This window comes from Pelmatolapia mariae, linkage group LG1, assembly GCF_036321145.2.
Source record: "Pelmatolapia mariae isolate MD_Pm_ZW linkage group LG1, Pm_UMD_F_2, whole genome shotgun sequence".
NCBI lineage: Eukaryota > Metazoa > Chordata > Actinopteri > Cichliformes > Cichlidae > Pelmatolapia > Pelmatolapia mariae.
This window is the reverse complement of record NC_086227.1, coordinates 12865382-12921096: the sequence shown is the minus strand read 5'-3', so window position 1 is coordinate 12921096 and position 55715 is coordinate 12865382. Positions and strand designations below refer to the sequence as shown.

The window sequence follows — 55715 nt, the reverse complement described above, 5'->3', positions numbered from 1 at the left end:
CTCTCCTTCTGTGTCTCATTTCCTCGTTATTCCCCAGTGTATTTAAGCCCTGTGTTTCTTTGTGTCCGTGTCGTGTCATCCCTCATGCTGTGTGTTCCCTTGTGTGCCTCTCTGTGAAGTTTAGCTTATATTTTCCTAGTGTAGTTTAGTTTTGTATCTTTTCCTTGAGTCGGCAAATAAAGCTGTATTTTGAGTTCATCCCTCGTGTCTGAGAGCTTGCATTTTGGGTCCAACTCCTGCCTGCCACACAGCGATTCTTGACACAACGACATGACCAGACATGGACCCAGCGGCACTCAACCCGTCAGAAGATCTTCGCCAGGACATTATTTACTCTGTGGAGAAACTCCTTCAACTGTGGCTTGAACATGAGGGAAGGGAGTTTCAACGCGCTGTGGAAACAAGGCTACAGCGGTTAATTTCCGGTCTTCCTTTGCTACTAGGTATGCTCCACCCGCTCGCACAGGATTTTATCCTAAACGAGTTCCACCTTCATCCCCCAGCTGCTACTGCTCACCTGCCCGACTCGCCGGATGTGGAGCTGCCCACCCCATCGGTGCTGTCATCAAAATAGAAGCAGCGCCGCCGCCCGTCGCCACAGCCGGACCCCGAGACTTCTGAGTTGCCGGCTGTGGTGAGTGAAAGGGACAATAATCAAGAGTTTTCTGACTTAGGGACTGACTTGGGGACTGTTTATTCCGGGGCCGTGTTTTTTGAGTCAACTGCCCAGCCTGAAGCTCAGTTAGCTGCCCAACCTTAAGCTCAGTCATCTTCTCCGCCACTGCCTCAGTCTCCAGTGTTTCCCGCTAGCTCAGTCTCCAGTGTTTCCCGCTAGCTCAGTCTCCAGTGTTTCCCGCTAGCTCAGTCTCCAGTGTTTCCCGCTAGCTCAGTCTCCAGTGTTTCCCGCTAGCTCAGTCTCCAGTGTTTCCCGCTAGCTCAGTCTCCAGTGTTTCCCGCTAGCTCAGTCATCTACTCCGCCACTAGCTCCATTTTCACTTCAGCCATTAACTCAGCCTGCTATTCAGCCTCCTTTGTTGCCATTAGCCCAGTCTGCTAATCAGTGTTCAGCTCAACCTTTAGTTCAGCGACTTGTGCAATCCATATCTCAATTAGCTGTTCAGTCCATAGCTCATTTGTCTGTTCAGTTCCGAGCTCAGTCTCCTACGCCACCACTAGTTCAGTTCCCCTGCAACTCAGCAGCCACTAGTTCGGTTCCCCCGCAGCAACTCGGTCTCCCTCTAGTTCGGTCTCCCCCGCAGCTGGTCGGTCTCCCCCGCAGCTGGTCGGTCTCCCCCGCAGCTGGTCGGTCTCCCCCGCAGCTGGTCGGTCCGAGGGACCGCTTCAGCCTCCGGTCTCCCCCGCAGCTGGTCGGTCCGAGGGACCGCTTCAGCCTCCTGTCTCCGCTGGAGGGTCCGAGGGACCGCTTCAGCCTCCTGTCTCCGCTGGAGGGTCCGAGGGACCGCTTCAGCCTCCTGTCTCCGCTGGAGGGTCCGAGGGATCTATCCAGCCTGCAGCGCCTCGGCCTCTGGCTTCCACGCCATCGCCTGCAGCACCTGCTTTGCCTGGTCCTGCGGTTGCTACGCCGCTGTCCAAGCTACATCCGGCGCCTCAACATCGCCGGTCGCTTTCCAGGCCACTGGCTGGGTGTCATAACCGTCATGGGCGACCTCCGGACCTGCTCTGTTGCCGCTGCTGCCTTCCGCGCGGCCGGCCTCCAGATCTCCGTCACCTGCGTCGCAGCCGCTGCCTTCTGTGCGGCCGGACTCCGGATCTCCTTCGACTGCGTCGCCGCTGCTGCCTTCCGCGCGGCTGGACTCCCAAACTGAACTGTTTTGGACTCCTGCGTTGCCGTCCTCCGGGTCGGCCCCCTGAATCATTGATGAACTGCTCCCTGTGCGCCAGTGTGTTTTGTGCACGTTTTGTTTTTGGACTCTTTGTGCTCCTGTTTTTTGTTTTTTGTTCTGTTCCGGGCATTTTGGGTCCAACTCCTGCTTGCAAAACAGCGATTCTTGACACGAGAGGCGGGGTTCACCCTGGAGAGGTAACCATTGCAGGGCCAATGCATAAATTTCCACTGCTATACTCAGGTATATGTATTACAGATTACTTGGTTAAACTCTTAAAGACAGAAAGACCTGGATAATCTGTACTTTTCTAGTCCGAAAACAAAACTGAAGTTCTTGTTTTTGGTTCTAAAAGTTTTAGAAACATGGTTTTAATCAAATATTGCCTTGGTTTCCATTGCTACCACGAGGAACTCTTTGATTATTTTTTTTTATCACTATATATCCTTTAAAGTTTACTCACATGCACGGCTGTCTTTATATTTGCAACATTGCTAAAACTGGCAACATGACATTTCAGATTGATGGTGAAATATTATATCATGCTTTTGTTACTTTGAGGCTGGACTGTTGCAGTTCATTACTATCAGGCTCAAAAAAACCTAATTGGATCCAAAAGGAAAAAGAGTGCTAACGTGGAATAGAGAGATCAGACAGATATACATTCCATACTAACTTCTCTACATTGCCTTCTGGACAAATGAATAATTTAATCCTTCTCCTCATATAAAGTCTTGAATTATCAGCCACCTTCATATCTTAAAGATCTCATAGTGCATACTATAGCATCCTAGTAAAACTGTACTTTCAGAGTACAGGCTTACTTTGGGTTCCTAGACTTTTCTCCCACGGACAAATTAAGCTTATTCAAGTCATGCCACTTCAGTAAATGCATTCTGAGTTACTCCAGATAATCTAAAAATGTGTTCACCAGATGAGTAACATTCCCCAGACTTTTGCTCTGACCAGCATGTTTAAAACTCCTGGATTTCCCCCTTTGATGCTAAGAAAGTAATTTGAATATAACAATGCAGACATGTGTATAGGACGAGCACGCATGAATAGATGGGCTCATGCTGTATTCCCAGACTCACAGACTGATGTCAGAGTCTACGGCAGGATTGTTTCTTCGTGTCATGGTTCCCATCACAGGGTCGCCCTCTGCTCTTCCTCAACACAGAGTGGGTGTCATTTACAGTAAGACACCACCTCCTCACCCCACCCTACTTTCCTCCTCTCCACCACCCACCTCTGTGTATCACCCCATCCTTCTTTCAGTCTCTCAGCTAATCTCCTGACTTTTAGAAACTGAGCGTGGGTTTCATTTTAGGGAATGTTTACTCCTCTGTCCTGAAATGGCTGAACCAAAAAAAGCCTGAAATAGTAAGACTGAAACGGAGATTAGATAAACACTGTAGAAGTAGAAGTTCTGCCTTATTGTTTGTGTGGAGAACTTCACAACCCTTCAATTCCTTTTTTTTTTCTTTTTTTTTTTTTCCCCCCTCAGAATACCAACTTACTGTCATGTAGTAATAACACAACCTACGTTTTATATTTCACTTGTTTTGCTGTATGGGACACGAGCCGATCTCCTGCAACAACCCAAATATCATTTCACCAGCTCATCTCCCTGCCCTTGTGTTTCACATATCCCCTGGCAGTTTTTAATAGCTTAGATTGAGATTGCTTCTCACTGTGCTGTGAGCAGCAACTGCAGCAAGACTTTCTCACACTGTATGTTGTCTTTGGCTCCGGCACGCACGGTTCATTTCCTTTTGTCTTCTGCAGCATAACTGCTGCCAATATTCATATGAAATATTTCAAGAAAATGAGCTGCAGCAGAAACTAACCACCCCCCCACCTCCCTTCTCTCTCACTCTTTCTTTCTGCATGGGTGTGTATGCATGTAACACGTGAGTTTGGCTGCCCGGTGCTCTGTATTTGTATTTTCTATGAGGATAATGTACTGGTGCAATTCAGATGTTTGGGCTCAGTGACTTTGTCATCACAAATCGTCCCCTTCACTGCCACATAGCACACTACAGACTGCGCACTGCTGCAGCACAAACTCAAACATAACCACAAAATAACTCAGAGGAATCCCTTTTCGTCTCCAAATGGATCATTTTCATTATGTGTACCTAGGCACTGCGTGAACTCATTTCCCTTAAATTTTGTTTCCACGGAAGAAGAAAAATTGAATTTCTGGGCTCATGAAATGTTGTAATTGGTCTATTTCACGGTGAGGATGCCTCTTTCAAGGAAAAAGGCCCATGTGTAGGAGGAGAGGAGAAATGCGGGGATGACAGCATGAGTCATCCCTAAGTGTCCTGGGAGCTGAGTTTTAATAGCTGGTTTACGTAAACCAAATGTTTTTCAGCCATACTCAGTTGTGTGACCCTTGATTGAGAAAAGAGGACGTTACATCAGAAAAGCCCGCTACCCTAGTGTAATTAATATAAAAGAACTTGTATTAATGGAACCGTTAAACCCCAATCAAGAAAGTTTCACGCAAGCATGCACCCCATAGACCTGTTTCACTGCACCCATTTGGGTTTGTAGTAAAGTGGAAACACAGGTGTTACTAATCACCTTAATCAATGTTCTGTCCCTAAACACAACAGACCCTTAACTAAGGTGATTAGTAACACCTGTGTTTTTCAACTATTACTTGTCAAAATGGCAACTGTGAAAAAGTGCTTCGTACCAATGCAGAGTTAGCTGAGAGAAACACCTTAATATCTCTTTGGTGAATAAAAAGGAATTCTTTTCTTGTGCTGTCCTAAGTAACTAAATTAGCCGGCCATCATCTCTTCATATCACTAAGTAACACAGTATACAGGAAATGTCTGTTGTTTAATCCATACTCTTGCTAAATTAGGGGGGAAAAGGACAAGTTGTTTTTATTGGGTGTGTGTGCTTGACTTTTCATTGACCCAGGTCAATGGTTTCCTGGAGGCTTCACTGATTGCTTGGCAACTTAAAAGTGAGGAGCTGAAAATTGATTAAACAGACATATGAGTAAATACAAAAGTAAAAGCTAAATACAAGACTGTGCAAAATCTGATTTCTTTACATTTGGCAGACTTTTTTGTTTCCAAGCTGAATCCAAATCCCATTTCTTTAGATGAGCCTATGAAAATTGCCAAAGATAACGCAATCATACAATAGGCATAAAATTGTATTTTTGCACCAAAATGGTGATTCCCAAAGAGCTATTAGCTTGGCAGTAACTTGGCAAATCTCAGCATTGTGTGCAGTGTGTTCTTAAAAAAGTTGAGGAAACTGGACAAATGGAAGACAAAAGAAGTGGCACACCCAATGAACAGTATCTGGCAATGCTCTCCTTAAGAAATAGGAATAAATCAGCCAAAGACTTGACACAGGACCTGAGTGATACACCTGAAATTCATTTGATCCAATAACCGTTCACTGAAGCCTCATAAGAAGATAAGTTAAGAATGTCTTTCAATAAGCCATTCTTAAATAAGTAAACAGGGAGAAATTAGACAAGAACCAGAATGAAAATCAGTGGCAACAGGTTTGATAGAGTGATACAAATTTAAAATATTTGTTTCAAATCATTGTCAGTACGTACAAATAAGGTCAGGAGAGAGGTACAACACTGAGTGTCAGCGTGGACACTGTGGATGCACGGTCATGGTTTGGGGCTGCATTTCAGCCACTGGTGTTGGGGATCTTGAAAAAACTGAATTTTAATTATGATTGCAAAAAGTTTCTGTCAAATTTTGATCCACCATGAAATACCATCTGGATCGAATTGGCAGCTGCTTTATTTTTCACCGTGACAATGACCCCAAACACACTGCACTATACCTCGATAGAAAATCAGACAGTGCAACACTATCAGTCGTGGATTGGCTTCCCCAGAGCCCAAACCTCAATGTTACTGAAACAGTATCAACTTGACAGAGAACAGAACAAAAGGCAGCCAGTGTCCTTCAAGAAGCCCGGAGAACTATTCCTGAAAGCTTATTGAAAGAAATGATGTGAAGAATATTGAAGAATAAAGGTGGTCATACCAAATACTAACTGTTTGTTAGAATTGTACAAACTCTGTTCTTCCCTTATAAATTCTATTTCCATCCATTTTTATGAAGATTTCAATAAATTGATGCAGCTATTTGCCATTTTCCGAGCAAAATATTAAAAAATGAGAAGTGTCTTGGGAATTTTGCGCACCATTTTTGTTCACACAAGGATCCTGCCACCGAAACTAGTGCTCCTCCTTTCATATCACCTCTTCTACACTGGATTTGCTCAAAAATCCTCACGTGTTCCTTTTTCTTGTAACTACTGAGACTGCTGCCATGCAAATGGGATCTTTTTGTTCGTGCATTAACCACAGACGTCTAGCTCAAGCGAGCTAAAGGTTTGTAGTGGAGGTGACCTTGTTGAAAGTGTGTTTACGAGGAACAGTTTCCTGATGACTGCTAACCGCAAGGTCCCTAGTACAATTCTGGCTCAAGCTTTTGTTGAATGCCATATTGTTTCATGTCTGCATCACCTTTCAATGAATTTCAAATGACAAACCCCAAAGCGTGAATTTTTCCTTCGTCCTTACTTTTAGGACAACAGCAGTATCCAAGCCTTCCACTCACAGCTCTTACAATGGCCATAAATGCTGTAGACCAAGCACAGATATAACCTTAGCTGCAGAGGCGCTAGTGGGCAGATTTTTATTGCCTTTAAAAATATCCTCATCTAAACTATTCTTTTGGCTGCAATGCAATGTTTTCTCAAAATGCTGAAGAGCCGTATTAAATAAAGCAAAACTGAGTTTATAAAGCTACTCAACATTAAATAATTACCTTTTGGCATTTGTATTTGCATACATTTATTTTTTAGGTTGTAGTTTGTGATACCAGGTGGTCACATGCTGAATACTCAGAGATTTATTCACTCAATAGTAGCTATCCAAGCTGTTCTAGTTTGCCTACTTATCTCCCCTCCACGTGCGATTTATGCAGAGTCGGTGTCCCCCCACACGAATCTGACCATCTTAGGGATGGAAAACATTCCCTGTGTCCCGCTGGTGGTTCACTGCCATCTGTAAGAGACACACACTTGCAGAGAGAACCATAAACACACCCCGTGCAAAAAGACAGACAAATACACTTTACTCCAGTTTTAATGTTATAACTTTATTTTAGGGCATCAAGTATGAATGCATTCTTTGTTCGCAAAAGGAAGAACAGAGAGGAGGTGAGGAGGATGCCTGAGAAGGGGATTGTTACCGCTGATAAAGAAAGAGCAGTAACAGAAAAGAAAACAAAGAGCTGTGGCTTTAAGGCTTTTTTACCTTGTTGTGGCCTTGTTTCCTTGTTTCCAAGCATAAATCTCACTACTGTGGAAAAAAAAACTGTAATAATTTATCACTAAGCTACCAACTGCAGGAGGCTTCATTTAAGTACTATGCATTTAAAACATTGGAATAACAAACACAATGACTGAGCCTGATGGCATTGTCAAATTTATGATTAAGTTGGGTACAACCTGAAAACAAGGAGCTGGAGTGGAGGTGGGTTACAAAGCTGCTTGCATATGTAATGCAAGATAATGTTCCATGTGAGGTTTACTCACTGGATGTCTAGAAGAGTATCTGCTTAGCTATAAGCTGATGCGGACTAAACATTGAGAGCAGCTGATTTGCAGCTGAGCCTCCTAATGCAGTTACAAACAATAAAACTGCAAGAACACATCCTAATCCAGACTTTTGGGAGATTTGTGAATTGTACTGTAAATTACATGAATAAAGTCAGCACCAGTCACAAATGGATGAAAGACTGATTTCAGTTTATATAGTAAACTTTTACGATAAGGTCCCCCTGAAACTTTGAGACCTCGGTTCAAAATCTGTAGCAGGAGTTCTCTTAAAAAGTGGGGAAAAAGTCGTGAATTAGGGTGTAGTATTAATTATGCCTTTTGAGGTCCTATAGAGACCACAGGTCCTCCGGAGCAAAGACAGAAAGTTAAGCATGATAAAGATTTACTGAAACATCCGTCCTGCTGTTTGCTCAATTCCAAGCCTCTGCTTGAAAGACAGGGGAGAAGCGTGAGCTGCTGGCCAAAGCATGAGGGAATGACAGAGGAATGGAAAGCAAAAAGAGACCAACACTGGAGAAGTCGCCTTTTGAAGTTGGCCAACAAAACAGTTTTGATTCAAGTCTCCCACATCTGTCTGCTGCCTCGTGCAAAAATCCTGGAATCCCCCACCCCCTCATCATCACCGTGTCACACACACACACACACACACTCACACAGAGACACACACGCATGCGCACAGACTCATTTCCAATGCACCGGCACAGATCATGAAAACAAACATTTTCAAGGAAGTTCTTGAGCCAAGTGGCAGATAAGCATGGCTGCTAACTGAACATGATCATGCACACCCTTGTGAGTCCATCTACACATGCACAGTTAGAGCACACACACAAACACACATGCACAGTTGGATTGCACCCACACACATGCACAGTTGGAGCAGAAGCTAATGACATGAACTGACATTGACCTAGTTTCCAATGGGGCAATGATAAAGAGAGAGTGGAAAGATGAAGATTTGAAAGAGGTTAAGAAACTCCAGGGCATTTTGTGCTCGAGGACAAAGTGTGTTGCGCATGTGTGCATGTGTGTATGCATATGTGTGCGATTCCACTCAGTAAGGCCTGCCAAGCTGCCATGCTAAGCCAGGGTAAAGAGCCTGTGAGCACAGGGAGGTAAAATCTCAGATTGAGGGCTGCTGAGGAGCGAGGCAGTCGCTGTGGGGGTTACGCACACACTCATCTATTCTACACAGACCCGAGCCAACAGCAACTCACTGTATACTCATTTAACAGAAACTCGTGGCTCTCTCTCTCTTTCTTTCACAGCACACCCTCACTGGTCCCTGACTTGTGGAAACAGGAAATAGAAACAGGCACAAAAACCCGTCGGTCTCTGTTTTTTTTTTGTTTGTGCATTTTGTTTGCAAATCTCACATGACTCACGTGTCTCCACCTCTGGGCTGCCTCTGGGGGAACATACATGTAGATTTTGGCATGGCAATAAGTGCTGCAACATGGCCCAGTCAGTGGGCCAAGTCTTGCTTTGCTTCCTTCCAGATCTGAACTCTGTGTGACTCTGATAACATTGAAACGAGGAACAATTTCATGCTCTCGTATTCTGGGCGCTTTTTATGACTTTAATTGTTCCATTAAGGCGCTTCAGGGTCTGGGAATGCTTTGTCATTTGAGCAATCTGTATGTGTGTATGTGTGTGTGTGCAAAGTTAATGCCCTCAGGCTCATCAGCACTCAGGTTTATTCTCCAAAAGGACTTCAAGTTCAGGCTTTTATATTAATGCTCTGGATCTGAACTAAATCCACAGAACTTGAAGATTTTTTTACAAAAAGTTTATCATTTCCTTTTTCTGAGGAAACGTCTCGATATCGGTTCAAAGAACACACTCACACACACATATGCACTAACAAAGGAAAGCTCAACATGTGCTTACACCATTTAAGGTAAAGTCCCTTTTGTTGGTCGAGCTGAATATTTAAATTACTCTAACAGTAAATTTTCCTGCAAGAGAAAACTCAAGGCCTCATGGGCTCATGTTGCGGGGTGGAGGGATATCTCATGTCCAAGGGTGTCTGCATCTATTACTGGGGGTCATGTTCTTAATCAGATGATTGAATAATGAGTTACAGCTTGACACAGTGGAAATTTTGTGAAACGTACTGGACATTATTCAATTATTTTAATTATTGGGTTCGAGGGCTGTAAAAGTTATGCGGTGGACCACAACCCTGATTTTTTTATTATTAATTATTAAACCGATGGTTTCCTGGATTAGTTTAATAACTTTTTTGGTCAGTGCAAGTGATAAATTGGTTACTTATCCATTTTGTGACATTATATTCTTTGTCTTAACGTTCACTTTTAAGATTTTTGTTGTTCTCTATTCATCCACAGTGGCCATTATGTATTAAGTGGTTTCCACCAGGAATTAGGTCCACCAGAGTCTTTCTGTGTGGAGTTTGCATGTTCTCCCCGTGTTTGCGTGGGTACTCCAGCTTCCTCCCACAGTCCAAAGACAATGCAGTTAGTGGGGTTAGGTTAATTGGAAACTCTAAATTGCCCATAGGTGTGAATGTGAGTCCGAATATTTGTCTTTCTCTTTGTGTTAGCCCTGTGACAGACTGGCGACCTGTCCATGGTGTACCCTGCCTCTCGCCCTAAGACAGCTGGGATAGGCTCCCACGAACCTGACGTGAATGGATGTTTGGAAGGCTGGGACCAAAAATGTCTCAGTATTACCGTTTATAACCTCCTGATCATATATCTAGTAAAATGTTGAATGTCCAACCTTCTTTTTTTCTAACTGAAATATCATCAGTGTCTTTGAAGTCACTTAAAATTACTGCCTCTCACTGAAAGTGCCAAATTTCTTTTTATATCAGAGTAAAAATATGCTTTTATCCTGCTCAAGAGTCGAGGGTTATCTATAGACAAACATTTCCTTTGTTTAAATTATCAACACCAGTCTGATAAATTGACTGTCTTGTACAGTTACACTCCACAGCTTTGCAAGCTAGGGGCCAGAGGTCAAATGGTGACCTCGCAAGTTTGACAACATGTGACCCTCACCAGGCCTCACAAGTCTGATAGAATGGCATCACACACTAGGTCATTGTTGTTTTTGGTGAGTTGTTCTGGGTGAGGTCCGTGTGACTCAGAGAGAATCCACATGGGCATGAGCGAAGCAGGAAAACCGCATTTCTTGGTTGTAAAATTATTTAATTTCACCCTTGTGACAGCATTCATATTAAAAGATGATATCTGATTTTTTTGTTTGTTTGTTTGGACAGAGATGCATTCAGTCCCTGCCTGTTTACTGACTGTATCAAATGACGCAGATATCATTATTACATTTACCTTCTGCATAAAGTGTTCAGGAAAACACGGGACAATATTTTAAGTGTGTTCATTTCCTGTTCTTTACCAAGAATTGTGGGAAGTTAAATGGCATGTAGGTTCTGTGATAACATCCGAAAGAGTTATCCGAACAAAAGGCTTCGAGTGTTGCTGTTCTTTAGATATCCTATCAGTGTTTGTCGCTTTTCTCTCGGTTATTGGCAGAGCAGTTTATTTACCCATCAACCGCCAGTTGTTGCTCAGTCTCTGCCTGGCAAACAGTGCTGAAGGTGATTAGTGTGGGTGAGACCCTCCAAGTCTCTCTGAGAGGGCAGCACAGCATAGCCCCAAACAGTCCACTGCATACTTTGAGCATACAGTCATTTTCTTTTTACTACACCGAAATCTACAAATGACAGGGTGCTGAAATCTGAGGGAGCAGCGCTGCAGTTGTTGTTATAGGCTGTTTATTACCAGCTATTTTCACTGATTTTTCAGACACATCTGTATGAATATCATTAAAACAGACACTGAAATGCAAAAAGGTTTCACTCTTTGTATTTAGCTCTTGTGAATTTGCTTTATATTGCATATAAGATTAAATGGAGATACAGTTTTAGAAAACTACCCAGATCTATTTGACCAATCAGGGGAAATGTGCTGGTATAGTATAGGATGAAGAGCTCTTGTAAAGACTGATAGCGCCACCTTGTGGTGTGAAACATCCAGTGAAACATGGATGCAGTGAAACATCCTTTTTTTTCTTTCAGTAAAGAAGAAATAATAGCCTGATTAGATATTATATGCAAAATTAAAAATAAAATGAAAAATCATAATGACTTTTAAGAAACACACATTGTGTAAAAATGTTGATTTCTTTATATTTTCCAAGTGGAAAATAAGTTAATGGATTTATTGAAAGATCTGCAAATATACATGGAAATATAGTACATAAGGTAAAAACTTAGACAGCCTTTTTGTCATTTCTTTAACCAGTCTTCAGGAATAGTTCTCCAGGCTTCTAGAAAGTCATTCAAAGCTCTTCTCTGAATATGTAATAATGTGTTAAATAAATACACTTCAGTGTTTCTGATAATGTGATTAATGGTTTGATATTCACACCTTTTGACTAGGATTTGATGTTCTGGGGTTTTCTTAAAAGTTGGGCTCAATTCTGTCCAAATGATTTGAGGCCACTTATTTGAAATGCAAGGGAATATTTTTTTTTCCATGTTTCTTTTTTATCTATCACAATCAAAAAGCTGGTTGTGTTTAAATTTAGTGAAATAATGAAACAGAGTAAAACTCCCGAGGCCAAACCTAATCATGTTCAATAAAACAGCCAGAATCTGGAGTGATTAACTTCACCCAAACAACAGGGCTGGTGATTTTTTACCTTTATGGAACTTTCTGGGAGAACTAATTTCAGGATTCCTGTTGCAATTATCATGCTGATCCTAAACATGGAGTTTACAAAATAATAATAATACATTTTATTGGCTCTTGCTTTCAAGCGTCACCATGTGAGCTCAGCCCATGAAGTACAGAAGATGAACCATCCATAAATTCAACTTCTTCTTCTTCTTCCACTTCTCAGTTCAGCTCCTTCAAACTACAGAACTTTCTATTGTTTATATGGGAACGTTGCCTTATTGTAGACATCAAAAGAGTCCCTTTGTTAGTCAATGTCAGTTTTATTAATGTATAGTGTATATATTTATCATTTGAGTGTGTAACAAACTAAAGTGCATTTGCCATGTGGTTGATGAAGAAAGAAGGTCTCTTAAATGCAAATTTGTGATGTGTAATAACTACATCTTACAAATTATAGGTATGTTTCTTGCTTCATGTTCTAAGCACTTAAAGTAACTGTACAACACATAGTGGAAGTAGTGGAACTGGAGTGGCAGTTAAATAATGTTTGTACTGAAGACTGAAAAAAATATATCCACATATATACTCACTGGACATTTAATTAATTACACCTTGCTGGCTTGAACCTTCATTTACCTTCAGAACTGCTTTAATTCTTCATGGCACAGATTCAACAAGGTGCTGGAAACATTCCTCAGGGAGTTTGATCCTTACTGACCTGATAGGATGGCATGCCAATATGATTCGAAATCACTATATGTACATGTGGATGTGACGATTTGTCACCTGCATATCCACAATGTGAATCTCCCATTCCACTACATCCCAGTGGTGTTCTATTGGATTCACATCTGGTTCCTGTTGAGGCCATTTGAGTAGAGTGAACTCACTGTCATGCTCAAGAAACCAATTTGAGATGATTTGAGTTTTGTGACACGGCGCGTCTGGCCATTCTCCTCTGACCTCTGACATGAGAACTAGAATCTCGGTGAGTCAGCAGTTTCTGAAATAATAAGACCAGCCCATCTGACAAAAATAACCACGCCACATTCAAAGTTACTTAAATCATCTTTCTTTCCCATTCTGATCCTCAGTTTGAACGTCATCGTCATCCTGGCAATGCATGATGAAGGGGCTGGTGACTGTATGTGTATAACAGCACATAACTATGCAGGGTATCTAAGGTTTTTGTAGTATATGGGGAAAAAAAAGAAATTTTCCATACAACCAAGTTGTTCAGTTAAATGGTATTGTGAATACAATGACATCTGAATGCTTTTAGCTTTTCTAAATTGAATAATAATGTGGGCAATGTTGTGAGGAACTGTTTATTTTGTGGTAGAATCCCTAGTCACTCTAAGCTAATTCCATTAGTTTGATACCTTTTTGTTGTGGCGTGAATTGACTGGAACCCTTGGATGGACTGCAACACGATTTCAAAACAAAGTTCTGTTATTGTGGTTAGAGGTTTAACGTCAAATAAATCACCAACAAAATCCGATTTAATCACTTCTGTAAAAGACCCAAAGATGTGTTTAACCACATGTAATGTGGACCTAGATGGGGCTTCTAGATACAAAGACCACTGCAGTTTCATATTCAGTATGCAACAAACAAGTGGGATGAAAAGTTATTTTTCTCAAGTTAAGCATGGAAAGTGGGAACAAAAACAAAAGAAAATCAAAACTAATGAACACGAGACAAATATAGCATATAGAAAAGGATTTGGAAAGCCTGCCAACATTCTGGTTATTTCCTGCCAACACCAGAGACTGTGTTGAGACACTGAGTAAATAATAGCAAACTGCCTGAGAGCGAGACAGGATGTTCTGCAGGCCAAAGGCTGTTCTCAATACAGGCACAAGCAGTGACTTGAGAGTTTACTCAAACAAAAAACAAAACACACAGTAAATAATATAATGGGCAAATAATGTAAAATTGTCCCAACAGTTTGGAAAAATGATCACAGCTCACTGGAAATGATGTCCAGGGGTGCTCTTCTCTTGAGGCAGCTGAAAGTGTTTAAAAGTTTAAAAGTTCTTCTTCTTCTTTTTGTTGTTGCTAGGCCTCTCTGTGTTTCATCTCAAAAACCACTGCTAATTCAAGACCATGCATCTGGCAGTCTGTGAATGTTTGTGTGTTTGCAGGATCGGCCGTTTCAGGCACAGCTCGCTGCTTCCAGAAACAATGGGCATCTGATTCTCCATGTGGAATCGCACCAGGTGGCCAACACTCAGAAACACCTGATCACGGGTCCGCACCTGGTCAATAAATGGAAAATATGCTTAAAAGTTGCTTTCTTTCTCTTCTTTAAATAATATTTGAATTCCACCAGCAGAGCTGTACCTGTCCATGTGGATCAACCAGCAGTAGGTGTCGCACAGTAGCTCCCTCCATACCGCTGAGTACATACTGACCAGCGGCAGAGCTGCTCTCTCTGACCAGGAAATCTCCGCTACAGGTGAGAAGCGACTCCGCCTGCTCTCTTCCTAACCTGGGATGAAACAAACAAAATTCCATGGGAGAGAATGACCTTGGAATTAGCGGCATTTTGATGCATCACTCATAGTCAAACAGATATTGATTACCAACCTGCCGTGGAACCATCCTTCTTCCTGGATCAGCTTCTGGACCCGCGTCTCAGTGAGCAGAGAGCGTTGTTCAGTATTGACCTCAGACTGCTCTAAATCTGAGGGAGATTAGATAGAGGAAGAAAATAACAGTTGAAAAGCAACAGTTTTAAACCCCAATTGAAGCACTGCTCACTTTATTTGATTTTTAATAACCAAGTTAAAGTAAAGTACAGTTTCCTCTGAATCATAGAGGCATAGAAGTCATAATTGTACTTGAGGGACACACATGCATTATATGGACAAACTCGAAACTGGACTCGGATAACGCAGTTTATTTTCACCTGCAGGTGGAGCTGGAGTCTCATCTGTGATGGAGCAGTTCTCATAAAGGGAAACAGGCCGAGGGAAACAGACCTGCAATGGCACACCATGAGTCATACACACCAGACACATATTGTTGGCTGTGCACGTTTGAACGTCTGTGTGTGTTTAGGGGCAACTGCGCTGGTAACATTTTAGAGATGAGCAGTCATGACAGGAAATTATCATCTGGTAATTCTGGGAAGTGAAGAAAACTTGTGAGGTGACGTTTGGTGAGAAGTAGCTCAAGTGTTTCTCCTCTGGGATCAACATTTGTGCTCAATAACAAGACCATAAAATGTGTTAGTGCACTGTGTGCCTGCTTCTATCATATTTAATTATAATAACATAATTTCTATATTTCTTCACAAAAAAAAACCCCCACATGTTTTGGCTGCCATTTAAAAATGACCTTGTATAAGTTACAAAGTCTCCTGGAAAAGCATTTGCAAAGTAATCAGATTGAGCCTGCGTAGATCCAGCTTATCTGTTGGCTAAATGCTAAAACTTTTAGCCAATGCTAAGTTTGTGAACTTAGTCCATAGATGTGATTATAGTCTACAGTACATCCTATACAACAGCGGTCCCCAGCCCCCGGGCCTCGGACTGGTACCGGTCCGTGAGTCGTTTGGTACCGGGCCGCGAGAGTTGAGGCTCAGGTGTGAAATGTATGGTTTTCAGGGTTTTTATCGGTTTTCAGCGTTATTTTGTTATCGTTTTTATCGTTAACTCGGTTTTCCTGGGTCTTTTCACGTGTGTTATGAATAAATCTAATTTTTTTCGGTACCGGTGCTAGTTTTATTTTGTTGTATTTATCCGCGACACCTTAAAGGCCGGTCCGTGAAAATATTGTCGGGCATAAACCGGTCCGTGGCGCAAAAAAGGTTGGGGACCGCTGCTATACAATATAAGTTTAAATAATGCAGTTCATGCATTGCAACATAATTATGTTTCAAATTGTAATGTGACAAGCTATCACATAAAACTATCAAAAACTAAACTGTATTCATGCTAGTCGACCACTTTAAAAATGCTGAAAAGCACCAAGAGATGTGGTTTTAAGCTTTTAAAACAACAATGGGGACTTTTTCTTTCTGAACAAATTGTGTTAAAGGTCCTGTCTTTATATACACAAACTCAAGTGACTAAATTATTAGTGCTTTGCTGTTACAGGTAAGTCTTACCCTGTGAATGTTAGCATCTTCTTTGCTCTCCTCTTCTGTGACCTGAAAGTCTTTTATTCCACCTGGGTCTCCTGGGGTCACATTGTAGTAGTCACGGTGTTCACTGAATTCTCCTTCCCGGTTTGCCTTTTGGTTTATTATTAACTCTTCTGGGCACCATTTGTGACAGATTCTCAGTGCCGGTCTGAATATACACATAGTGTTGAGGTATTGGTAGAAGGAAGGAAGGACAGAAAAGACAGATACATTTTAATATCAGATAAAGATACCCTGGTTTGCCTGATATGCCTTCCCTTGCTAAACCATGAATTAACTGTAATTAATCACATTTTTTTGAAACCTGGGTTCAGTTTCACTTGCCCAGGCCTGATTACCGCCAGACCTGCTGAATCAACAAATCACCTAAATAGAACCTGTCTGACAAAGTGAAACAGGCTAAAAGATCTCAAAAACAACCGATAAACAAACTAATTTACATATATCCGGGTGAGATAGTGAGAGATAGTGGTGAACCTTCCCAGGAGTGGAAGGCACACAGGCTCATCTCACATTTGCCAATTAGCATCTTGATGACCCCCAAGACTTTTGGAAAAATATTCTGTGGACCGATGAGATAAAAGCTGAACTTTTTGGAAGGTTTGTGCCCCAAACATGTCGGTGGTAGTGTGGTGGTCTGAGGCTGCGTTGCTGCTTCAGGAGGACTTGCTGAAACTGATGGAACCATGAATTCTGCTCTCTAGCAGAAATACCTGAAGGAGAACGTTTGGACATCAATTTGTGCCCTGAAGCTTAATGAAGCTTTGGTTTTTTCAACAGACCATAAAGTCCACCTCCGAATGGTTCAAAAAAATATTGATGGGTTATTCAAAGTCTGGACTTTCATTAGGCCAAAATTATCTGATTGAGATACTTAAGCATAAATCATGCTTGTTTAACATGAACAGTATGTCTGAATTAAAACAATTCTTCTAAGAAGAGTGGGCCAAAATTCCTCCACACCTCAGTTATTCTAGTTATCATGAGTGCTTGATTGCAGTTCTTGTCGCCAAGGGTGGCACAACCTGTTATTAGATTTAGAGGGCAATTACTTTTTCACAAAGGCCCAGTAGGTTTGGATAGCTTTTAGCCCTAATAAACCAAACTTATAATTTAAAAACTGCATTTGGTATTTATTATGGTTCTCTGTCTCATATTAAAATTTATTTGTTGATCTGAAGCATTTAAATGTAACAAATATGCAAACATCAGGACGGGGGCCAATACTTATGGCACTATATACAATCATACATATACACATATATTCAGCTATATTTATATGTACATATGAATTCACTCAGAGTCACTGACATAATAATAATAATAATAATATAATAATGTATACTTTATTGATCCCCGTGGGGAAATTCCTCTCTGCATTTAACCCATTCACTCTGTGAAGCAGTGGGCAGCCATTGGGCGCCCGGGGAGCAGTGTGTAGGGATGGTAACTTGCTCAGGGGTACTTTAGGGTAGCTGTTCAGTGGATTTTGAACTCCCGATCTTCCGATCATGGGGCCACCACCACTATCCCTGCCCCATACAGTAAATACTGCATAATATTGTTTCTATATTTAATAGCAAATCCATTATATACTATAATATTTATGTATATATACACACATGCATATATATATATATATATATATATATATATATATATATATATATTCACATATATACATGTAAGAGCTATAACCTGGAACTGGTGGACAGGACCGATGGTGTCTGGCTGAGAAGGTGGCGGAAGCGCGTCTCAAAGGCCTGACCGATGCTGTTGATAACCTCAGTGGCTTGACCCTCGGGACACTCCAGGATGTGACAGGCTGCCATAGAGAGGAAAAGTCAAACATTATTTTCCTAACAATCAGTAAATTGAAATTTGAGTGTAAGGCCAGCTCAAAGCAAACTCTCTCTCATACCTCTGTCATTGGCAAGGTCTTTAGCTACATAAGCAATGTAATCTGCCATGTCCTGTAAACAAATTGAGAGAAAAAAAACAATAACAGGCATTTGTATAAATTATAAATGCAAAAAATGACTCGACAGACTTTTTCCATGTGGAAAGCTCAATTTCAATTTATATTTTCACTCATCATTTTCAGTTAATGCTCATCCACGTGTATGCTTCATCTGAAGAGTTCAGCCTAATACAAGAGCACAGTAAGCTAAATATGGTTCACCATAAAGCTTCTGTGTCACACTGAATTTAATTCCCCCTTGCTATCTTTCATGTGCCCAAGCCAGCTGAGCAGAGGCTTAGAGCACACTACAAGATTAGTATGGCTAATTAATTAAAAACAGTGAGCTATAATCCCATCCACAGCTTTGCTGGTGTTGTCTTTCCCAGAGAGTAACTACCTTCTTATTTTCTCTCATCTTTAGTCAGTGTATATTTCTGCACATGATTTGTAGTGAATCTTTGTTTGAACTAAAATGCCAACCAAAATACAGTTTGACCTAGACAGCAGCTAATAACCACATGCCCTACAGACAGATCTGCATTGATTTTTATGTTCATTACACACATTTTTAGGGCACAGGAAATTTTCACTCAGGCCAAATAACTTGAATCCTGTCATGCGGATATATGTGCGCACAGAAGGAAACAAATTAAGAAGAATAGACCTGAGTAATTAGTCTGATAAGCGCTTGGCAAGGTGTAAAGATGATGAAAGCAGTTAGCTCTGATGAGTGCATAAGTCACAGGAAAGGATTTCATGATTTGTTGCCTTTAGCAATTAATTAGCACAAGAATTACATTCAAGAGTTTTACAATGAGCCAAATTAAGGGTAAAACCGTAAACAGACACATTTATTAAATGACTCCGACTTGAAAGAGTAATCCTTAAGAGAAAACTCACAAGCAGTCACATGATTAATCACTGCTACAGTTCTAGCAGAAATAACCCATCAAATAAAAAAATATATTTTACATTTGCCAGCTCTTTTATATAGTACCAACAAGCTTTAAACACTTAAGGAGGTGGTTCTCAAACTTTTCTGGAAGGCTTCGCTTCTGAAACAGGCAAAACATTCACGTCACACACTCCCAAGAATGAAGAATCCAAATTAAATTTAACAAAATAAAGGTCAGTATACCCCCAGCACATTCTGAATGCTGGGGATAATATACTGTTGAATATCAGAGGTTCTTTGCATAAATCGTATTCATTAAAATTAATCACAAGGGAATGTTTAGACATTTTTGCCAAAGTCTGAAGTTTCATTTGTAGCATGCTTTCAGATCCTGACCTTGTACCACTAATTAAAAGAGCAGAATGATCAAGAGTTGAGGCAGGAAATGATTTAATCCTCCATAAATGGTAGTACACCATGCAATAATCAGACTAAATCAAATTACTCACTGTGTGTGTGATTGTGCTCTTGCTACCCTGTTTGTGTCCCTATCTGATCATCAACGTGTACAAGGGGAAAGATTTGAGAATATGAACATACTGAATCTCCACCGGAGGCAAATGAAATGGTCTGCATGGGGTGGTGGGCAATCTTCTGTGAAAGAGAAAAGAGGAAATGATACAATAGCAGAAAGGTTTGCCAATAAACCTGACATGAGGCTGTTTTGATGGGGTTTAACATGCTGAGACTGTCACCTGTAAGGAGGAGGCAGCGATTAGAGTCATACTGTCGGTGGAGACAGTGAGGATGATCCTTCTTCCAGAAAACTGCAGGTTGGTTTGACCCAGAACAGAAGACAGTCCCTTGCAAACAGGCTAATGATGACAAAAACCACTGTTATTCCAGCTGAATGTGCCAGAAAGAGAGAGTGTGTGAGTATGAGTGTGTGCCTGTCTGTGTACACAAGCCTTACCCTTTTAGTTTTCACTGCTGTTTTGAGCAATGTCCTCGCACAAAGTCTGCTGATTGCCTCTCTGCACACAAACACATAGATACAGATCAGCATGTACATAAGCACATGCACACAGTAACACAGAGATACCTTTGTATGTGATCTGCTGTGCCCTGCTGACATGTGATGTGCATGTGAGAGGAAGAAAACTACACTGCAGAAAGAACATATACATGCACTGCTGGAAGAATGTAACCAAATATACTTACTCAAATGCAATACTTTATTACTTTAGTTTTGGAGTACATTTAGTACACACAACCAAAAAAAAAAACAACCCCAACATATTACACAAAAGGTATCCTTTTATCTGCATGTCATTGTGAGTATTTGATTCAAAAGCCAAACATGACTTAGTACTTGGTGGAGAAACCCTTGTTGGCATGCACACTGATAAGACATTTCTTGTAGTTGGTCACTAAGTTTGCACACATGCTCAGCATTTCTCTTCCCCCAATCTCAGCACTTTCTCCCAGTCCTTCTCTGAATCATTTAAATGTTCACTTAATACGAGCCTGTTCACGTGCCTTGTTGAGCATGTGCTGCAAGACTTCAATCCACTGTGCAGCATATCGCAGTGTGTTCCTAACAGTGTTCTTGGTGACTGCGGTCCCAAGTGTCTTAGGATTATTAACAAGCTCCTCCAGTGTAGTTTTGAGCTGATTCGCCATCTTTCTCAGGATCATCCTCACCCTGTGAGGTAAGATCTTGCATGGAGCTGCAGACCAGGGGCAACTGATGGTCATTTTAAATTTCTTCCATTTCTGAATAATCGCAGCAAGAGTTGTCACCTTCACACTGAGCTTCTTGCTGATGGTCTTGTAGCCCATTCCAGCTTTGTGCTGGTCTAAAATCTTGTCCCTGATGTCCATTGACAGGTATTTGGTCTTGTCCATAACAAGATGAGATCAGGAGTATCCGTAACTGATTGTAATCTGTGTGTTACATGTGCACACAGCTAATCGTAGGAGCAAGAATTCTGGCTGGGTGATTAAATACTTATTTCACTCAATTACACGCAAGTCAATTAATAACTTTTTCTGAATTTTTGGTTAATATTCTGTGGTAAACATGTACTTCAACAAAAGAGAGGAACATAGGGTAATGTATATAAGTGGAAGAAGATGAACACAGGTGGACTACATCTTATGAAAAAGCTGCAGCCTGAAAGAGATAGGAGACTGCAGGGTGGTGGCAGGGCTGAATGTGCCAGGCAGCATTGGTTAGTAGTCTGAAGGATTACTTTGGAAATCAAGAAAAAGAGTTTGTGAAGACAGAGCCAAGGATTAAATGAGAAAGAAATAAAGAAAGAAGAATGTTGAGAGAGTTGGTCGGTTGAGAAGAGGTACCAGATGACTGGAATAGAACAGCTGTAGTACTTAGGGAAAGTCCAAAAAAGGTCTTTGGTGTATTCTCTGGATGGAGGATAGAGGACAAGGAGACCTGGTGGTGGAATGAGGAAGTACAGGAAAATATTCCAAGGAATAGATTAGCAAAGAAAAAGTGGGATATCAGGGAAATAAGAAAGTGGACAGGAGCACTGGGAGGAAAGAGAGAAGTAAAAAAAGAAAGGCAAAGGAAAAAGCTTATAGTGAGTTGAATGCAAGATTCGAAAACTTGTATAAATTGGCAGAGGCAGAGAGATGGAGCTGGAAAGGATGTGCAGCAGGTTAGACAGCGAGACAGTGGTGAGGTGTGCAGCTGGAGTGAAAAACAGGTTCAAGGTTGGGATCGGATTACGTCAGGGATCAGCTCTGAGACCTGAGGTTGTAGTGATGATGCACAGGTTGACAGATGAGGTCAGGCAGGAGTCTCTGTGGACTATACTGTTTCCAGACAACATTGTAATGTGTATTGAGAGTAGAGGGCAGGTATAGTGGATATACTGGATATTGAAGATAGAGCTGCAGGCAGGAGGAAAAGAGGATGACTGCAGAGAAGTTTCAGGGATGTAGTGAAGGAGGACATGCAGATTGGTATGACAAAGGAGGATGGAGGATGAGATGGAGGCAGGTGATCTGCGCTCCATCTTAAATGAGTTTTGCTCAAAGAAGCGGCCTTTATGGATCTTTTTTTTTTAAACTGCTTTTGTTTGTTTCTTAGTTTGTTTTTAATTGTATGGCATATTTTCAATTTGCATTTGTGGACCAGGACACAAACTGTCTACACTAACAGTGAGTTTCAGCTGCTCACACATGGATTTCCACTATAAAATCTGTGTATTGTCTATTTTTAAAAAAATTGTCTATTTTTAATGCAGTGCTGCCTGAGGTCTTGAAGATCACACCCTTTCAATATTGGTTTTTGGCCTTGTCCTTCGCTAATGTCTCTCTGGATTCTTGGAATCCTTTAATGATATGATGAAATCTTCCAATTCTTTGCAATTTTGCATTTAGAAACATTATTAAATTGTTGCGCTGCTTGCCATTGCCCACGTGGCCTTTTACAGAGTTACGAAATCCTCCTCATCTTTATTTTTAAGAAGTCTAACTAGTTGCAAGATGTTGATTTTGTTAATTTGCTTTTGTTTGAGCTTTTTTACAAATTCAGTTTTCTTGTAACTTATAAGCTCATAATATTTAAATCCTTCTTTTAAGGATAACTTGCAATAATCACTGTAGTGAAGAAAAAATTACAGAAGAACAACAAAAAAAAAAAACATAACTAGAATAGCTGATCACAAACTTCCATCTGCACTGTTAAAGCAGTAACACTTCAAAATATTCCTGGTATGTTTCTTTTTTTATCAAGTCAATCTGAGCTGAGATTGTATCTCTGACGCTTGGGTCAGCGAGGGCAAAGCAAAAAAACACCCCCACGCGCACGAATGGAACATCCCACTACCTAGGAAGCAATGCTGATTTCCAGGAAGACCGTTTTTCTTCTTGAAAACACATTGTATGAATTGGATTGAGGTCTGTCTCCCTCTCTCTCTTTTAATAAGACTGAGGGATCATTAGGAGGAAATTCATCTAATTGGATTTTCTGCTCCATCATTCAACAGCGCTGCTGTAAACAGAGAGGGCTGTGTTATGGCATCCTGCACTAGGATTTCAATATCAAATGATGAGGAGAAAGCCCCGTTTATGAAATATTATACATTTAATTTGATTTCCCTCTTTGAAACATTTTTGAAATAAGCTACACATGGTTAGCTTGGCAAATATATGTTAAATGAGTTCAGGATAAAGCAATTTTGCTCGCTTTTTTTCCTTATCTGTGTGCAAGCGAAACAACAACTAATCCATATATGGCATTCCCCTGCAGTCAGGATTATGTTGCATGTATTATACGTTCATGTATTATATCATTAGATGTATATATTCGTATTTGTGTTTGTTTGTGTTTGTTAGAAAGGGGTGCAGAGAGGACCTCCTACCGTGTAACTTGCATTCTTGTATCAAAGTCAAGGGTTCTCATGGACTGGGTCACTTCCACACTACCCATGTACTAGAAAAACACACAGAAAAAAAAACAATGGAAAAATATATTATAATAATAATAATAGTAATAAAAGTCTCAGGAACATCCAACAGAGTCCTGAGGACTCTGAGGTGGGCACTTTCAACAACAATTAAAATATATTAAAGAAACACAACACTCTTACAGGAGTCTGGTCACTTTTCATGAATTTCCTCTGTTATTGCATCCTCACTTTTAGTTTTTATGATGGAAGAAAATGATTCTGCAGAAAAGGTGAAAAGTTCATGAGCTGATTTGCGGCAGACAACATAGATTTACACATAGCTGTAACGAGTCAAGAGGAATGGAAATAACTGGGCCTTTGAGAAGGTTCTAGAAAGCTGATAGAGAGAGAAAGTGGTTTTATGCATTGTTGTGTTTAAGTCATTTAAGTTCCATCCATGTGCGTTCTTAGAGTTTTGTGGCTGGGAATGGGAATTTTGTTTAAAAAAAATGTGTAATAGAACACGTGAGACAGGATGGAAATGCTAGTTTGAAAACAATCAATAAATTAGATACGCAGAGCAGAATTTTAAAGTTCATATCCAAATTATGTCATTGTTTTCCTGAAATCGGTTTAACTTCTTAAGGAATGTATTCTGAAACACATTGGAGTTGTTGTTTTTGTTTGTCTGTTGGTTATATATGGCCATGCTATTAAAATAAAGGTATTTTAGTTATTCAAAAGAAAGTACCCCAGGGTTCTTTAAGTGATGCTTAAAGAGATTTCACAGGACACTACAGATCTCAGTTAGGATGTGAAATGTTAAAGTTCATGACAGTACAATTAGAAAAGGACCGAACAAGTTTGTTTTGAGTGATTGCCAAGAGAAAGCCTCTTCTCTCTAAAAATAACATGGCAGCGTGGCTTAGGTTTGCAAAGTTCCATCTGCAAAAACCACAAGACATTAGGGACAATGGCCAGACAAGTCCAAAGCAGAAATGTGTGGCCATGATGCACAATGATTGTCAAAATTCAAACACAGCATATCAGCAAACACAGCTCATACCTACTGTCAAGCAAAGCTGTGGAGGGGTGAAGATTTGGGTTTGTTTTGTAGCCAAAGTACCGGAACACCTTGCAGTCACTGAGTCAACCATAAACTCCTCTGTATAGCAACATATTTAGGAGTCAAATATGAGGCCATCTGTGCAACAGCTAAAGTTTGGACAAAATTGGGTGAAGTAACAGAACAATAATCTCAAGGACAGCAGCAAATCTACAACAGAATTGCTGAAAAAGAAAAGACTAAAAGTGCTGCAACAACCAAAAGTCCAGAATGCAACACAACAGAAAATGCTGTATTGGAAACTTAAGAGAGCTGTGCATGAACGAATGCCAACAAACCTCAATGAACTGAAGCAACCTTATAAAGAAGAGTGGGTCAAAATCCTTCCACAACAAAGTGAAAGACTGATAAAATCATACAAAACAAGAAGACCTCTGAAAGCATAAACCTCTGCTAAGGCAGCTCACTCTCTGTGCAGTATTTACTTTAAAGGGAATACTGTTGTACTTTGTATATATTTATATTTGTTCTTAGTTTAAGAAGTTTGTAGTTTCTTCCATTTTAAAGGGAATTTTTCTTCCTGTACTTGCTCGTTGTTGGAGTTTTCTCTGTATTATTGTAGGGTCTTTACCCTACAAATAACATTATAAATAACATTTAAAAATTAAAACTGAATGACAGGCACACAGTCCTTGACGGAGGTAGTGATTACTTTGAGTTATTACTGCCCAAAACTAACCTTTAAAATCTTTGTAGCAAATTTTGATTGGAATACCCAAGAAATAAGTAAGTCTCAAGCTTACAAAAGCAAAAGCAAGATGGCAGTTTTAAGCAAAGCAAGTGAGCAGAAAGTAAAAGCTGTGAGGACAGTACTACATTTTAATGTGCAACCTGTCAGCAGATTCTAACCATGCGACAAGTAGCTAGTACAATCTTTACAGTCTTATTTTAGCTTATTAGAATGCCAGACAACTCAGAGTTGAGGTGAATGTTGACATGTATCTGACTGTAACTGAATTTATCAGTCTATATAGATGTGAGGAAGACAGAGAAGCAACCAGGCAATATTCAGGCCATGTGCTCAAATACACTATGACGAGTCCCACTTCTACTGGGCAGGAAATTCAGTATCGCAGACCTCATAGGCTGGAGGCAGGATGAGTAAGTCCATTGATAAAAACCAGACTTAAATCAATATGTGTATACATGGGTGGGGTGAGCGGGCAGAAGAAATATATGTGTATGCTTGTTTATAGAGGTCAATTAGACAGTCCATTCTCATTTCCACCAGTGGTCAGCTCACAGGCCTGTGTGGACACACCTCTGCCATCGGGACAAGATGGGTTCTGCTCTAGGACAGCATGCTGATACTAGATATATTCACACACATGCATTCACACACATAACAGGACTGAACTAAAGGGAAGCAGAGAGCTAGGATGAGTCACTACTGCCTACATAGGAGGCTCTAACTGAGGAGGGGAGTGACTGTGAGTGTGACGGTGTGGATAGAGCAGAGAGTGTATGCATATGTGTGTTTTCTATGTTCACGTGTGTGTATTTATTTTGGCCCTGGCAGCAAGTAAACAGTAATTTAACACTGCTGAAATCTGGCATATCTTTAGGTTATGAGGACTTTGTTGCATAGTGCAGAAAAAAGGAGCTTACACAGCATTTTGGTAATTTCTACACACATTAACAAAATTAAGAATATGAATTACTTGGGCAAGTAAAATGTTGGTTTACTCTATCTGATCATGCACATGTGCAGGGTCAGGTACCTTGATGTGATGGTGAACTGCTCTGCTTCCTGTCCCCACCACTGTACGATCACCTTTTGCAGAGGAAATCTTCACACAGCACAGACCACCTCTGTGATGTGAGCAGGGAGGATATCCAGGGGTCCAAGGAAGGCTTGCCATCCGATGTAGGGTGATAGGTCTTTTTGTGCACAGCAAAGCAGGGTGAATTAGATTTTGGCCTGTGGATAGGGGAGCGTTGAGGGAAGGGTGAGTGCAAAATCCCTCATTACTTCCTGAACCCCACTCTGTTCTGGACAAGGGTTTGTCAGTAGGGGCACTGATGCTTCTGCCTCTGGCTGTGTCTGTCTGTCCTTTTAGGCCTTGCCGGGAAATAGGGCTTTGCAGTCGGATGTTGGCCATGCGGGGGATGAAATCCCTCAGGGTGGATGGTCCATGGTGTGTAGTTATCCCAAGTCCCAGCTGACTGAATTCAGAGTCTAAGCAAAGGTCCTGCTTCAGGGGCAACATTCTCTGGGGGTTCTCCTCCAGAGATGTTGGAGAATCGTTGCGCAGTCGACTGTATTTCGTACGCTTCAGCATACCTGTAGAAGATGAAAAAGAAAGTGTCAGAATCAAATCAGCCGCACTGTGATTTTCATTGTACTGATTAAGCGACCTGCCTGGTAGGAGTCCCGTCTGTGATTTGAACCTGGATAAGGTTTGCTCTCTCATAATCAGGAAACAGAGCAAAGGAGAACACTGAAATAAATGTAAAAAAAAAAAAGAAACTTGAAAATTCAGGTCACCGTTAAAGAAGTTTAACTAAAGATTTTGGTAAAAGGAGATGAAGAAATAACATCAGGTTTCAGGACCGTCTGAAAACTATCTTTGTGTCGGGTGCGCTCTGTCGTCAGATCATTTAAAGGGAATCCTGCTGCGCAGATTCAACTCACCACTGTAGGACTCTGGGATGTCCTGTTAAGTCTACAGTCCAGTCTGCTCCACTCTAGTCATGCAGAGTACAGCCCCATCCTACTGACCCACACACTTTCTCAGTCAGTTGCCAGGCTCCCAGCTTCACCTTCACATCAACTTTCCTCCCCTCTGTCTTTTCTTTCTGAGGCGCAGCAGGATTGTGCAGCGTGTATGAATGAACTTTCTCTTTTTTTTATGAATGAGATCTCGCTCACTTCCTCTGTCTCTCTCATGACGCTGCATGCAGATGAATGTGTGAATGGAGCAGAGGAGAGATTGACAGACGGCCCCCAAAGGCTCTCTTTCTCCTCCCTCACCCATAAACTACCATCCAATCACAGGCAGGCAGGGTGACTCATGCTGTGCACACACACACACACACACACACATTCACACTCAGTATTACACTGAAGCAGTGCTCCATTCCTTTCTTCTAACATGACTTCCACCTTAGAGATGTTTTATAAATAAATTATCATTAATTTGGCTTACTTGTCTCTTTGGAAAATAACATTTTATCACGACTGACATGATTTACACAATAAAATGTACCCCATAGTGACTGTATTGTTCAAATTAACACACAGGAGGAAGAGGATTTAACTGAAGCATTTGCATTTCCCTTTGATCCCGATCAGAACAATATTCCAGGCGCCATTTAAACAGTGTTTTACATACTGGTATTATTCCTGATTGAAAGATTGTCTTTCAGATTGCAGCGGTGCCTCCATACTCTCAAGTTCCACAGTAAAAGCATTTTAAACCATGGAGCTTTACCTTTTTCCATAAAATAATAATTACACACCACTAGCTATTGTCAAAGAGTATGCAATATTGAAATCTAAGTGATGTCTATGGCAGAGTTTTGTCCCTTCCTAGTGGCCGTTTATTAAAACTACAATCTATATGATGTTGCTACCACTTTTTTCAGTAATCAGCTGGTCTGTTAACTATAAACTCAGGAGCTGCTTTGTTTTGTAGCTCTGTTCAACTGCACATTTACGACAACCACCACGCTGCAGCAAATCAGTGCAGCTCTAGGGTTTGGAGAGAATGATCTGAAAAAGAGAAAATCAGAATCAGAATCAGAATACTTTATTGTTTCCTAGGGGAAATACCCAGCGAACGGCAGTTCAGTGGGAGAAAATACTTATTTATGTCAGAAGAGAATGGCCAGACTGCTTTGGGCTAAGAACAATTCAAATTACTACTCATTACAACCAAGGTATGCAGAAGAGCATCTCTGAATGCACAACATATTGAACCCTGAAGCAGCAGAAGAGCACACCACGTGCAGCGTTCGTGAGCTACAGGTTACACAGGCTCACCAAAATTTGACAATACAAGATGGGAAAAATGTTGCCTTCTCTTATGAGTCGGTTTCTTGCATCAACAGTTCAAGCTGGCAGTAGTGTAATGTTTTATTTTAGGTGTCATTGAAACACAACAGTCTACTTGAGTGTTTCTGCTAACATGTCCATCCCCAGCAAAATCACTGGGGAATATTTCCTGCACCTTAATTATCTGCCCCCAAAATAAATGGAACTCTGAAGGTGCAACTAATGAACTGTCCAGCCAGTGTACATTTTTAATTCAAATGTTGCCTTGTTTAAAAAATAAAATTCCTCTTCACAAAAGTCAGAGCCTGAAGACAGAATGTTTGACTCTTTTCTTTGCAAAGTAACAGAAATGATGTATTATAAAACTGATAGCGGATTAATTCTGTGGTTCCTTTTCATCTCTTGTGCAGTGTTTTCATTCATTTTAACTTTTAACTTGTTCATCTAATCTAATTTCTAGGCTTTTTCATCTTTTATTGGTTTAAAACTTATTGTTTGGTTCTTTTAACCTTGTTATTGTGATCATTTTTCTTTCTTTGTGGGGATCTTCAGGCTGCATGTGTTTGTGAAAGAACTCACATTTGGCTTTTTATAAATAAACCCAAATTAGGTTAACAATGGAGAGAAGATGAGGCACCAGTCAGAAGGTTTTCTTAAACAACATTTTAATGATGTTAATCATCAGTCCATAGGTTAAGAGTGACAACAGGGTAATGAGAAACAGCCTCTAACAATGCTGTTAATGATGTACAGTCTTAAGGAGACCATCTTAAATATCCATGTAAAGATGAGGAACACGCTGAAAAAAGTACTTCATTGAACCATTTTTTTTTCTTTGTTCACATTAGTTACAAGACCTTTACCAGTACTGTATTTACATAGTGCAAAAAACACATTTGCTGTCAAATAACATACTTTAAACACTTTGATGGAAGTCATACCAAATAAATGCCTACACAGCGTACCTTGAATCAAACTAGAAATACTTTCAAAATCCCAAGTATGATATTCTGTACACCGTCGCGTCCCATCTCCACATTGCACACAGCCTGACGTACTGCATCACTATCGACGGGCCAACACCTCTCCATGATTCACGATCGAATACTTTTATCTAATTGGATTCCAACTATTACAATGTTTAACCTACCAAATGGCTTGAAGAACAGGATGATTGTATTTTTTTAATACAATGCAAAATCAAAATCTCCTTTGTACAATTAATATTTACAAAGGTATGTGCATGACTTGGTGATGACTTATTTAACTAGCGGTGGTGAAGCACTGAGGATTTTAGTTTTAATCAAATGTTGTTTGGGGGGGGGGGGGGGCAAAGACAAATTTCTTTAGTTCACACGTTTGTCTTCCAGCATCCAGTTTTCCAATTATTTCATGAAGCTGTAAGCTACACACACAGGCTCAGTGCTTTACTATTGAGAAAGTAACAACCAAGTTGTGTCTCTCAGAATTTACTAGGGAAAATGTACTTTCGGGATTGAACAAAGATCTCAGTGTTGATGATAATGATGCTAGGAACCTTGGTAAGAGACGGCTTGAGAGCCCCGCCATCAGAGAACACGAGTGAGCGGAAAAAAAACAGGAGCATTTTTCTTTGTTTTGTTTTTTTATGAAGCATGGACAGCATCTAGGAACTAGGACTCCATTCAGAGGAAAACAAACCCCAAATAATTTGACAATAGACAAGATCAATATGACAAAACATTACATATTGTAGTAAAACCACCTAGACAAGGTTATATTCACAAAGCTTGATTTGCTTCTTAGAAGTTAAGTAATTTAAATCATCTGAATACAGAATGAGACACTTATTTATTTAAACATTAAAAAACACGACAACTGATGCGCGGGAGTGGTTTTGGTACAAAGACAGAACCCCTGACACTGTAATATTCCGTGATGAAAGCTAATTGCCAACTAAGCAGTTATAAAGAAACGCCCTCTCTCTCTCTTTTCCTCCTGGAGCAGCGAGGTGAAATTAAACACACAAACACACACATTATTTACAAAGCTAAAGCCAAAGGACAGAGCAAAATAAATGCAAACTGTGCCTCCAAAGCGCACACACAAACACACAAATACTTGCAGAGCTGAAAACCCTCCGAGCTCTGAATAAAGTTAAGATGTGAGTTGAAAGGTTCCAACCTTCCTCCTCTGTGAGCTGCAGACACCAGCTCAACGTCATTGAGCGCCCATCGCTCGCTCCCACAAATGTTCCTGACTCTGAAAGAGTTCAGCTGTGGAGGAGGGAAAGCTCCACCCTATATTCAAGTGTTGCAGGTTATGGGGCCGAAAAAAAAAAAAATGAAAAGAAAAATAAAGAGGGCATCCTTTTAAAATCATCAGATGGGTTTTGGTGTGAATCTATAACCCTCAGACTTTGTTAGCTGTTTGGTCTGTGACTCTGTGGTTTTAAGTTGGTCAGTTTCTCTGTAATGTGTGCGTGTGTGTGCGTGTGTGAGTGAGTGAGAGAGCATTGGTCAGCTGGGTGGATACCTGAGATTATGACTTGTGTCAGGGGCTAGACACAAAGGAGGAGGGCTGCTGGTTGCTGTGAAGAGGGATGTGTGAGAGGGAGGGAATGTATGTGTGTAAGTGATTTCAACCAGTGGGCTTTTTAGCCTCCGCTTGTTCTTTGCCTTCCATCTTTGTCTTTGTGATCTCTGCTGAATCAAGGTCCTCATCATCCTCACTCTGTACCCTCTCCTCTCCATCCTCTTCCTCCTCCTCTTCAGTACTTTCTTGGCTCTTTCCCAGCTGGAGGTTTTCCAGGGTCTTGGACACCCAGGATTCAATGCGGCTGCTCAGAGTGGGCACTTCTACAGAAATGGGTTCAGGAGTGTAGTCCTCCTCCTCATCCTCCTCTTCCTCAGCCTCCTCCAACATCCCAGGAACCAGGGTGGAAGTGGTGGAAGTGATGGATGAGTTCAGCGGCCCCCTGCAGCTTCCATCCAACGAGCCTGTCTCTGTGCTCTGCTGAGAGGCCAGCTCCAGCCTGTCGTCAGCTCGGACCTCATCTCTCTCTGGAGCCGGAGCCCTGGGCTGGGGAACGGTAGCGCCAAGAGGGGCGGTGTTGTTGGTAACTGCTGGGGCCTCACTGTCTCTCTGGGTGCCTGTTAAGGGTGAAGGGCGACTCAGCTCGCTCTCCACAGGTTCTGGGGCATCAGAAGTCTCCATCATGCTTCTCCAATTGGTCTCTGGAGGAAAAATACAACCACATGGTCCATTTTCTCAGATCACCAACATTACAGGTGAGGAAAGTAACTCAATAAACTACACACTACACAATATCTTAAAAACATTACACCAGTGGTCCCCAACCTTTCACATGTTTGAGTTGTTAATACTTCCAAATAGAACTATCTGAATTTTATTCAGGAAAAAAGTCTAAATTAATGAAAAGTCGAAGAAAACAACCATATTTCTCTAGACCTTAGTGTTGCCTACCTTGTTTCCCCATTAATCATCTCACCATCCCCAGGATTTATCCACAGAAAATTCTGTGTGACCTTTAAACTTAGGTTTGTAACAACTAGTATACTGTACATTTAGATAAACAGAACTCTACTCCAACCAGCTACTACTGCCAAAGAGGTTCTTTGATAACACTGATAACATAAAACAAATAGTAAAGAAACAGAAACAGGGCTTACCATATTCCTTTTCATTAACCTCTGAGATGGGCTCAGAGAAGATGGAGCAAAAGGAGATGGCTGAAGCAGCAGAGTGGTTGCGGGAATGCCCCATGTGATGAGGGACCTTCTTGTCATTCTTCAGAGCCTCCTCAGCCTGCTCCTGCTCCAGAGCGGACACCATGTCCTTGTAGGCCTTCCTAGCCTCTTCGGTTAGAGAAACTAAATGGTTGAAGAGTCCCTGAGAACGGCATTTAAAAAACAACAAACAAACAAACAAACAAAAAAAAGATACAGAGAGCTCATCATCACTAACTTGGGCAGATTATGTGAATAAGCAATAAAGGTTTAAAATGACATGAGTGTCCTACCTCAGCTCCAGAATAGTTGAAAATGCCCACAACACTAACGGGCACCAGCTTGTTGACACAGCGTCCAAGAGCTTTTCTGCCCAAGGCAAACACAAACGGGATCTCCTGCTCCCTGGCCATCGCAATTACATTATATAAAGCTTCATCCAAACCACCTGCAGCACAGAAAAACAATCAGTGACTCAAATGTATCACACTTGGGAAGAAGAGAAAACTAAACAAAACAAAAAACCAACACACACACACACACACACACACACACACACACACACACACACACACACACACACACACACACACACACACACACACACACACTAGAAACATTACATTTGGAGCTCCCACAGTGACATGAGTGACGATCATGGGTTAATACACCGTGGTAAAATAAATAAAATATGCACACAGTACAATGCATGAATTTTTAAATATAAATGTATTTTGCCAGAAACACCAGAATCTTTAAAGTTCACAAAACAATTTCAACAACTGCCAGATAGCTAAAACAGCAAACAATTAAAGAGCAGGTAAACAGACTCTGCGCAAAAACGTAAACCAAAGCACAAATTCCCCCGGTCAAACGACGGCACATACGCGGACATGTCGTCAGGTGGTGAAAGCCGATATCTCACAGATTCCCAAACTGCACGTTTTGTTACTCTCTGACCAAAATTCACTGAACCAGCAGCAGAAGAAAACCAAAACTACGCATCATGTTTGAAAAACATCGTCATGTATTCCCTCTTACTTTTGCCATTTTACTTCCACCATGATAACAATCACACTTCCTCCTCTCTCTCACTTTACTTCAAGACCAGATTCCCATCAGAGATCTGTTTGCTTTTTATGCTCAAGTCTACTGTTGTGTCCAGTGTTGGGTTTTTCTTGTTTTTTTTTTCCCCCCGACAAGAAAGCCTAATTTCTGCTGTTCAGTACCAAAGAAATGTAAACTTTTACAAATTATGCCAAATTACAAAGCACTTAGCTGTGTCTCTAATAAAACCTCTGTAACTTTGTAACTTTGCTCTGCTTCACTTCACTTTCTTCCATTTTTGATCTACTGCAGAATATTTTCAAGGTGCTTATCTGCTATAAAAAGCCTGGCCAGGAAAATCTCCTTCATATTTTTTGGTTTTATCCTCAATTACTTTGACACAAAGGCATCTGCTGTGATGCTTGCACCTTTGATTAAGTCTAACAAGTGTCAGCTCTGCTTTTGTACATAGATCGTTTACACAAATGCTCATAATTCTGATTTTTCTGACTGTCCGAGTCGAAATCGAATTGAATCAAATGAAATGGAGACCTTGTGAATCAGAATTGAATTAGTTGTAGAAATCAGTGATGATAACCTGCCCTAATTAGATCTCAAAAAATATAATGAATCTAAAGCAGATAAACTGGCTTTCACATAATAATAACTGCAGAGCTTGCCCAGTATGGCCAGCAGGAAATGACATATCTTGTGTCCATGCATTACTAACATGTGGCTATGTGCATTTGATCCTATGGTCACACATTACTACATTACTTGTGGTAATGCAATAGTACCTCTAATATCTTGTGGCAACAAAATAACCACATTGGCCTAGCAAACACAGGTACTGCATTCCCCTTCTTAAATCCATTTTTGGTTGAGCTTCGTCATTGCTCAGTTAGTGTGTGAGCTGTTCAGTGCTAAATAAGTAGTATAGTTTTTTTATATAGCTTTTTTTTTATCATTTATTTTTTTGTTGTTTCTGAAAATGACTCTATTAGGCCACAAACAGTGAAACAGGCTGGAGAGCTAAAATATGAAAACTGCTGTAATGGTCCTTAAAAACAGACATTTCTCTGTTAGCTGCAACATGTGACTGATTTCCAATTGCAACATAAATATATTAACAAATAATCATATGAACTCAAACCTATCGGCAGCTCAGCTGGTCAGACCTTAGACAATATGACCTAATATGGCTTGATGCTGGAGGTAGTACTGCAATAATCACCTTTGGCCTGAATCTTCTCACAGTTGGGAGAGATGATGACACATTTAATCTTATGAAGCTTCATGTGCTTGGTGACCTCTCTCAGACCCATGACCAGGCGACGCTTGGATTTAGCCTTGGTTGGATCCTTCTGGTAGACTCGCTCCTGGAAGCGAACCAGTTCCTGTAGCAGCAAAGTCACGCTCTCGTCGATCTCCTTGCTCAGCACTTGGTTACAGTACCTGCAGAAGAGGGAGGGAGAAAGAAAGAAAATGACAACAAAATGCTAAACATTCTTTTAATTGTAACAGTTAATTGAAGAGTGTCTGTCTACTTGGGACTGACTTATGTCCTACAAGGCTTTAAATGACTTTCAAAGTTTATGCAGCTCTTCATGACAGCTTTGTTTACCTCTTTGTTCATGATGCTTATGCTACTATACTTTGCTACTGGAAGTTCTACTGGTGTGGTCTGAGGAACAAGTGTCCTGAGGGTCATAGCTGAGAGGAGGAGCGTGGCTACAGAGGCCTTTTGAAGACTTAAAAGCTAAATCTGTTCTAGACGAGTGGGTTGGCACAATAGGCCCACATCAGCGGCCAGAGCGGGACAATGCTGTATTTGTGACCGCTGGCATACATTTTTGCCGAGAGAGGACAATGCGCTCGGCATCTGTGCCATACTCTACAATTCTTTATTGTACAGATCCGCCCTTAAAAACACCCGATAACATTCAGAGTATGCGTCTTACAAGCCGAGGCTCTGTGATTTTTGAGTGGGGCAAGTATTTGCTTTACTAACCATTTTTGTTACCACACTGGGTTTTTGCAGACATTCCAGGCATTTCTTACTAAAGGTCTGCCCCATTCGATAGTCACAGTTTTTCAGTTCACGCGGGGTAATAGTGAGCACTTACTCTCTGAAACGTCGGCTGTGGATCTTGGTGATGGCATTTGAAGCCATGGGACTTCCGATACCCGAGCTGGCAGGAGAACCTTGGGACACTGGGGTGATGCTGTAAGGAGAGTTCTGACTGGCTGGGGAAAGGGATGTATCACTGGGCACACTCAGACCATTTTCTGGATCACAAAAAGCACACCACAAATAAGAATGAGGAACTTTATAACGGATTAAAAAAGAAAAGCGTGGGTACTGAATTACTTCACTTCTTGGTAATGACACTGACCTTCCTGAGAAGCAGGCTCTTGCGTAAGATCATCAGTAAAATGTAGACACTCATCCCCATGTTCGTCATGACTTGATGACTCTTGTTCTGCACATGGCTTCCCTTTCTTCCCTTCACGTTCCTTCAAAATAATCTACATAAACAAAGAGAAAAAACAATGTCTAACACAAAGGTACTTAAAGAGAACTTTAATATACTTTCATTCTTAAATTATTAACCTTCTTGAGGGCTGTTGGTCGTTTGACTTTGGGGATCTCTCTCTCCTTCCCTCTCTTAATACGAGGTGCAGTGGAGTCCAAGGCATTATGCGGGGTCGAGTGCGACTGCTGATGACCCCTCAACATAGACGGCACACTGGTAGAGCCTGAGCTGTGGAAGGGAGTAGTTGTTCCAACTGCAGACAAAGAGAATGAAATCTAAGTATATGTACATGTGTGTGAACATAGGGGTCGTGATGTTTGGTTCAAGGCTGCATGACGAATCAAATTTTTATCTTGATCACAATTTTTGCTTCCTGCAATTACATGAACATGAGCAGGTGGGCAACATTTAAATTCCATGTTCTGCCAATTAAAAAAAATGCAAAGCAAATTAAGTGCTGCCTAACTTCGACCACGTGCCAATCACAGCTGCTCCCCACTGTGTGCAGCTTGAAGTTTCCTGCACTTTATGCACAGCAGAAGGCAAAGAGCTTGTAACTCAAAGCAGCCAGTTGCTACATAGTTGTTAAATGCAGTACTTCAGATTTATCCTGCAAACTGCCTGAAAACACATGACAAACTGCAGTATAATTAATGCCAAAGATCCATGTCCACTAAGAACAGTAACAAATGCTTTAGGAAAGACGTTTCCTCTCGTGCAGTGAGTTTTTTCAAAGTAGTAAAACCCATGCTGTATGCAAAACATCACAGTATATACAAAGGGATCTCATAGCTGTTGAATGCTTTGCTGCGTATGTTCACATCCATCATGTGGGTATAATTAATGGAATGAAAGAGTTCATCTTACTTTCCTGCTAAGATTCGTTTAGAAAGATCAACAGGAATACACTGTAATGGTGAAAGCAGTGTCCAGACTTCATTCTGAAGTTGTTTTTTTTTTTATTTCTAAGAGATGCTCTTGAACAAAATAATCGTGAATATAATTTTGGCCATAATCGTGCAGCCCTGGTTTGTCTGGACACAGAGGTAACAGTCAGTTAGTTACCAAGCCAGCAACACAAATTCTGCAGCATTAGGCAACAATCACTACAAATCTACAGAGCACAACCTACTACAAGCCTCAAAGTAAACAGCTTACTTTTGATAGATTTAGCTTAAATCCTTATTTCCAATTTGTATTGTAGGTTTTAAGCCCCTTTTTAACATATGATTAACTTTTTCTGATACCTGTAAAAGACAGTGGCTTGGTATTGGTGAGTTGCCTGGCTTTCATAGCCTGCTGTTGTTTCTCCAAAGCTGCCAGCATGTCTCCCAGGTCAAGCTCCACAGAGGTTTTGCTCTTTTTCCCTGCTGCTTTGATAAAAGCTTCCTGTCAGGTGACAAGAGAAAAAAAGTACATAGAATTTTTAAAAGGTGAATTACAACTGAAGAATCCCACATTTGTGTGCTAAAAATAATAATATAATAATTTAAGGCCATGAAGTGGTGAGTTCCAGCCTGTTCCAGCCCAGGAAACATAAGCAGAGTTCATACCTGTAGTTTCTTCTGCTCCATGCTGATTTCAGAATATTCCTGTGCAGTGGCCAAGGCAGCAGCAAGAGCCTTTTTCCTCTGGCTTTTGGCCCTCTTGGGAACAGAAGTGGTGATGGGGATGGGTGTCTGTACAATGTTGATAGGGGAGTTTTCTGGCAGATTTTCCAGCTGTTATGAAAGTAGATGCACACATTAGCAAAGATGCAAAGATTTCCCAATACAATATTTGGTGATTTGGCTGCACTGATACACAACCATCAGAGGACAACAACAAGAAAATATCCAGCTGTCAGAAAACAATTTTTCCACCCTGTGTGTGATTTGGTACATCTCAACTGTACTCTCAATTTTTCCCCAATCATGTACAGCTTCAATTATCAACTACATTTACACACTGAAAGACATAATGGTGTCACAACTGAGTGATGGGGAGTAGGAGGACACACCCCAAATGTTTGTACTTATTTAAGAAGGTGATGTGCACTGACACTAGTTAGATAAAGAAATCTTGCTGGACACTTTCCTATATACACAAAGTATGAAGTAATAGTTATCCATCTATATCAAAAAGTTTGTATTTCCTTTTTTTTTTAAATTAAAAATAAAATAAATTGCTTATTTAAATCACATTTAACTATTAATGTAGAAAAAGTACAATGGCAAATCTGTTCATGTTTTATGTCAGGGATGGTATCACTGCCTGATATAAGAAGGACACATACACAGCCCTTATATTCAAATGATGGCACAGAGAACTGTGTTCAAAAGGGGTTTTGCCTTACCAGGTTTTTGGGCAGCTTAGGTTGCGTATGTGTCTGAGCTGGGGTTGATTCTGGTTTGTTACTGCGCTGAGCGGCCACACCAGAAGCAAGATCTGGAAACTCATCTTCATCCTAGCAAATCCACAGAAATTCATTTGGCACAAAATTCAAATTCTCCAAAAAAAAAGACATGTCATGGTAACAGTACTGAGATATTCACAGATAACACTCGCTCACCTCAAAGTAGAGGGGCTCTGGAGTGAGGTCTGTGCCTGTGACTGCTACTGGCGGATGTCTTTGTTCCGACTGGTTGAGTGGCATACGCCCTTGACACCCACTGTGGTAATCCTGAAAGGCAGAAACAGAGAGTGAACACACCAGTCAGACAGGGTACCACTGGAATTCAACAAGTTTCTCAACCCCGGTCTATTTGTGTAGCTAGTATCAAAGGAGGGGAACTTGTTGGGAAAGGAGGCCAGAGCAAAAATAGCAAAATAAACTAATTAACACATGTAGCTGACTCAGTATTTCAAGGCATCTAAAAATGGCAACAACAAAAAAAGAATGCTAATGATTTAATTTTGAAACATGACAATTATTTCTCTTTAAAGTACGTTATGCTGAACAAGTCTGTCTCTGCTCCACTGGGATCTATTTTACCTGTGAGAAGTTTCTCTGCTCGGGATTCTTCCTCTGATCTGCTCTGTGAAACTGACCGTTTCTGTCCACCCAGGACTTTGAGGTAGCCTGAGATGCTACATTTACCCAGGTACCTGCTAGTAAATATAAAGGGGGGGGGAAAAGTATTTCTCATGCAAAAGGAGCACCTCCATCCTTTTTAATACAATAACTACAGGATACGTAATAAATATCAGTATAAAAACACAAAGTGAAAGTGAGCTCAGTAAATATCTTAGGCCAAACTTACCAGTCATTACACCAGCCTCTACTCCCTATAACACACACAGACAAAAGAAAATAAAAAAAGCTGAGCCATTTGTATGTTTCACTACGTGGGCAAATTAATTTAAAGACTTTAGTACAGCTCCCTCATTGGTGTTAACTCTGCTATATACTTAAATTGGTTCCATTATAACTATAATAGCGAACATCAAAAAGAAACAATGGACTAAAAGAGAAATTTGGAAATGTGGCACTTTATACTACATTATACTTTTATTATACTTTTTCCAAGTATAACAAAAACAAATCCTCAGATTCAAAGTGCCCTCAGCACCTTTATTATAAAATTGTAAATTAATTTCAGCTACATCTGATGAAAAATCTACACACTACCTTCATAAAATCAGAAACTTACTACATTCATATCTATCACTTTCGCTCGTTAGTCCTTAGGCTTATGCAGCTTCTAGGCTGTGTGTTACTCTAAAGCAATCATTTAAGTTCCACTCTAAGTACACATCAGAACATATTTTGCCAGATATCACATTACTAAAGCTACAGACACTGTAACTGACCTTTCGGTGTGACTTTAAAAATATTCAACTTCCTCTTCCCATCTTATATCTGTACAGCATTGTTTATTTTATGCTTCACATGATTAGAGTTAAAAATATCCTTCGAACCAGCACTCCTTTTGCTGACAAAATATATATATCAAAGGTAAGTGTACTGGTTTTGGAGGCCTTTGTCAGTAGGCAACATACCATGGGTGCTGCTGTGTTCTCTGCTGTTCTTTGCATCACCCCGGTTCCCTGGTTATGTTTGGGGCTACAGTAGCCGCTATCACTGTCTATATCGGCTTCACTTGCACCAGTCTCGTTGTAGCTTTCAGCTGGATGGGAAGCCCGTCTTCTCTTTGTTCGGTTTTTCCACAGCAGAGGACTTACTCGCTCGGCAGCACAACGCCCTGATACCTCACCTGGGAAATCTGAGGACAAGGTAGAGGAAACTTAGACCGTCAAATGTAATAAAACTTCAGTCAACTTTACTCCGACCATCAATGTGACATTTTATTATTATATGGTTATAAAATCCCAGCTGTGGAGTCAAACTATTTAAACAGGCTTGTTAGCTCACTCAAGCAAAAGAAATATTGCTGACATACTTGTCTGCGAAAGGTTAACCTTTCTAACTAGAAAATCAGCATTCCACTTTTTTTTTGTTTTTATTTCTTTTAGAAGCACAGACATCACCAACATCAACCTGTAAGACTAGACACAGCTCTTACTGGTATTGTGTCCTACTTCCTCGCTGACAGGAAAGAGTCTTGTTGTTACGTAAAGCAATTAACTTTAACAAAGTCTGGAATGTGTTCAACTTCAACTTCCTTCAAGTGATAGGAAAAAAGGAACATGACTGACCTTAGTCATATTTAAACTCAGATTATTCACAGTCTGCAGACTTAAAAGTCTTTCTTATTTGACATTGTTTATTGTTACATAAATCCTGCACACAGCCTGAGTGCTAGGAATTAAACATATCTTTAATTATAACCACAGTATTCGTACCGGTCTGCTGTGCTGCATCCACCAACATTATGGTTTTAGTCCTGCCATCCGGCCCTAAGGTGCACACCTCCTTCTGTACAGCTACACTCCTGGTTGGAGGCCGACGACCTCTTGTCGGCTGGCATACACCCAAATGTTGCTGTAGAACAAAGAAAGGGCATTCTCACAAAGTTGATAGAGATAAATGGGGGCAAACGTTTAAGTGTGAAATAACATCAGTAGAACAAAATCCAAATAAAGCTGTTGATTTTCTGCACCTTCGGGAGAACATTAGACCGGACCATGCCTCTCCCCCGCTGACTGGTCATTCCATATGCTGGCCCCAGTGCCATGGGTCTTTCACTGACATCTGCAGACACAGGACTGACCACTCCAGCTTGTACTGGACCTGGATAGGTGCCAGGGAAGGGCTGGTAGAAGCCCATCACAGGTGGGCATGGCGCAGGCATGATTTGGTAGTAAGCGTAGTCATTAGAGACAGGCGGCTGGGGAGAAGACAAGATTGGGTAGGCCAGGTATGGACCACCAGGGGTAGGATTAGGCTGCTGCCAGCGCAGCTCTCCTCCATTATACATGGGATGTTGCCTGTGGAGCAGCAGAAAAATGACATGTTGGATTATTACCAATATTAAACCCTTTCAACTAAACGCAACCATGAAAATCAAGCATGTCTTCTCCACCACGGGGTTTTTGTGGAAAGCTGTCTAAAGCCAGCTCAAAATTTTCTGTAACAACTTAAACAGAACAATACTCCCTTCCCAGAGCACACTAAACAACAACATACAGTACGCCACAGAACGTTCAATGAGCTAGATGTCATCTTAACACAGGTCAAATAACAGCCAAGTAGGTATATGGTATATGAAAGAGAAATAAATACTCTGCATAACTCTTTCTGGCATTCATCACTGCATTGTGTACATATCTGCACTGGGGATGCACCAATCCTGGAATTCTGGCCTGATGTTTTAAGAGTCTTCACCTCTTCAAACCATCTTTGAAAGTTTAACTACTGCAAGGCTGATGTGACACAACAATTAAATATTGCCCACTGACACTGGTAAATGCTGTTCCCTTTTACCGATAATACTAACAGTCAGTTAGCTAAATATCGGCAAATACTGAAATTTGTTTTTTATATACCAATGCACCTCTACTTTGTGGACTTTGTTTCCAGTGTTTAAAACGTGTCTTCGTTTTTTTTTTAAACATGTAGCACTGCTGGGACAACTGATTAATATGTCCTCTACAAAATAAGAGGGCTTATAATGGAAAGGTTATCATATGTAATGCTGGTTTGTAAGAGGGTACATGCACAAAATACACAAATGGTGATAACGATCCAGTTGACATTTTCACAGCCAGCCTGCTATAGTGGGCATTTCCTTGCATTCAAATTGTAGGGAAGGAAACAAAAGAACGGATGTTCGCAGGATATAACAGATCACTCAGGACAAAGAAAGAGGGACTGGAAACACAGATTACCCCTCGATATAAACTCTCTAAAGCTATGGAGGTTTCCATTCATAATTAAACAGTCTTACAGTACAGAGCAATGTAATGGTTCAGAATCAGCGCATTGTTTCAAGGATCTGATCAGCATCTTGTTTTGTGAAGCACAACATTGGGAATGAAGTGTGTGTTTTTTTCAATGACTTTAGTGACAAAGAATAAATAAGTTACTCCAAAAATAGAAGTAGTGGTGAACAGTTTAGAAGAGAGCAGATTGTTCTTATGCAGTTCAAAAGTCACCAGACTTCCCACAATGCTACGGAGGGGGGGGGGAACGATATTTCAACACTAGCAACACTGGAAAAATCCATAATTATCCTGAACTAGAACCACCAGTCCCATCAGCTCAGAGACAAGAGTTGGGGTTTCAGCCTTCAAGGTTTCAAACATTCCCAAATGTCCCCTCATTTTGGGAGAGTAACACTACCTGTTGGGTTGGTTCTCCTGGACGAAAGGGTAGCAGGTGATGAGGTAGCTTGGAATGGGAGTACTTTCCACCCCTCCACTGCCTCCGCCCCCTCCTCCACCTGCCTCGCCAGAAAGACTCATGCTGACTAGTGATCCGTCAAGACCTTTCTTCTGTGGGATGAACGGTTCCACTTCAGGTGAAAGCTTCACATTCTGCACAGAGATGAATGAAGAAAGATTAATGACAGATGCTGAGCAAAGGCAGACAATATTTGGCTCCATGAGAAGACGGAAACATATCTCCACCTAAGATCTATTTGTCAAATTCTAACTAGTCACTGAGCCAGCTGATCACATTTTCCACACATGTAACTAAAGAGAGCAACGAATAACATTATTTTACTGTTATTGCCACCCCACACCTACTTGAGATAGCTGTAGAATGAAGAAACAGGCCATAACAATGTAATCATGAAAACCCTTCTACGTTCTCTGCTCGGGCAGGTTTGTGATGATTGATAAGCTATCGCTCTCACGTTAAAAAAAAATTCTAGCTAATGGAAAAACTTTACAACCTTAATTCTAAAAACACTGCAAAACAACACTGACAGAGGACAGTTTATACCCAGGAACATTAATACTATAGCAGCAAACATCCAAAAGACACAAAGTGCTATTCACTGACTACCAGCAGACTGACCAGTGTTATGTGTTTTGTAGTAATCATAAACTATGCCACACATTTCCTCATACAGTTCCTGTTGGTTTACAGTCTTAAAGAGCTAAAAAACAAAACAAACAAACAAAAAACAAACAAACAGGAGGGCCTTAACACAAGGACATAAAACTTCCTTGAGATCAAATATGACTTAACACCCAACTGGAAGGGAGACATACACAGAACACTTGCCGTTTATATGGTCTAATGAAGCCAAGAGGAGTTTGGAATATTTTTATGACGCATTTATGTCATTTATAATGGGTGTTACCTAACTAGCAATGTCTATTTATTTTTAGTTTTAGGGCAATAGCGGTCATACATTCAAAGCTAATGTTTGAGGCCTTGAACGTTACAATAATTAAAAAAAATTAAGCAAAATATAAGTTAACAGTTCAGTTCCAAACTCTCCTAAAAATGTTTCCTTTGCCATTTGAAGTCAAAAACTTTACTTAATATCATGTCACCAAAGACGCTTTGCAGCTTATTACACGCTCCTTAAATGCTTGTCTGACGAAATAAACAAACAAGAGGTCCTGGTGAAAAATAAGCAAAACACTAATGCCCTGAGGCCCCCCAAAAAGACTTGATTTGAAATAAATTTGATTAATATTAACAAAATGCAAAATATTAAGTAAAGCACTACGGACCAAATATAACTGCCCCTCTTGTGCGTCATTAGTTTTTCCTTTATTGTTTACAAGAGCCGGACACACCTCTGAGACCTTGGTCTAAGTTGCCATTTTGCAAAAGATGAAGAGAGGTGACAGGGTTCAGAGTACAAAGATGGCCCCTGACTTCTGTGAAACTGTGGTCGGGATGCATGAATGGAGTATCAGTGCAGCCAGGGGATGTCACAGACAGCTATTGTCTCCCACTGCTATTGTCTATGGGTAGTTCCCACTTTTTCTTATGTAACCTATGGAGCTCATTAAATCTAAAGAGAGTTATGGTAAATGGAGCCTGCTCTGCCAGTTTGGTGACGATCACACAGCCATAAATGAAAGATTCTGAAACTCACAGACCCCCAGAGAACGGTAGCAATGTCCATGACCAGAATGATACTTCCACCAGAGTTCAGAACTACAGCAGTAGGTCTAAACATATGCGATTGCATACTATGGCTGACAGGATGATGTTACAGGATTAAGTTTGAGAGGATAAAGTAGGGACAGTACGACAGGATAAGCTAATTATCCGCCAAGCCGCAACATGGAGGCCTTGTGTGCACTCAGGGTGAATCTTGCATTTTGAACAGTAGTAGAGAATCCAGCTAACAATGTGAAGGAAGACATAGCTGGTCAGAATTCATAGCTTGATTTAACCTCGTTTTTGAGATGGTTAATGCGTCAGCTGTGATTGAAAAAAGGGCAATGAGGTCAGACCCAGATGTGCATCCCTTGGGGATGATGGACTGGGGGGCTACTGATCTCACAAGCCTTTGTTTGTGTAAGCATTTATTCTCACACCAGCTGCTGTCAAACACCGGCAAACAGCATGCGATTGTGTGCTGAAACCAGGGTGGACAGCGAGAATGTTACACATAAATAAGGAGAGGAACATCATCAGCATTGTCACATGTATTTTCTTAGAAAAAAGGATCGCATTTGACCTGTCTCATCCAGGAAAATCACCAGGAGGCAGCGATTTTGATGCCAGGTTATTTTTGAGAGACTGGCAACAAAAGCCTCGGAACACAAAAGTCAACTTTCTGCATAGCTAACAGCGTCAGAGGAATGACAGACATGCAGAAGAACCAGACATTCCTCTGCTGACGATCCATGAAACCTCTCCGCCTCCCCGATGACAACAGCACTCATGCAAACATACCTGACTGAAACCTTTTCTGAAGTCTTCTTTAAGAAATTACGATCACAATTACACAGTCAATTAAAAAAAAAAAGTACCAGCGCCTAGCGCCCACCTATCGCTCAGACTAAAATGACAAGCACCCTCAAAGAACAGCAAAGGTGTTAGCTTTAGTTAGCAAGCCGTGCTAACATTTAAGCAAGTCTGTCCATAACCACAGGAGTACTGCCACAGATATATTCCCAAGACATTTAAAAAATGACCAGAAACAAAAATGCTGGAACAAAAGAGAACAAATACACCGTGTGCTACCTTTTTAAAAAATCGCCCTTAACGCTTTAAATGCCGTTAGCCGTTTTACTATTAGCTTCCTAGCCAAATAAGAGGAGTGCTTTTATTGCTGTCGCTTGACAAAACACCGAAGCTCATTGTAGCGTTAGTACGAATAATGACACCAAAAAGCTAATTTACGCAACGAAGCCATTTGAATTACACTATCGCTTTAAGAACAATGCTAAAAGGATCCGAATTTTTGGGGCCTCGATATTACAAACTAACGTTATTTATCAATTTCTAAAGGCTAAAGCGTTAGCAACACTCCAACAAAACACACCAATTTGAAATAAACTGTACCTTGTTGTCACTCGCGTCCATGTCAGTCACCGACGCCGCGCCAGACCGTCATCGACCACAGTGTGGACGTCAGGATTGAAGTATTTTTAATTTCTTCATTGTAAATATTAATAACCAACAGTCACTCACACCCAGTTTCTAAGCAGACCCCCACCGTTAACTGTTGCTGCTGCGTCAGCTAGCTGCGCTCTCAGCGGAGTAGCTGGTGTCGAGGAGCGGACTGCTGTCAGGGGGAAAATGGGTGTCACCTGGAACGGAAGCCGTTGAGGTCCAAAAAGTTTCAAGCGACTGGAAACCGTTTTACGTCACGAGGGCACAAAAATATCTTCAAAGGGGAAGTCAAAGTAACATGAAAGAAAATGCTCATGAATCTCAATGCTAACAGTTTCAAAACCTTTATTTATTCAATCCTACTTGATCAAATTCCCAAAGCACAAAGTTTGTAGCTAGTCAAAGGCAGCTGAACTCATTTAGTGCTGAGAGAAATCTTTATTACCAACAGGCAACAGCATACATTAAAATACTGTGTACAGGTTTTCATACACATTTGGAGGTTTTGTTTCACAACTTAAGCAACTTTGTGTTGCACATGGAAGGATTTGCCAATTAGGAACACGGAAAACAAAAATAAGTGCCAGTGATTTCCTTTTATCAGCACAAAACAACACACTCTGAACACTGTCTTAAGAGTGCTGGAGGTCTTCTTGATATTGACGCATTCTCAAAGCCTGTGCTGTGCCTCTTGTCTCAGAGGATAAACTTGAAGGAGCACAGTAGCAAAACTTTATGGATGTATTCAAACATGCCATTTCTCCTTGTCTCTTGATTTTACAGGCCATCATGTGAGCTTGCTAACAATGGCTTGGTTCAAGGAGTTCAGCTGATTTGTCCATTTGTCTAAAGCTGTGTAACGAGCCCCTCCTCTTTTCTGGTAGTCCAGTTCTAGTAGTTGGTTCACCTGGTCAATTCGTCCATGGATTGTGCTGTGAAGGAAAAGAAAAAAAGTATCAGTGTGTTTACAAGACTTCCACTTGATTTTATATAGGAGTTCGGTGGATTTTTAAAAAGTGCAGCACTAAAATGCAATTTTTATTTTTAAAAATACCATTACCATGTAATACAATAAAAACACATAAGAAAATACAGAACACAAGACCAATCAGCGAGTGTAACTCCCCACCGAAGAGCAACGGCTATACTAAATGTTTTGCTTTTATTACAATATGATGACATCAGCCTGTTATGGCATCACTGTGACGTTTTGTAGGGTATGAGAAAAAATAAAACAGTTTTTTGTACAGCCCTCTCCATGCCTTGTCATGATTACCCTATATGGTTTCTTGAATTTTTTTTTTTTCAAAGTCAACATTGACCTTGGGGTGCTAACAAGGACTGTCAAGGTTCAAATACTTAAGCCAACATAGGTACTAATATCCTCCAAGACCCAGAATATTGTTGTTAATTGTGAGTAATATAAAGTTTTTACTGATTTTCACATTGAACTTGACACTGACCTGATTTCCACCTAAATGAAATCAGCTCATTATTGGAATCTAACATCACCCAAAATTTGATATCTTCAAAACTGTGGACACTAGACTACTAACAAATAGACAAACAGAGGAACAAGCAAAGGGAAGCGATTACATACGCCCTCCCTTCGGAGGCAGAATAACTGAGAAGACAAAGAAACAAAACTTAAAGTTTTCAGTTTTTGAAACCATATTTAGGAAAAGAAAATAATAACTGTGGTTTTTCTTTTCCTGATACTTTCAATCTTGTAGCAAAACCTTGCAGATGACAACAAGAAAATGACTAAAAGTAAAAACAAGCTGTGTGTTGTTTTCACATCTTGGCATGTCATTTACGCAAGCATTTACGTAAGGTCACTGTTACAGTAAGACTGTAAATTAAACTGAAGATCTAACTGAAACTGTCTATTCATACCCGCCTTACTCCCTTATGGGCCAAAGGATGCAAAATATGAGGAAGTACATCTATCTACAGGAAGGATCTTTTTTCTGCTCAATTTCTCAGCACACATGTGAGAAGCTTACTTATCCAAGATGCACTGCACCAGCAAACTCTCCACGTCGCACACATCAATGTTCAGCTCCTGAAACACAAAGGAAGAAGTTAAGACCGATCCACTCAGATGCACGCCAGCAAATATACCTGAACATTCTGAATTATTAGTAATTTCCCTACTTATGTGAAGATTATCGGTTTATCAGACACTTTAGCTCTCTTTTCTGTTTTTTAAGTTTTAAACCGAACGTTGCTAATCAAGGTTGAAATAAACAGAGGGAATAAACCTACAATGTACATTTCAGTTCTTTTTTTTGTTTGAATTCACACTTTTACATATTATACCACAGAACCGTACTATTTTATTACTTCTTTCTGGAGATCCATTAATGTGATTATATACCTGTTGACTTCCATATGCTGATTTCATCAGGATAAAGTTATGTTGATGCCAAAACAGTATTTTATTTACTTCTGTTATATTTGATTCCATTAATCTTTAAAGACTGAAAGTACAGTGACAGACTGGGAAAGGAAACCAAATTTTTCTTTCAGTCAGAAGTGTATGCCTCCCAGCAAATCAGCTCCTTTCATCTGTGCCGGAATGACAGCTGCATATTCCAAGGCAATGATGTTAAACTAAAAATAATGGAGCTTTTTGCACACCTGAGTCACATGTACACCTTTTTTCCCCATAGTGTTCGGTTTTCAAAGTGAAGACTGCTAGACTGATAATAAAGAATGTGACGTATAACCAGAATCAACAACATTTCAACATGAGATTCTGTCTGAACACCATCTTTGTTCTGTATTCCACATTCAGCCTTTTCGTCTTGAATATGAGTGAATGGTTTTCAGTAGAACCCATTTAAAATCTAAAAAAAGTTCAAATGAGTGTAAATGGTTATCTAAAGAGGAAAGATTACAGACAGAGTCAATGTATGGGACAACTTTCTTGCCCTTGGTCTTACCTTTGATATGAAAGGGATGTGTATTCTTGTGTACGGTTTGATGAGTTTAATAAGTACTTGAGTTCTAATATTGCGCAGGAGCTCTGCAACAGAACATCGCATAATCAGATACACTTTTCAAACTCCTTCACTGAGCACGTGGACTGAAGTCACGTTCACCACTCACCCTCTATGTGCTCTCTGATGAAAGGGTCGTCCATTATGTTACTGTGATTTGTTTTCAGGATTTTCTCAAATTCAGTGATGTCATTGTTCTGGTAGGCGCTGAAAGGGAAAACAGTCGCTGTTGTTTTACTGTATTTATGGTGTTCCCGTGACCCACACACAAACTCTCATCCTGAAAGCTGTCAAACACATTGCGAAAATGTTACATTTTTATGTAAACACTATTCTTATTGCAGTTTTGAGCGTGCATTCCGAGCTTCTTGTTTATGTAATAAGTCTTAAATTTAAGCGTAGAACACAAGATTGTGCCTGCTGTTTATGCAAACATGCAGACTAAAGAGTGTAAACAAGGAAGCAGAAGACCAGTAAAAGTTTCAGGAAGACAAAAAATATATGGGTTGATCATTTATAAAAATCCTCTTACTGCTTTGCGAGCTGCTATGAATAAGCCTACTACCACTAATGTTGTTAATATATCACTGTTCAGGCTATAAAAAACGATTACAACTAGCACGCAATTGCACAACTTAAATTACTAACCCGCACACCCTAAGTAAACCTGAATAGAACGTGGGATTTCCGAGAAATGATTTTTATACATGATGTGCCTGGGACTGATGGCAATCTCTGCCAGTTAAAAGTCTCTTTTTGTGTTAAAGCTTGTTCTCTCCTTACAGACACGGTTTAGTGACGGAGCTGGAGACAGTGTGCAAGCAACAACCACACAGTGATCATAGAGATCATTATGTAATAAAAACAATCTGGTCCTTAGCAGATAAATACACCTACTAAGGATCAGGTAGGTAAATATAACCTCAGATGAACTACAAAACAATACTTTTTACACGGTCATTATTTATTTAACAAAAACTAAATCAAAATGCAGAAGCAATGTCTGAGAAAAACTAAATACATCCTTACTATTTCAATAGAAATCCAGAAGGTAAGTAGGAGCATGTGCTATGAATCAAATATGCTTGATTAACTGATTATCAGGCAAGTGCGACCACTTCTATGAAAGCAGATGTTTTGGCAGTTTGCTGGTCTGGAGCATTTGGGCGTGTGTTAACACAACGCCAAGGAGGAAAGGCATCATCAATGATCTTTTGTGTTGCTGCCCATCATATTGGGAAGGTTTATAAGGCAATTTCCAAACAATGTGAAGTCTGCCATACCACTGTTTTCACAAGTGGAAAAAATTCAAGACAAGTCTTTTCAAGAGTGAACATCCCAACAAGGTCAGACTGTGGAATGCTCAGAGATTTTGCAAAAAACATCCACGAGCTAGATCTCAGACTCTACAGGCCTCAGTTAACACGTTAAATGTCAAAGTTCATGACAGTGTAATGAGGAAAAGACTGAACAAGTATGGCTTGTTTGTAAGATCTGCAAAGATAAAATATCTTCTCTTTATAAAGAACATGACAGCATAGCTTAGGTTTGCAAAAGTGAATCTGAGCAAACCACAAGACTTATGGAACAATATCCTTTGGCTAGAGGAGGTTAAGGTGGAGACCATAACAGAAAGCACAACCTTTGAAGAAAACCAAACACAGCATATCAGGAAAAACACCTCATATCAACTGTCAAGCACGGGGGCGCTCAGCTTGCCTTGCAAAGTGCCACGAGACCTGGGCACCTTGCAGTCATTTTATCAACAATGAACTCCTCTTTTTTTAAAAAAGCTTTTTTTTCCCGCATACCGTTTCTGCATTTTGCCCTATTTTTTGTTAAATAAATGACGACACAATATAATATGTCATGCTTTATCGTTCATCTGATGTTCTATTTAACTTATTTTAAGACCCGTTAAGGACTAGATTATTCTTATTACATGTATGTAATACCTTATAGCCCTTTTCCACTAGTACCGACTCAGGTCAGTTCCACTCTGTTTTTAGGGTTTTCCATTAGGTGGTAGTACCTGTACCAGGTACTTTTTTTTTTAAACCTATTCAGCCAGGGTTCCAACTGATCTGAGGCAATCCAAAGATGTGACATCAACAGACTACCCACCGATTGCCTAGTCAGTGATCTCGCTTAATGAGGCGCGACAGCATCTCGTTTATGAAAATCAAACCATTTTTGAAACCCCACAACACGAGAAAAGGCTAAAAAATAAAACAACACCATGGTCCCCGTGTCTGACAAAAAGCAATACACCAACCAGAATATATACCATCACCGTTGCTGTGGTATTCCTGTTGCATACGAATGTCATCGAGGGACTTTCAGCTAATGGAAAATGACCAAAACAGAGTAGAGTCGAGTTGTATTGAGTCGATTTGAGTAAGTACTAGCGAAAAAGGTGTTTTTGGATTAAACAACACCTGCACTATTTTTTATGTTTAACAATTTGTGCGCTTAACTAAATTTGTGATGCATGCTGTACTATTAGTGAATAGAATATGGATGCATGCTTACCTTACTAAGTTTGTCATCGCTAGGATCTCTGGGTCATTTTTGTATGGTTTGGCCTTGGGGGGGAAAAAAGGACTTATTTGGAGCTTAAGCATAAAACATATTGGGCCTTATTCATTAACAATGCATACGAATGTTACACGCACAAATCTGTGACTGATCAGTATTCAAAAATTTAGTCTTGCCTCAGATCATGCATACAAACAAATGAATCTGATAACAATATTAGCAGTTCGCACATTTCATGAATGCTTCAGTAATTCTGCATGTGCACTTTTTTGTGTAAAAACATTTAAACTTACAAATTAATGAATAGGATCCACTGGATGTCTTTTCAAAATAACAACAACAACAACAACAACAAACCCTGCAAAAACTTATGGCAACCAGCTAATCTGTGTGTTGTTTATATTACTAGATACACTCTATCACCATTTACGGAAAGCAACCTTACAAAAAATTATAAAACAACTAATTCCCACCTCTTGAGAGTCAAAGGGGTTAATTCCAGACTTCATAAGCATGTTTGCTAAGACCAGATACTTCAGGCATGTCGTCCTTCGTGGGCTTCCAGACTCGTCGTAGTTTTTAAAGGCCTCAAAGAAGTCTGTGTGAGCTTTCTCAAACTCACCCTCCCTCAGATGCATCTTCCCACCACACTCTGGCCAGGACCACAAAAAAAAAACAAAAAAGCAAAAACCACAGGTTATGCAGCAAAAAGCTTGACAATATATAGTGTAGCAGTTGCACATTAAACTATGTAACTGCTCTGTGAGCTACACCTTCATACCTCTGATAACTCCCATTATGAGTGGATGAGGAATGGCAGATTTAATATGAAGGGACTGCTCATACAAGGCTTTCAATTTCTTGTTGTTTTTCTGTGCTGTGTACATTTGGATCTCCAGAGCATAGATCTCCAACAGCTGCGTGCCTTTCTTTAGGTCATCCTCGCCATCATCTGTCTGTAGTTCATGAAAAAAAGAGAAGCAACCATTTATTAAATAATTACTATTGTGAAATATACATACGCTTATAACATACCAGCAGCTTCATGATAACAAAAGTAGTGAATTAAGACTTATTTGACCTCTTAATTAAAAAATGGATATTATCTCAGCCTGAAGTAAGTGGGCAACCACATTGCATTTAATTAGATCTACAAGACACTGCTGTGATAAAATCAAAGACACATATTCCATATTCTGCAAAATAAAGATTAACAGAACAAATTACCTGACAGGACTGGTGTAGTTGTCTAAGGATCTTTTGCAGTTTCCCATATTCTTCTCTTTCCAAGTACAGTTTCCCCAACTGAATTAAAAAATAAAGTCTGAACATTTATTTTACTAGAGAATTATTTAAGACTACCTGGAATCAGTGGAAAATTGTTGTATACCTTTGTATTAGTTTTGAACCACAGTCTGTCATTTTTTGCATCCTTCAAAGCCTCCAGTGTGGTTTCATAGAATTCCTGTAGCAAGTCCATCTAGTGACATGAGAAGTAGATTTTAGAAAACACTGAACACGGTAAACGCTTCAAGTCCCCAAAACATATGCATGTCAAACAGTCTATCCACACCTGTTTGGAGGTAGAGATGTAGTCCAGAATGGAGTTGATGGACTTCTCTGAGTAGTTTCTGGTAACAGCACTTCTTATGTACGTGAGAAGCTGCTTGTACCTGTTCATCATCTCTGGAAAGTTGGTCTACAGAGTTAAGAAACACATTAAACCACCTCTCAATAATTTGTGGGGTAAGTGTAAAAGACAATGATGAAAGGTTTTACAAAGTATACCAGCTTAAAGTTGATTTTGATCATCTGTTTAAGTGCTTTGAACCCCCATTCTCCTTTCTCTCCTTCTAGTTCCAGCACCTGAACACACCAAAGTCGACATACGTTAGTAGATTCCATTTTTAAGTAACTTGAATAGAGAGCTACAGAGAAGAAATTATTGTTCTGGCGTATGACTCCACCTTCTGGAAACTGCTGAGCGCTGCTTTGGGATCATCTTCCTTCAAGGCTTTGGAGTTATAGTACTGGTTCTCCAAGTCCACATTTGGCTCTGAATTGCTGTCCTCTGAGTATTCCTAAGTTTAAGTATACAAGAATGTAAAAACTTAGATCGCAAAAGTCACTTCAAACGTATAAAACACATGTTCACCACAAACTCTCAGCAAAAACTAAGCATGCCAGACCGCCTGTGAAAATATTCTATTAATATTAACCATGAGCTAATGTTAGCCATTGTCATGCTTGCTAGCTAGCCAGTTGACTTGATTTTCATGACTGCAGTTCAAATCCAAATGACAGCTGGATACGCTTTAAACTACGTGTTTAAAGTATATTAATATCAGTTAGCAGCATATCAGCCAAAACCAACTATGGATAGCCAGCTAGGAAGCTAACCTTATTCATTCGCTGTCAACTTGGTGCTAGCCAGCAGGCTAACTAAAGCGCTAACATTAGCTAGCATGTACTGTCGGGACTTGTGTCAGCGCTCAGCGGACAAACGTTAACAATATTCAAGCAAGCAGAATAATTTTATTTATAAATACCAGGTCGTAATCTTCTTCATCATCGCACATAAAATCATCTTCCATGTCAGACATCTTGCTGGTGTTCCTTGTTGTTATTCACAGACAGACTACTGTAGCCCGGCCTGTGCTGTGTTTTGCAGCAGTGAGGTGATGGGTCGGGGCGGTAAGACGCAGGGTATACTTCCGTCTATAGATGGCGCTGTTGGATCACGACTGATACGTGAGGTTTCACGTGGACGTCATAACGTGACATGACAGTAAGATAATTTTTATAACAATGCTTTTGACTTGTTGACTAGATTTACTGTCAGTGGAAGAAAAGTACATTTACTCAAGTACTATGGTTAAACTGAAGTGTTTTGATTTCAAAGGCAAACCTTATCACTAAAAATATGAGATTTATTATTTTAACATTGTACTAATACTAATGTAGTATTTGAAAAAAATGTACTTTTTTCAAATAAGTACAATGTATAATGTACTTTTTTCCACTAGTTAATATCCACTTAAACTCTAGCTGTGTTTGTTAGATTTCAGTCAGCTCTGTGAATCAAGTTCACGGCAACAGGATTTCGTGACTCCTCAACACTCTTGGCTGCCACACAAAGAGCCCGTTGGCAGCATGTCTTCCCTCTTTAGCCTCTCTGTCTCACTCTGGGGGTCATTCCACATTGAACCATGTGAAAGATTTTATTTCTGAACTGATTTAGTTCCCGTTCCAAACATTTACGCAATCATCTTTCTGTGTCATCAAGTTATGTGTCATAAGTTTATTTAAAAAAAAAATCCTGATGAGTGTGGGTGCAAAACTAAAGTCGATCATCCTGCGCAGTCAGGTTGGCCATAATATTTACAATGTCCAGACATGAATCACTAACATCAATACTAGAGGAAAGAAAGTTAAAGTCACAGACTGACTAAGTTTTAAAGTATCAAAAAGGTCCATATTTATACTCCATGTGCAAATGTGTGTGTATTAATGTGCCATAGTTGTGCACTATCCCCAGTCATTTATCATGGAAGGCAGTCATTGCATTTTCTATATAATGTAATTCTGCAGATTTTTACATAGAAAGCAAAATATTCTAATTGGTATGGACATGTATGCATTTGACGCAATACAGTCTGGGTGAACCTCTTTATTGCATGCATGAAATGCGTCATTCCAGCATCAGTGGTGTGTGTCTGTCAGCATTTCATTAATTGCACTAGGTTAGCATCAACACAAAAGCTTCACAAATAAGCAGTGTTTCTCTGCACAAATCAACAATTCCAGAAAAGTTGTGGGTCTGAGACAAAAGACACATGGGTGCTAACATGCCCTGTTTTGTAATCACGTCACCCACACGCCTTCTCAAATTAGATGGCATCTTCACATACCTAAAGTGCAATGTTATGGCCACAGGCTAAGTAATGTTGTAACACAGTGACGGTCTCTAAAAATTGCATGACCCAGCTGTGGCGAGAACATGTTATAGTATTTGAAGGGCAGAGAGGGATCCTCCTACCCTGAGCTCATTCTACTACACTTCAAGGTCCAACTTAATGCCAAAGACTTTATTTATCTGATTGAGTCAGGCAGATGGTATAATAAACACAAGTTCATCATGATGTTTAACCTTTCCATGCAAATCTGCAAAGCTTATTCAGCAATCCAGAAGTGTGGTATTAAACCTTATAAACACACATAAGCATCCCTTCTTATTTCCAGTAATTGTTTAG

At 40.3% G+C, this 55715-nt stretch overlaps 3 protein-coding genes across 7 annotated transcripts; all 3 read right to left on the bottom strand.

The window, feature by feature from the left end:
- Nucleotides 1-13396: 13396 nt before the first annotated feature.
- On the bottom strand, nucleotides 13397-27561 carry LOC134635218 (SHC-transforming protein 1-like). 4 transcript variants are annotated; one of them, XM_063484653.1, is made up of 14 exons: nucleotides 27330-27561; nucleotides 27057-27135; nucleotides 26416-26978; nucleotides 23542-23612; nucleotides 20124-20184; nucleotides 19906-20025; nucleotides 19751-19804; nucleotides 18214-18265; nucleotides 17991-18117; nucleotides 16257-16440; nucleotides 15054-15126; nucleotides 14732-14828; nucleotides 14486-14633; nucleotides 13397-14400 (listed from the first exon to the last, which is right to left on the bottom strand). In XM_063484653.1, exons 2-14 carry the CDS (start codon nucleotides 27106-27108, stop codon nucleotides 14236-14238), a joined length of 1767 nt encoding a protein of 588 aa, XP_063340723.1. In that variant the 5' UTR covers nucleotides 27109-27135; nucleotides 27330-27561; the 3' UTR covers nucleotides 13397-14235. The 4 variants fall into 4 exon arrangements, with proteins under 4 accessions (XP_063340723.1, XP_063340785.1, XP_063340845.1 ...); XM_063484715.1 differs by having other exon boundaries at nucleotides 19751-19801; XM_063484775.1 differs by lacking the exon at nucleotides 27057-27135.
- Nucleotides 27562-29339: 1778 nt separating this feature from the next.
- On the bottom strand, nucleotides 29340-46107 carry secisbp2l (SECIS binding protein 2-like). 2 transcript variants are annotated; one of them, XM_063472677.1, is made up of 18 exons: nucleotides 45869-46107; nucleotides 42728-42921; nucleotides 41046-41373; nucleotides 40789-40927; nucleotides 39985-40208; nucleotides 39246-39270; nucleotides 38978-39093; nucleotides 38555-38665; nucleotides 38339-38449; nucleotides 37557-37724; nucleotides 37251-37392; nucleotides 36081-36256; nucleotides 35863-35995; nucleotides 35593-35755; nucleotides 34701-34921; nucleotides 32713-32867; nucleotides 32363-32582; nucleotides 29340-31906 (listed from the first exon to the last, which is right to left on the bottom strand). In XM_063472677.1, exons 1-18 carry the CDS (start codon nucleotides 45887-45889, stop codon nucleotides 31311-31313), a joined length of 3243 nt encoding a protein of 1080 aa, XP_063328747.1. In that variant the 5' UTR covers nucleotides 45890-46107; the 3' UTR covers nucleotides 29340-31310. The 2 variants fall into 2 exon arrangements, with proteins under 2 accessions (XP_063328747.1, XP_063328753.1); XM_063472683.1 differs by having other exon boundaries at nucleotides 38978-39090.
- Nucleotides 46108-46247: 140 nt separating this feature from the next.
- Nucleotides 46248-54164, bottom strand: cops2 (COP9 signalosome subunit 2). The gene is made up of 13 exons (XM_063472667.1): nucleotides 54012-54164; nucleotides 53430-53543; nucleotides 53251-53328; nucleotides 53036-53161; nucleotides 52853-52942; nucleotides 52690-52767; nucleotides 52244-52418; nucleotides 51936-52114; nucleotides 51457-51509; nucleotides 49034-49131; nucleotides 48868-48950; nucleotides 47926-47984; nucleotides 46248-46851 (listed from the first exon to the last, which is right to left on the bottom strand). Exons 1-13 carry the CDS (start codon nucleotides 54063-54065, stop codon nucleotides 46707-46709), a joined length of 1332 nt encoding a protein of 443 aa, XP_063328737.1. The 5' UTR covers nucleotides 54066-54164; the 3' UTR covers nucleotides 46248-46706.
- Between the last annotated feature and the right edge of the window lie 1551 nt (nucleotides 54165-55715).

Coding starts and splice junctions, on each gene's coding strand:
- LOC134635218 (XM_063484653.1), bottom strand. CDS start 27,108: ATGAGAGAGCAAACCTTATCCAGGTTCAAATCACAGACGGGACTCCTA. Junction 23,613..26,415: donor CAGTTCACCATCACATCAAG/GTACCTGACCCT, acceptor GTGTTTTTCTAG/TACATGGGTAGTGTGGAAGT. Junction 18,118..18,213: donor AGACCTTGCCAATGACAGAG/GTATGAGAGAGA, acceptor TCTCTATGGCAG/CCTGTCACATCCTGGAGTGT.
- secisbp2l (XM_063472677.1), bottom strand. CDS start 45,889: ATGGACGCGAGTGACAACAAG. Junction 38,666..38,977: donor AGCAGAGAAACTTCTCACAG/GTAAAATAGATC, acceptor TCTGCCTTTCAG/GATTACCACAGTGGGTGTCA. Junction 32,583..32,712: donor TCAACTATTCTGGAGCTGAG/GTAGGACACTCA, acceptor TGCCGTTCTCAG/GGACTCTTCAACCATTTAGT.
- cops2 (XM_063472667.1), bottom strand. CDS start 54,065: ATGTCTGACATGGAAGATGATTTTATGTGCGATGATGAAGAAGATTAC. Junction 53,544..54,011: donor ATGAAGAAGATTACGACCTG/GTATTTATAAAT, acceptor ACTTAAACTTAG/GAATACTCAGAGGACAGCAA. Junction 47,985..48,867: donor ACATCCCTTTCATATCAAAG/GTAAGACCAAGG, acceptor TTTGTGTTTCAG/GAGCTGAACATTGATGTGTG.